Genomic DNA, 72089 nt, shown 5'->3' on the forward strand with positions numbered 1-72089 from the left:
TAGCAGTAGTCTTTGGCCCTAGTTCAGACATGATAGATGAGATAGTACTTCCTTTCTATGTAACTCTTAAAACAAATGATTCCTTGTTGTATAATTGTATGCTTTATTCAGGAGCATCACACAACCTTATGCCAAAATCTATCATGGACCATTTGAAACTTGACATAACTAAATCCTACCATGACCTCTACAGCTTTGATTCTAAAAGAGTGCCCTGTTTAGGATTGATCAAGGATCTAGTGGTTACCCTTGCGCAAATTCCAGTGAAAAGTGTAGTACTTGACATTGTTGTCACATATATTCCTCCCAAGTTTGGAATGCTCCTTTATAGGTCTTGCTGTGCCAAATTAGGGGGAACTCTACAGATGGATATGTCATATGCTACTATTCTTGTTTATGGAGGAGAGAAATTAAGATTATATAGAGAGGTAATATTTGTACATACTATTTGTAAGACTGACCAGCCAAGAAACCATCCAATTTATCCAATAGATCAAGACTTTGGTCGTTTTCAACTCACTTCAAACCAACATAAAACTAAAGCCAAAATTGAAGAGGTAGTTGAAAGTCCTGAACCAAACCAAACTAATATTTGGAAATTGTTCTTTGATGGCTCTTGCACAAAAGATGGGGCAGGAGCTGGAGTAGTTTTAATTTCACCTGAAAAAGAAAATATAACACAATCATGTAAATTAGACTTAAAAGTTATAAATAATGTGGCTGAATATGAAGCTTTCCTTTTAGGATTGGACTTAGCCAAAAGCTTAAAAGTTCAAAACTTAAGTGTTTTTGCTGATTCAGAACTTATTGTTAAGCAAGTAAGGAATGCTTACCAGACCAAGAACCCTAGACTTAGGTCCTACTGAAATGAAGTATGGGATTCAGTTGAAAACTTCTTTGATGCTTTTAATTTGACTCATATTCCCAGAGATCAGAATATTCATGCAGATGCCTTAGCTATTTCTGGTATCTCTTTTAAAATCCTTGATCATAATGATGTACTCTATCAAATACAATTCAAATATAGGCCATCTATCCCAGATAATCTGAAACATTGGCAAATATTCGAAGATGATGAACAATTGAAATCATTTCTGTAGGTAATAGATGATTTTTCATTTCTAAAAATTGATGAAGATAGAACTGAAATAAATGAAAATGCAGATGGAAATGATACTTTAGATTTTAAAACCGAAATTGCAAATCATCTCATTATTCAATTATCTAATAATTTTATTCCAAAAGGACTCATTCCTTTAGAAAAATTGTTTGATCAAAATGATGTCCTTCGAAACCCACAATCCATTTCTTTAGAAGATGACATAGAAGATATTAACATTGGAACTAATGAAGATACAAAAAAAAATCAAAATATGTGCATCTCTAGATCCTCAGATCAAAGCTCAATATCTTAAGTTTCTGCAAAATTACCAGGATGTTTTTTCTTGGACTTATGCTGATCTAAAGACCTATGATACTTCATTAATACAACATAAGATTCCTCTGAAGCTAGAAGCAAAACCCTATCAACAAAAACTTAGAAGGATAAATCTATCCCTTCTACCAACTGTAGAAAGGGATATTAAGAAAATGCTAGATGCTTAGATCATCCTCCCTCTTAGATATTCTAATTGGGTTGCAAATCTAGTTCCTATTAGAAAGAAAAATGGAGAAATAAGACTCTGTGTGGATTTTATAAATCTGAACAAGGCATCATTAAAAGATAATTATCCTTTCCCCAAAATGGATCAGTTACTTCAAATGGTTTTAGGAGCACAAAGACTTTCTATTCTTGATGGTTTTTCAGGTTAAAATCAAGTGAATGTTGATACAACAGACAGAGAAAAGACAACCTTTACTACACCCTGGGGTACAACCATGTACGCTAGGATGCCATTTGGCTTAACCAAAGCTGGAGCAACATTTCAGAGAGCTATGGACATAGATTTTGTGGGTCAGGTAAATAAATTTGTGGTTATTTATCTCGATGACATAACTGTTTTTTCTAAATCTGATCAGAAACATCTAAAGCACTTGATGAAGGTTTTTGACAGGTGTAGAAAATTTGGAATATCATTGAACGCTAAGAAGTCCTTGTTTGCTATCAAAGAAGGAAAATTGTTGGGCCATATAATTTCAAAGGAAGGAGTAGTAATTGACCCCAAATGAGTATCTTCCATTGAAACATTGACCTTACCTAGAAACAAGAAAGAGATTCAAGATTCTCTAAGCAAGATTAATTTTCTAAGGAGGTTTATTCCAAATTATGCAGAGAATGTAAAGGATATAACTGACATGCTTCGAAAAGAGAATGAAGTCAAATGGACTCCCACTTCTAAGCATGCATTTGAATAAATAAAAAGGGCTATATCTAAATCTCCCACCTTAGCTAGCCTTGATTAAACTAAGACATTTAGTATTTTCTCTTTTGCCTCTAAAACAACCCTTGTTGTTGTTCTATTACAGAAAAATGAAGATTCCCATGACCAACCCATAGCCTTTTTCAGCAAGGTTATGAGATGTTGAGTTTAAGTATGACATCATTGAGAAGCAAGCCTATGCCCTCATTCAAGCCCTGGAATCATTCAGGATGTATGTCTTACATTCACCTATTACTGCTTATGTGCCTAATAGTTCTGTGAAAAATGTTCTAAACCAACCAGATAGTGATGGGAAAAGAGGTAGATGGATCACTCAAATTCTAGAGTTTGATCTGACTATCAAGACTACCAAGCTAGTAAAGGGTCAAGGATTAGCCAAGCTTCTAGCTGAATCCAACTGCAAAGTACTTGGAATCAATTTTGTTTTAGAAATACAAGGGAAGAATACACAATAATTTTCTATCCTTACAGAAGCGGAGAATCCACAAGAACCTTCCCTTCATCCTAAAGGAAAGAATCCACAAGAACCTTCCTTTCATCCAGAAGGGGAGAATCCAAAAGAATCTCTACCTTCTAAGTAGATCAATCCTATACACCTTGATGAAAAATTCTTGTTGTCAAACTGGTATCAAGATATTGTAAATTTCTTGATTCATTTTGAGTGTCCAGCATCATTCTCCAAAACCCAGTGTAAAACTCTTAAGTTAAAATCAGTCAAGTACTACATTATAAATGCAAATTATACTGGAAAGATCCACTGCATATTTTGTTATTATGTTTAACAGAATCAAAAACTGAAGGAATCATTGATTAGTTTCATATAAGATTTTGTGGGGGACATTATGCTTGGAGAGAAACAACATACAAGATTCTGAAGGGAGGATTTTATTGGCCCACATTATTCTTACAAGTGTAGGCAAAGGACAGAGGTTGTGTTCCTTGTCAAATGTTTGCTGGTAAACAAAAATTAACGGCTCTTCCACTTGTTCCATCAATAGTTTCAACACCTTTTTCTCAATGGGGATTAGATTTTGTTGGAGAGATTCACCACACTTCAAGTAATCAGCATAGATGGATCCTCAATGCAACATACTACTTTACTAAATGGGTGGAAGCAATTCCAATCATAAATTCTACTGATTTAGTGGTAATTAAGTTTATTAAGGAGAATATCTTATCTAGATTTGGTTGCCCAACTCAAATTTTCATTGATAATGCAGTAGCTTTTGCTAGTGTTAAAAAGATTGGATTTTTCCAGAAATATCAAATTTTGTTACATCATTGAACTCCATATTACCCTGAAGGTAATGGCCTTGCAGAGTCATCAAACAAAAGTTTGGTAAAGGTAATAAAAAAGAATCTAGCTGATCATAAGAAGAGCTGGGATTCACATTTGATTTATGCAGTATGGGCAAACAGAATTACTCCAAAGAGATCAACTAGGAAATATCCATTTCATTTAGTCTATGGGAAAGATGCAATTTTCCCTACCAATTTGGCCTTCCCAATTTTAAAATTCCTACAGGATTCAACATATGAACCTGATGATTTTTCAAGAAGAATAAATCAGATCAATGAACTTAATGAAAGAAGAGATTAAGTTTAATACAAATTGAATCAATATCAGAATAAGATGAAGACCATGTTTGACAGAAGAGCTAGGGAAAGGGTCTTTAAGGAAGGTGATCTAGTTCTAATATGGGATGCTGTTACAGACATATTTGGGCACTACAACCCCAATCTTATATGTCGATAAACTAGGGCTCTTTGACCCCTAAAAGTGTTGTTTCATACGCTAAAGGATCATGGTCAACTGATTACATCCTTCCCCAAAAGTTGCACCTAAAAAACCATTCAGAACTGGCCAAAACAGGACCATACTGACTGCTCCACTGTTAGGGTGTGATGCATATTGACTGCTACACTAGCCAGGTGCGATGCATACTAATGAGGCCTTCTGTAGGGTGCAATGAGCGAGGATGGACAAATGTCCAAGGTAGTTTGCTAAGTGGATGCTCATGGAATCTTCTAGAAACTTCTCTTATGACACTTGCCTCTCTGAGTTCGCCCAGGGATGAGTACGATATCCAAGAAATCTCCAAGTGGAACCAAGAAGAACAAGTGGAATGACACTAATAAAAAACCTAGAGATGACTCACACCCTTGCACACATCTATAAACGGATCCCTCATCTGAGAGATCTAGAGGTCGAAATTTTGTAATTTGCAAGGAAGTGCTGATAGTTTATGGTTGAGAAAGAGCATTGTGTTGTTGGTGTGATCTTTCTTTTCATGAGGCGAAGAGGGCTTTGATTCTGGGAGGATGATGCCGGACAGATAGTTGGGTTGTAATTCTCCCTTCATATTTAATAAAGTTCTTTGATTTTTCCTTCATACAATTGTGTATTTGTGAATATTTTTATTTGTGAATGCTATTGTATGTTCATTGTATTTCTAACTCTGCAATGCTTATGATATAATAAATCAAGATGCTTTGATGGTGTTTTGTTACTTTGTCTCTATAGGTATTCTCTAAAATGGGATAAGTAGGAGAGGAGTTGCAAGCTCTGTCAAGGGGGAGAGAGATCAAGCAAGGAGTCAAGTGGAAGATCCAAGTTGGTTCCTTTGCCTCTCTCTTATCTATCATACATAGAGGGAATCCCAAATTTCTTTGATTGTTTGTTTCTAGGATAGCTGCCAATCATAGAGGGCTAGCAGATCGAAAAGACACTAGTTTTCCCTATAACAAAATGGTGACTACACTTGGGATCGAATAGATGATTGTTTGTTATTGTTGTTTGCTTTATAAACTATAGACAAAGCCTAAAGTTAGCCAGATAGCCTTCAAACTGCTCTTTCTTTGCAAGTGCATAGTAGATGAATTCTACTTCAGTCAATCTCCGGTTTAGTTAATGAACTGAAAATCTAACTTACAAGCATTCTAGATGCCCTTGTGGTAGCTCAGTAACCTCCCAAGATCATTCCTCTATACTTTTCTCTTTACTATCCATCATAGCTTAGCTTAAATCACTGAAATTAGCTGCAAATTTGAGCCAAAACCCACCTCAATTGTGCTCCCTGGCCCATCGCACTGTCTGTCACTGTCAACCAGTATGCATCGCACCTCCTGAGCCTAAAAAGTGTGATTCATCCCTGTTTCTGTGAAGCCCAGGTGCGATGACTAACTGAGCCAATTTCTCTCCTTGAAATTTGGGTTTTTGTCCTTGTTTTCAGCTTTGTTTAGTTGATTTGCTGCTTATGAACAATACCTCCTTACTGAAGCCTGCTTACATTACATAGATCAGCCTCCATCATTTACAATCCTTTGTCGAAAATTTGCTTAAATCAATCTGTTGTTTTGGTACAAAAGTGTTGTAACTGTCATTTTGTGTCAAAAATACAAGTGTCGTTGAGTCTCCCTTCTCTGAATAGTCGATTGAACTTTTTGTCATGTATTTGATTTGATTTTTTGTTATTCGAAGTGTCGAAAGTGTTTTCTATTCAAAATTGAAAAGTGTCGTTCAGTCTTCCTTTCTATTTTGAAAAAGAAATTGTTGAAATGTCGCTTTGAGTGAAATATTTCAGATCTATACTTTGTTTTCCTTTTTGGCATTTCTCACATTAAGGGAACGAAAAACAAATGCATGCATTTTGCATTTGCATTTAGCTTGTGTGTGTAAAATGATCTAGGAAAGTGCATTTAGAGTATGCTCTTTACTCTTTGTTTGAAAGAATCATAATTTTCTTTCCCTCGTAGCTAGGATTTTCATTGATCAAAATAAACAATGATTGCTTATCATTGTAGATTTCATTTTTAGGAATTTCAAATCAACATCACACGGTGAACCTTTGAAAGACAAACTTTTAAACAAGATCAACTCTAAAATAAATCTCAATGAACTTAATAATGCTTTGGAACCTAACGTAACACATCTAGAGGTCTAGGTTAGAGACGTTTTTCAGTGTCGTAAAATCTAGTACCTATCATTTTCATCGAAGGTTGGGTGATTCCTCCTCTATGATACAACAAGTGCTAGCATGGACTTGTGCTCCCTGTACCATTGAGTATATATTGGGAGACCACAATAGACTTACATCCTTTATCCATAGGAAGCCGTTCTACTGCCCTATCGATCGCAATGCACTGAACATAGCATTCAGGAAGATTGACTGCCATACATAAGTCCTTGGTAATTTCTCTTTAATTTATCACCAAGGTGTATATTGTATTTTTGCGATTGGTTTGGTAATTGCTCTGTCTAGATTTCTAGAGTAGTCACTTTCATTCCTTTTCGGCTCCCTAAAAGAAAAGGTCCATCTGAGCACTTGTCACTTCAGGCACATTAAAAATCAAAGGGGACTAGAGTCATCTTTAACTTTTTCTTGACTCTTAAAAATTAAAAAAGAAAAGTTGTGTCAAAGCGTCGTTAAAATTTATTAAATTCAGAATAACATCATTTTCTCCTTAATTTTGAGTTGATCAAGTAATTCGCAATCATGGAAGAAAGTCAATCAAAACCCCATCGTTCACGGAAACTAGCGAGTCAACCATCTTTGACTCTGGAAATGAAAACATTCTGGGCAAAATGGTCTCATTTAACTAAGTCCAATTCATCTAGTTTATTTGAAACTTTGGTTTCAACATCATCAGAGACCACAGTTACTCCGATCATTTTTGGTACATTTGCCTTTAGAGGAGAAGTTCCGCAGTTGCAAGAGGACATTAGAACTGATCCTAGTGTAATGGTAGACACTGCTATACCTAAAACAAATCCGTTTAGAGTTGATCCAGAGACTAAAGTTCAGTTACCTGAACATTTGGAAGTTGAGTTCCAGAATTCAGAAGGTGTCACCCCTCCGGCATCTGTCACTGCAGAAGCTATACCTTCTTCAGCTCCAGAAATATTTTATGGACTTGACGGTCTACCTCTTCCATCTGGACTAATTGTTATAGAAGAGATAGTATAGGATCCTCCATCCAGTGCCTTGTTACATTTTGGCGTTGGGATTCATCTATATCTTTCTACTCCTGAAGTTTATTCTTTTAATCATCCTTCATCACAAGTTCTTGTTGAATTGATAGGAAATATTTTGGATAGAATAAACATGTCTGAGCAACCATCAACATCTAGGACTGTGTCGTCAGATACAGCCACAATCGAACTTCTTGCTACCACTCCTATAATGTTTACTGCTATACCATTTGTCCCAACTAGTTATCAGTCACTGGCTGGGGTCCACTCAGGGGTTGTTTCGATGACATGGTCTGTTCCTATTTATTCACCCAGAATCCCATATAGTATTTCTTATGTTGAAACTCAACAAGTTGATCCTGCATGCCAATATCAATTTGGGAAAACTAGTCATCAAAGACCAATATATCCTTTGAACACTGGACTGTCACCATATGGGGGGCAGTATGCTTTTTCATTGTCCCCTCTTGGAGAACAACCATATGAGAGTTTACAACAAAATTCAGGTCAAACTGGAATTACATCAAGCGGTTGGGTAGCAATACTGCCTCAACAACCAAGGGTTGCATATTCAATGCAATCAACCCAACCTGTGTCGAATATCCCCACTACAACTGCTATTGTGACTGTGTCGCAAGTACAAGCAATGCCTATTGTGTGTCAACCTCAAGTCTCTTAGGTTGCAATACAACAACCTCTTGTCTCTACATCTCAATCACAACCTCATGTTAGCACTTCCCTACCTGGAACGACTTAGGCTCAAATGGGTGTTATCACTCCACATCTTGGTCAATATTCTAGTATTGGACAATAGAAAAATGGTCCAACAACCATGGTTGGTACAATACCAACAATCGCAATTCCAGCAAACCTACCAAGGACCTGAGCAACAAGGCTTTGTGGGTAATGAACAACCGCATTTTCAAAACGATTATCAACAACCACACTATACTAGTTATGTCCAACAACCTTATCAAAGTTACCAACATCAGATACATTATGCTGGTATGCAAATACTTACTGCTTAGGTGATTCCATCTTATCCTAGGTATGCTTCACCTAACTTGAATCAACAGTTGCCTTTTGTAGCAACTCTAGAATTACCAGATTTGAACCGGCTGATGAATGATCCAATTGCGTACGCCCCTTGGTGGCAAACAATTCCTCATAAACTTTCATATGATATTCCTAAATTCAATGGAAATCCAGGTGAAGATCCATCGAATCACATAATGACTTTTCATTTGTGGTGCTCATATAACACCCTAAACGATGATTCAATTAGACTTCACCTTTTTCAAGGAATGCTCACTGGTCCAACAGTGAAATGGTATATTGAATTTCCTAGAGCTTCGTTCGATAACATCAGTTCCCTTGTCACTACTTTTCTAACCCACTTTTAGTTACCCATAAGGTCCGAAATAGGAACATAACTCCTTGCCAACTTTAAACATGTTGTGTGTGGAGCATGATTGTTCAGAGGTCTTTGTTTCAGCCGGATGTATACCCTAGGAAGTTTGTACACCCCTCCACGCGAGGCGGACTTGTCCCCCCCGCGGGGGTCTAGGGGTGCCGATCCCCCTTGGCTGGGGGGTTTGGGGGCCAGCGGTCCCCCGGCGGGGGCTTGGGGGCAGTGCCCCCGAAGCTAAAAACAAATGTAAAATTGCCTTGTAAAAGTATAGTAATTTCTAGTCAATCTGGGCCGTTCATTAGGCAGATGATCTGACGGTAGAACTTATGTTTAGTTTAGGGTTTTCTTCCCTAGAAGGCAACCCGTCTCTTTGTATGAGGGCATTGTATTGGAGGCTGAGATATAGATGTGTATTCTGTGAGCGAGAAACTGAGAGGTGAGACTGTGAGAGAAAACAGAGGATATTATAGCGGATTTGCTGTAGGTTGTGTCTCTTCATTTTGCTGGATAATAGAAAGGAAGGACTGGCTGTTCGGGGTGGACGTAGCCCAAACTGGGTGAACCACGTATATATGTGTCTCTCTTGTTGTATGCGTTCTCTGTGTTTATATTTCTGCAATATTTTATGTGTTCCATTGCTTCGTAATATATAATTTTCTAACAACTGGTATCAGAGCCGAACGTCTATTTGGCTAATAAACTCGCAGGAAAGAAGGGTTCCTGGTTCGAGTGGGAGCAATGGCGGAAGATGGTAAGTTTAGGGTCGAGAAATTTAACGGCTAAAACTTCTCGCTGTGGAAGATGCAGATGGAAGATTATCTGTATCAGAAAGATCTGTACCTACCATTGGGCAAAAAAACAAAGATGCCGACGGGTATGACAGATGAAGAATGGAACCTTCTCGATAGAAAGGCACTCAGAACAATATGGTTGTGCCTCGCTGCATCAGTCGCCTTCAACATTTCGAAGGAAACAATGACAGAGGGTTTTATTGAGGCATTGTCGAAACTATATGAAAAACCCTCGGCCTCAAACAAGGTATTTCTCATGAAACGATTATTTAATATGAAGATGTCGGAAGGTGGATCTGTTGCAGACCATTTAAATGATTTTAATACTGTTACAAGTCAGTTATGTTCTGTAGGGGTAAACTTTGATGATGAAGTTAGAGCTTTGTTATTCTTGTGCTCATTACCAGAAAGTTGGAATGGTTTAGTAATGGCCATTAGTAACTCTGTGTCTGGATCTAGTACTTTAAAGTTTGATGATGTTGTCGGTGCTATCCTTAGTGAGGAAATGCGACGGAAAAGCTCTGGTGAGACATTGGGTAATGCTTTGAGTGCAGAGTCTAGGGCAAGAAAAATGGAAAGAGGAAAGAGCTCATGATATCGTAGTAAATCAAGGAAAGGCAGATCCAAGTCCAAATCGGGGATAGTGTGCTGGAAATATGGAAAGAAAGGACACCTAAAGAAAGAATGTAGATCTCGGAAGGGAAAAGAAGGAGATGCACAGCAAGAAAACAATCACGAAGCAAATGTGATAGGTGAGGTGTTACAATATGCTTTGATTCTTTCTTTCAAAAATATTACTGATTCCTAGGTGGTAGATTCAGGGGCCTCATTCCATGCCACACCTAATAAGAAATACTTTCATGACTATGTTCAAGGAGATTTTGGACAAGTTCGTTTGGGTGATAATAAACCTTGTAAAATTATTGGAATGGGTAAGGTTCTTGTAAAAAAACAGAATGGAAACCAATGGAAACTAAAGGAGGTAAGGCATGTTCCAGATCTAAAGAAAAATCTGATTTCAACAGGGCAGCTAGGCGGTGAAGGTTGTGTGACAACTTTCACAGATAAAGCTTGGAAGGTCACCAAAGGAGCCCTGGTAATATCAAAAGGTGAAAAGGTTGGTACATTGTATTTATGCAATGGTATTTCTAACTCTGTTAATGCTTTAACTTCCAAAGGAGCAGATGTAGCATTATGGCATCATAGGTTCGGACACATGAGTGAAAAGGGGATGAAGATTCTTCACTCAAGGAATTTGTTGCCGGGTTTGAAGAATGTTGATTTGGATTTCTGTGAGAATTGCATTTATGGAAAACAGAAGAGAGTCAGATTTCTCAAAGTTGGGAAAGAAAAGAAGAGCAAAAAATTAGAGCTTGTGCATACAGATGTATGGGGACCTGCTCAGGTATCATCTTTTGGTGGCTCTCGTTATTATGTTACTTTTATTGATGATGCAACTAGAAAAACTTGGATTTATTGTATTAAGAATAAATCTGATGTATTTGATACTTTCAAGAAATGGAAAGCTTTGGTTGAGATTGAGACAGGAAAGAAATTGAAGTGTCTTAGATCAGACAATGGAGGTGAATATTGCAGCAAAGAGTTTGATAGGTACTATTCAGAACATGGAATTCGCAGAGAGAAGACAGTTCCAAGAACACCAAAAGAAAATGGTGTATCAGAAAGGATGAACAGAACAATCATGGAGCGTGCAAGGTGCATGAGATTGCATGTAGGATTGCCTTTACAGTTTTGGGCAGATGCTGTAGATACTGCTATTTATCTAATAAACAGAGGGCCTTCAAGTTCCTTGGATGGTGGTGTTCCGGAGGAAGAATGGATAGGTAAAAAGGTAAACTACTCCTTTTTAAATCCTTTTCGTTGTGAGGCCTTTGTCCATATTGATAAAGAAAATAGAACAAAGCTTGAGGCAAAGTCAAAGAAATGTACCTTTATTGGATATGGTGTTAATGATTTTGGTTATCGCTTATATGATTACGAAAATCACAAAATCATTAGGAGCAAAGATGTAATATTCAATGAAAAAGTTTTGTATAAGAATCAGTTGCAGGAAAAGAAAAGGAAAAAGAAAACAAGGAATACGCAGTTCTTGATGAAATCACTGAAAAGGTAAAGGTGCCTGAAAATAATAATAATCAACAACAACAACCACCACAATAGCAACATGCACCCCAAACACCTGAAAGTGGTGTTAGAAGATCTACCAGGATAAGTAGACCCCCTGAACGATACTCTCCTTCATTATATTATTTATTGTTAACTGATTCTGGTGAACCCGAATGTTATGAAGAAGCAATGCAGGTTGAAAGTACGAAGAAGTGGGAGGTAGCCATGGAAGAAGAGATGGACTCCTTAATGCATAACCAGACTTGGGATTTAGTCAGGTTGCCTGCAGGAAAAACTACATTGAAGAATAAATGGGTTTACAGGCTGAAGGAAGAAGATGGAGGAAAACAGAGGTACAAAGCTAGACTTGTGGTGAAGGGGTTTGCACAGAAGAAAGGTATTGATTTTGATGAAATATTTTCTCCTGTTGTTAAAATGACTTCAATCAGAACTATTTTAAGTCTTGTAGCAGCTGAAGATTTGCATCTTGAGTAGTTAGATGTAAAGACAACCTTTCTCCATGGGGATTTGGAGGAAGAGATATATATGTAGCAGCCACAAGGATATGAGGTGAAAGGGAAGGAGAAACTAGTGTGCAGGTTGAAGAAGAGCTTGTATGGCTTAAAACAGGCTCCAAGGCAGTGGTATCTAAAATTTGACAAGTTTATGTCTGAACAAGGTTATACTAGATGTCACTGTGATCATTGTGTTTATCTGAAAAAGAAAAATGATGGTAGCTATATTATATTGTTATTGTATGTGGATGACATGCTTGTTGCAGGATCTAACATGCAGGAAATAAATGTACTCAAAAGAAAATTGGCAAATTCATTTGCAATGAAGGATTTGGGAGCTGCAAAACAAATCCTTGGTATGAGAATCACTAGAGACAGGAAAAATCGCAAATTAACATTGTCTCAGAATGAGTACATACAAAAGGTGTTGAAAAGATTTAATATGCACAATGCAAAACCAGTTAGTACACCTTTTGCTAGCCATTTCAAACTTAGTAAGGAAATGTGCCCAAAGACCCAAGAAGACATGGATTATATGTCTAAAGTTACATATGCATCAGCAGTTGGAAGCTTAATGTATGCAATGGTCTGCACAAGGCTTGATATTGCACATGTAGTGGGAGTTGTAAGTAGGTACATGAAAAATCCAGGAAATGAACATTGGATGGCAGTGAAATGGATTCTCAGATATTTAAAAGGTACCACAAATCAAGCATTATGCTTTGGTGGTGCAAACATTTCTCTACAGGGATATGTTGATGCAGATATGGCAGGTGACAGGGATAACAGGAGGAGCACTACAGGATATGTATTTACTGTTGGTGGAACAACTGCCAGTTGGATTTCAAAAATCCAAAGTGTTGTTGCACTTTCAACAACAGAAGCAGAGTATGTTGCTGCTACAAAGGCTAGTAAAGAAATGATTTGGTTACAAAGGTTTATGGGTGAATTTGGTAAGGAGCATGATATGGGCACATTATACAGTGATAGCCAAAGTGCCATTCATCTTGCAAAGAACTCAGCATTTCATTCTAGGACTAAACACATACAGCTCAAGTACCATTTCATACGATCAGTGTTGAAAGATGGAGAGATGAAGGTGGAAAAGATACACACTAGCCAGAATCCTGCAGATATGGTAACAAAAGTTGTAACTAGGGAGAAACTGGGAATATGCTCAGTTTCAATTCGTATTCAAGGATGACTATGAAGATGAGAAATAGCCAGGTCCAAAGAGGAGTCATTGTCCAACAAATGAAGCAGCGGTGGAGTTTCTACAATCATTCTCCAAGTGGGAGATTGTTGTGTGTGGAGCATGATTGTTCAGAGGTCTTTGTTTCAGCCGGATGTATACCCCAGGAAGTTTGTACACCCCTCCATGCGGGGGGGACTTGTCCCCCCCGCGGGGGTCCGGGGGCCAGCGGTCCCCCGGCGGGGGCTCGGGGGTAGCACCCCCGAAGCTAAAAACAAATGTAAAATTGCCTTGTAAAAGTATAGTAATTTCTAGTCAATCTGGGCTGTTCATTAGGCAGATGATCTGACGGTAGAACTTATGTTTAGTTTAGGGTTTTTTGCACTAGAAAGAAACCCCTCCCTTTGTATGAGGGCATTGTATTGGAGGCTGAGATATAGATGTGTATTTTGTGAGAGAGAAACTGAGAGGTGAGACTGTGAGAGAAAACAAAGGATATTACAGCGGATTTGCTGTAGGTTGCGTCTCTTCATTTTGCTGGATAATAGAAAGGAAGGACTAGCTGTTCGGGGTGGACGTAGCCCAAACTGGGTGAACCACGTATATCTATGTCTCTCTTGTTTTATGCGTTCTTTGTGTTTATATTTCTGTAATATTTTATGTGTTCCATTGCTCCGTAATATATAATTTTCTAACAAAACAAACCACGGCTACTCACATATTTGATCATATTCATGAGTGGCGACACCGTCATTCAATGGTAAAGAAGTATGTTCCTGATCAGCTTTTGGCTGAGTGGTTTATTAAGTCCTTATTGCCTTCAATTGCTGAAGATGTGGTGAAAGGAGGAGTTGTCACTGAAGAGCATGTCATTGTTTGTGCCCAATATCTAGACTTGATCTATACTTAGTCTAGCATACTCTATGACAAAATTCTTGACGCTCCCAGACCAGAATTTTCCATTCCTCCCCCTCCTAAATCAAATAAGGACTCTCATGCTGATGATGGCATTATCGGTACCTCAATCACAAAAACTACAAAGGCTCCATCTGGTAAAGCTCTTGTAGTTTCTAGTAAAAAAGCAAATGAAAAACCTCTTGCCTTAGAGATTAATGTCGTGTCATCTGACAAAGGCAAGAATCCTAAACAACCAGGGGGCAGAAGAAAGGGAAAGATAAAAAGAAGAAACAGTAGAATTCAACTCCTGAAAAATCTTCTGAGAACCCTACTGCACTAAAGAAACCTCATGATCCATGTTACATATGTAACGAGGACCATTGGACGAGAGATTGTCCACATCGAGCTAAGGTTACAAAATTGTTAAAGACTTCAAATACCTCAGCGGTGTTGATTGATCGGTTTCCAAACCCAAAAACTAATCTGGTTGCTATTGATCATGCTTCCACATCCCAAGTGCTTATGCCATCTTGTTCAAAATAGCAAATTGATTCTTTGATATCGACAAGGAACAAAGATTATGGCAATCCACCATTGTCAAACAACAAAGCTACAAATCAACCTAGTAGTTCGATGACGACTTCGTGAGAAGTTGTTACACCTGTTATTCATGAATTAACTATAAAGCTGCCAAAGGGAGTCATACATAAGTTGACATTTAATCCTCGTGCTCGAGTTGCACAGAATTATAACATAGTGGAGGATCTGGCACAATCGCCATCCGCTATGTCGACACTAGAAGTACTATAGAATTGCCCCTCCCAAAAGCAGGCTATGTTATCAGCAATAGGTGGGATTGATCCATCAGATTCCAATCTTGTGGCCTTTGACCATAAAGGATATGCACCTCAGTTACCGGCTCAACTTGCTTTCCTTATACAAGTAAAAGCCCTCAAAAAAACTATTCATCAAACGATCATTGATGAGGGGTCATCCACCTGTATTATGTCAATGAGTTGCTAGAAAACTCTAGGTTCACCACCCTTGTCTCAACCATCAACAACATTAAAGGCATTTGATGGAAGAACATACACACCGTATGGGATTTTAAGTAACTTGCAAGTCGAATTGGGGGGCAAGGCAATAGAGATTGAAGTCGAGGTCATTGATAGAAACCTTGACTACAATATCTTATTGGGAAGGTCCTGGATTTATGCGATGGTTACCATTGTGTCTACATATTTTAGAAAGATTGCATTTCGTTTCCAAGGTGGAATTACAATCGTTGGAAAATTAGCCTTCTTTCCTAACAATTCACAAGCTGTTGGAAGCATTCCATTGATCCATGGAAGTTCTCAGTCGATTCAAAATTTCGGAGTAGGTCTCCTGAAAGATCCATCCTTAATGGGTACTTTTTCCCTCCCACCTCCAACCGACCTTGCAGAAGTGGACATGGTGGAAACCTGTCATATGATCTCTTCTACATCATCTAAGATTAAGAAGAACTCTGACAATTTTGATATTATGGGTCATTGCGAGATGTTACCCCCAAGCCCCATAGAATCTTTGTAGCAGTCAATTTTCTGGGCCTGGGTGGCAAACCCAAATCAGCACTCAACAAGTGTTTGGATAGATAGGTCTCTAGAGTATGGTACCTCTTCCGATCCTTGGTCTCGCATACATGCTACAGACGAAGGAATCATTCAGTCGATGATGATAGGAGACACGCCGTGGGAATATTACCACCATCGTTCCCACCTTCAATAAACAATGAAGATTATTCAAACGACCTTAATCATCCTTCAGTTTTTGATTTTCTATCAAATACTATAAATACAGTGGATTCTGAGTGAAATTTGTCCAATATTAAAGAAACTATCTCCATTAATATCTCGACCAAACCTAATGTCGTAGATAATATTCATGTTGGCAAATCTTGTTCTCTATCAGAACGAGAAATCTACTGCACTCTCTTTCGCGAAATTTAGAGATGTATTTGCATGGTCATATGAAGAAATACCAGGCATCGACTCGAGAATCGTTGAACATGAAATCAAGATGTATCCAGATGTCAAACTATTATGACAATGGCTTCGACCTATTCACCTGAAGAAAGTCGTTGCCATTAAGGTAGAAGTTGAAAAACTTTTGCATGTTGGTTTCATTTACCCTGTTCCTCTAACTGATTGGGTATCGAATATTGTTCTTGTGATGAAAAAGCAAGGAACAATTAGAGTGTGCATCGATTATAGGGATGTAAATCAAGCATGTCCAAAGGACAACTACACTACACCCTTCATTGACCAGATAATTGATGAATGTGCTGGATGCGAAATCTTTTCATTTATGGATGGATTTTCCGGATACAATCAAATCAATATTTTCCCACAGGACCAGTCGAAGACTGCATTTATATTTCTGTGGGGCACATTCACATATCATAAATTACCTTTCGGTTTAAAGAATGCAGGAGCAACTTTTCAGAGGGCAATGAACTACGCCTTCCATGACATCAAACACATCATTCAACCGTATCTCAATGATCTACTGGCTCATTCGCGAAAGCGGACTGATCATCCGCAACATTTTAGAGCCATATTTCTACGTTGCTGACACTATAAGATACGACTCAATCTACACAAGTATGTATTTTGTGTTGGTTCTAGTTGATTACTTGGCTTCGTAGTTTCTAAGGATGGAATTTGACTCAACCCATTTAAGGTTCAGTCAATCCTTGACATGCCTCCACCTTCAAATTTGCTTCAGATTCAGAAACTCCAAGGGAAAGCTAACTTTCTAAGGAGGTTCATTCCACATTATGCCGAACTCACTAAAGGTTATATGCGTCTTTTGAAAAAATAAGTACCCTTCAACTGGGATTAGGTTGCGCAAGCTTCCTTTGTTATTTTAAAGGTTCCCTGATAAAAGCATCATTAATGTATGCTCCTGACTATCAAAAAGACTTTAACCTGTATCTCACCACTTCAGATACAACCATCGCCATGGTTTTAATGCAAGAAGATAATGGAATAGAACATCTTATATATTATTTAAGTCAAATCATTAATGATACAGAAAGCAAGTACTCTTACGTTGAAAAGATGGCTTTAGCAGCTGTTCAAGTAGTACAGAGATTTCGACACTATATTCTTTTTCACAAAACTACCATTGTGTCAGATTGCAACCCTATGACCTACATTCTGTCGCGTCAATTACTTGGGGGAAAGTAATCCAAATTGATAACCATTTTGCAAGAGTTTGATATGGAATTCACCAAATCCAAATCAAAGAAATCTCTCGTATTCACAGAGTTAATTGTGACCTCCCATCGTCGTCCAACGATTTAACATCTAAAGCGTCAATCATGGATGAGACTCTATTTCTGATATCGTCAAGTGATCCATGGTATGGAGATATACTGATCTATCTCAAAACCTAAAATTTTAGGCCAAACACCTCTTGCTCTAAATAGTAGCGTATTCGATACCAAGCCAAAGATTACCTGATCATTAGTGATACACTTTACCGTCGTGGTGTCGATACAATTCTACGAAAGTGCCTCATGCATGAGGAGGCGGAAAAATCCTGAATGACTGTCATTTAGGTGTGTGTGGGGGGCATCTATCTGGTTACGCTACTGCGTAAAAGATCTTATGATCTGGTTACTTCTGGACCACTATATTCAAAGATTGCATAAATGCAGTCAGAAGTTGCCATTCTTGTCAGATTTTTTATCGCAAAAAGAGATTACCACCTGCACCTCTGCATCCAGTAGTTTCCGTTGGGCCATTCACTAAATGGGGCATAGATTTCATGACATGTAGCCCCACCTCGGCCGGGGGGCATGGGTATATTGTAGTCGCTGTCGACTATTTTACAAAATGGGTTGAGGCGATGCCTACATTAAACAACAACGGTGAAACGGCTTCTCTTTACTTTTTGAATCATGTAGTCTCTAGATTTGGTGTTCCACAAGCTATCACAGATCATGGATCACATTTTCGCAATCACATGATGGTTGAATTGATTGCCAAATTAGGATTATCCCATGATAGTTCTACTCCATATTATCTGTAGGCTAATGGACAAGTTGAGGCAATCAACAAAGTCCTTAAGCGCATGCTGCAGAGAATGATTAGAGTCCACAAACGGAATTGGAATTTAATCATGTACTCAGCTATATTAGCATATAGGACTTCAGTAAGAAATGTGACCGGATTTATGCCCTTTCAGTTAGTGTATGGTCTGGAAGTTGTCTTACGAATTCAGTGAGAAATTTTGTCCCTTAAGATCGCAATTGATCTGCTTCCTAAAAATTTGGAAGAAAAGGCTCGTTTCTTGGAACTAATCCACCTAGATGAAACCCATCATGATGCCACGCTGGCTAACGAAGCACATAAGAAATGTGTCAAGGTGCAATTTGACAGAAATGTCAAGCCTCGTGTCTTCTCGAAAGGTGACCTGGTGTTACTCTATGATTAGGACTCTCACAAATTGGGAGCAGGTAAGTTCAAACCATTATGGAAGGGCCCCTAAATTTTTAAGTGGGTATTGACAAAAGGAGCCTACGAGCTGGTCGATTATGATGGGATTCCACTATCATAGCCCCGAAATAGGTTGTACGTCAAATGTTACGATGCTTGATTAAGTGTAGTACGATCTTTGTATATATGCTTTTGTTACATTTTTGTTTTCTTTTAGAGTTGTCATTTTGGTTAGGTAATCCATTTTGCATTTGTTGCAGATGTCAGAAGTTTTGGAACCATTTGTTGGGTATGCCGACGGAGCTAGTCGTAGTACACGAAAACTGTCTTCTGTATGTTGGGCCATTTTCGCTCCAAGTGGCGAGTTAGTAAGTTTCATGGGAATATGTATTAGCCGATCAACGAACAACATCGCTGAGTATAGTGAGTTGATTGAGTTTCTCTCTGATGCCGTTTTTCATGGCATACACCGACTTGTTGTCAGGCTAGATTCGCAACTCGTCATCCTACAACCTATTGGTGTTTATTCCATTTAGAACCCAACTATTTATTGTATGTTCCTAAGAGTCAATATTTTGGAAAGACAGTTCGATTCCGTTCAATATCAACACAATTCCAGAAACTTAAACACATTAACTGATTCATTAGTAAATTATGTGTTAGATAGACATTTGCAACATTTGTAAAGAAATCATTTTACATTAAAATTTGCATTAGGATTGCATAACTTAACCAAAATAAAACTCCGAAAAATAAAAAATATATAACTGTTTATAGTTTTTACAAAAATTTTTGTGTCCAAGACAAAATCTGTCGTATGACCAAGAAACTCAAGAAATGAATACAGGGAAACATCCTAGACTAATGATGCTAGTGATAACATGTCACCTCCTATGTGATCATGTGCAGGAGACTAGTCCATCGACTTGGCACGCCAGTAGTGTGGCGTTGTAACCTCAAATGTAGCTCATTGGTCCTAACATCCTGAATACTGAGAGTCAGGCCCTCGAACTGATCCTGCAGCACTGCCAGGGTCTCCGATATGTCGAGATCTCAAAGGACAGCCCTCCCTACAACCTCTCTTGTTGGAGCGTCAGCTGCCATCCGCGGGGCGCCACTGGTCGCACTAGTCCAATGTCTGCACACACATACAAGTTTGATTAGTCTTGGTGACATTTTAAAACACAAAAACATTATAAAACTAATAAACAAAGATGTGGTCGAGTCATTTTACCTATAGCACTCCACTGCTCGCCAGCTGGTAGCACCAAATCTGGGTCGCCTCAGAAATCGTATGGATACTCCGCAAAGACCATCTCCTAATGGTCGAACCACTTCAAAAAGGCATCAGAGAAGGAAATCTGTGATTGATTAGCATGTCTGGCCATAAGATCGACCCATCTCTGCATCTGTGGTTTCCTCGGTGCTGGAAATCCTAGTGAAATATACTGAGGCTGCATCAGTGGAATCCTCTCCAAAGCAAAAGCAATCAATATGGAACCATAACCAAAATTATGGTTCTTCCATTCTTTACTTTCGAGAGTTGTTCTTTTATGACATGAATTACCACCTCGCACCAGTTGAACACCTTCGGTTCCAGGCATTCCAGGGTGTATTGCATGTAAGATCTGTTTGCCAAATGCAAAGCCACGCTACCAGCCAGTCTAACAAAGGTAAATAAAATGGTGCTCAAGGGCTGATCAATGACATCCAGAATATTGATCTTTCCATCTCTGCTGGGCTGAGATCCATCTCTGTGGAACTGACAAATATAATCTTTCACAGATTCACCCCCATGAGCGAATCCTGAAAGTGAAAGAGGGGCACCACGCCTCGACAACCTCGTCAAAAAGTAAATGTCCTCGACTGTCAATGGAATGGATTTACCTTTAATCTGGAATACCTGGTCAATTGGATCCCAAGAATCGAGAAAGTACTGCAACAAACTGATTTGTTGCCTCATGTTAGATATGCGGAAGAAGTTCAGCAAGCCACAGTTTCTTAATGCAGCAACCGTGCCCGGGTCATGTAAAGCAATCATGTCCTCTTCTTCATGTTTGCGTTCACACCATCTAACAACCATCTTGATCTAAAAAAATCTGAAATGTAAACAAAAGATAAGTTAGGATCCCATTTTGAGTAAAAACAAGCAAAAATTTGATGAAAAATCACTAATAAAGATGCCCTTCTGTGCCCATCGCACCCTACCTTTGAGCAAGGTGGGATGCATACTGACTGGCAAGTTGGTAGCTCAGTATGAATCGTACCTTTTGATATTGGAAAGGTGCGATGATAAGGAACGATATGTTTAAACCCCAAGGGCCCAGAAATGTGTAAAAACATGCTTAGAATCAAAGAAGGATGGAATGAAATTGAAGAGCTTAGGGTTAAATCCCACCTAGTCCTGACGGCGCAGAGAATAGTCCACCGGATCTCCCAAAATCAACTGATGTAATTTGAGGGGGAAAACCACTCTAGAGCTCCAAAAATCCCAAATTTGAAATAGGGTGATGAAAATGAAAGGTAAAACTACTTTTATGTTTACTATTCATGTATTTCAAGTAAAATGTTAGTTTTAATTCACTTTTCATACGTATATATGTATTTCTAATCAGTTTGATGGAGTGGTTGAGTAGGTTGAACGACCAACGAAAGAGTATGATTTGCTAAACAGTGAATTAAGCATTTTTTACCACATCTAAGCATAGTTATCACATGGTTCAATCTTGTTAAAAAATAAACCTACCACTGAGCATAATTCCCCATGATTCAAGCTCGTTAAAAAATGAACCCACTTTTGGTAAATAGCCTTTGTGATTGCCATGCTATTAGCTTTTTGAGCCTTGGTTGTGTTCCTGCCATAACCTCCATCCTTTTGGCTGATCATACGCTTCCGCATGATTGTTTATCCTTTCGAGGAACAGCTGTGACGAGTGGTCCTGATAGCCAATCTCTTCACATCACCATGTTTTGAGAAGTTCCAATCTTACCCAGAACCAGTTGCTACCCTAAACGCCACTCGTTCCTCAAAGACAAGTCTCCTTTAAACTCTTTTTTGACTTGTTAAATATGAAAATATTGTCGAGCTATTGGCTTTTCCAGCTTGTTAAAGTAATCGAAATGCCATCCCTCCTGTATATTTTAATCTTTTTTGGACTTGAGGGATTATCTCATGAAAATGTTTGAGCGCTTACCTTTTCGGCTCACTAAAGTGATCGCAAAGTCATCCCTTTTATATTATTTTATCATTTTTCAGACTCAAGGGATCATGCTATGAAAAAGAACTGCTGGAGTTTCCTTTTCATCCCTTTTCAAACTCTCTAAACATGAAAAGGACCGAGTTGTCTTTTTTGTTAAACTCGTTAAAACAATAGCGACGAAATTCTCCACCTAGGCAAGAACGAGTTTCACTGTCACTAGACTCGCTAAAATGTAGCGACAAGTTTGGCCGAAAGGCAAATTATAGAACAAGCATATGTTATCCTCGTCAAACTTGACAAAAATAAAGAGGTACTGGTCAGCAATGACTGGGGAAAAGGGAAGAAAACTTGAAGAATTTTATGGTAGTAGGTTGCTCTTTAACATGACACTTTCACTCTGTCACCTTGATTAAGTCGGGTTGGGTTATTCCGTTCACTAGTCATTTCACCATTGGTATTCCGCACCATCCATCTATTGGGGATAACGCTACCTATCCATGTCAGTGTTGCTGATATGTTCAAGAGAAGTCATTCAGTTGAGAAACCACCACCCAGTTAATGCCTCATCCACTACAATACCTTCACCCTCCATTTTTCCATGACCTCCATTCCTGAACCTTGTGTCACCATATCATTTTCACCTCCAGAAAATCATTTGCTTTGTTTCGTGTCATAGATGTGGGATACATTAAGGTCCTCCTATGACAGGTCACTTCTTGTCGACATGCGCTCATTATCCAAGAAGTTGACCTAGAAACAATCCTTTCAGTACTTTGAAGCTTGCATGCCTTAGTGGCAAGTTTCTCACTTCCGACAACAGTTTGACATCATTGGCCTCCGACCGAAAGATTTTGCGTGGTGTTCAACATCGGATCATATATTCACACCACATGACTTGTACGATAGTACCTTGAGGGTCATTAGCATTATCGGTGATTCCTCTCACATCTGTCAATAGCTCACATTATTGGCTGGTAATCAGGCGATGTCTTTCCATGTTCAATTTTAGAACATCCCTTCACATGGATCGACTTGTACTTCGAGCAAAGATCGAACGAGATTAAAGACCCTGGATCTTGTTTCATCCATCCGGGTTGTGATATATTCAGGGATATAAAGACATCAAATGTACATAGAAGCTGCACAAATGGTCATCCGAACCGAGGATGATGACGCTACATTTGAAAAAATAATCAGTCTGCATATGCAGACGACTATCTTTTCTATGTACATGAAATGAATTTATAAATTTGAGCATGGGAATGCCTGCCTCAACTAGGTAATAAAAATTATGTTGTGATGATGTATTGTATTGTATCTTATACAGGTCACCTTCCAGTTTCGAAAACCTCGAATCCTCATGATAAAGCATTTCACCCGACATCAAAGATTTACGACTTCATGCTTTAGGGGGAAACTGTTATAGACATATTTGGGCACCGCAACCCCAATATTATATGTCGATAAACTAGGGCTCTTTAACCCCTAAAAGTGTTGTTTCATACCCTAAAGGATCATGGTCAACTGATTACATCATTCCCCAAAATTTCCACTTGAAAAACGATTTAGAACTGGCCAAAACAGGACCATACTGACTGCTCCACTGTTAGGGTGCAATGGATACTGATTGCTACACTAGCCAAGTGCGATGCATACTGATGAGGCCTTTTGTAGGGTGTGATGAGCGAGGATGGACAAATGTCCAAGGCAGTTTGCTAAGTGGATGCTCATGGAATCTTCTAGAAACTTCTCTTATGACACTTGCCTCTCTGAATTCACCCAGGGATGAGTAAGAGATCCAAGAAATCTCCAAGTGGAACCAAGAACAACAAGTGGAATGACATTAATAAAAAACGCAGAGATGATCACACCCTTGCACACATCTATAAATGGATCCCTCATCTGAGAGATCTAGAGGTTAGAATTTTGTAATTTGCAAGGAAGTGCTGATAGTTTTCGGTTGAGAAAGAGCAATGTATTGTTGGTGTGATCTTGCTTTTCATGAGGCAAAGAGGGCTTTGATGCTGGGAGGATGATGCTGGATCAGACAACTGGGTTGTAATTCTCCCTTCATATTTAATAAAGTTCTTTGAGTTTTCCTCCATACAATCTTGTATTTGTGAATATTGTTATTTGTGAATGCTATTGTATGTTCATTGTATTTCTAATTCTACAATGCTTATGATATAATAGATCAAGATGTTTTGATGGTGTTTTGTTACTTTGTCTCTACCGGTATTCTCTAAAGCGGGATAAGTAGGAGAGGAGTTGCAAGCTCTGTCAAGGGGGAGAGAGATAAAGCAAGGAGTCAAGCAGAAGATCTAGGTTGGTTCCTTTGCCTCTCTCTTATCTATCATACATAGAGGAAATCCAAAATTGCTTTGATTGTTTGTTTTTGGGATAGCTGCCAATCCCAGAGGGCTAGCAGATTGAAAAGACATTACTTTTCCTGGAAATAGATGCTAGGAGAGAAGAGAACGGAAAGCATGGCAAATTTGACAATCTATGGTTTGGACCTTTAGAAATTACTGAAGTCAAGGGTAACAACAATTTTGTGCTGCAGAATCTTGAGGGGCTATATTCCACTTATCTTGTAAATGGAAGGTTTCTCAAACATTACATGTAGTACTAAGAAGTTGAAATAATTTTCATTGTAAATACGCTAGTTTTCTTTTACCTTTCAAGATGTTAGTGTGATTTTATTACAGCAAGGACTCCATAGCCCGAGGAGAAGGCACATGGATTTTCAGGTTCTCTGCATTCTACAGGAGAAAGTAGTCCCTAGTTGGAAACAATGCTGTAGCATTTTTTGGTTTTGATAAGGTAGAATAAAATAGTCAAAAAATAAAAAAACATTTATAAAAAATGCTAAGTTAGGATATGGACATAACAATATTGAATAAAATTTTAGTGAAAAAAATCTTGATGATGATGTCCATATAAAAGAAAATGTTGGGTTAGATGTCCTAAAAAATAAAGACAAAAAGAAAATGTTAGGTTAGAAATAAAATAAAACAAATAAACTCTGAAAGTGAGCAAGTCTAAATGTCACTACTATTGTTTTTGTAATATTATGGTTGTGTGCAACTTGTTTTAAATGCCACAACCCATGATAGTCAAATAGTTTAATATTAACTGTTTCATGCTTTAAATTTGATGTTATAGTTAGAGAATAAAGATCTAGCCAAACTGTTTAATCTTTGCAAATCAGTAGTTAGGTAGAGAATAATAAGGTGCTCATTAGTTTATTCTGAGCCCTTGGATGTTATAAGGTTAGAATTATATAGTTTTCTTTTGTAAAATAAAAAGAAAGGAAAAGGGTTTGCTAGCTTAAATGCACCCATTAAGTGAAGAAAAAAATGATAGGATAAGCAAAGGGTAAGTAGAGAAAGGTTGCAAAAGTTTGATTATTCATTGGAAAAAATGTACATTTATCATGTTTCACCATATGTTTCTGTGCCCATGATGCAATTACATAAAGCAAATGAAGGTCTACTAGATCAATTAATTAACTTCACATTCATCCCCATTCATCCCTATATTCACTAATTTCCCCTTCCCACCTTCATACATTTATATTCATTCATTTTCCATAAAAACCCCTTTTCCTAAGGTCAAAACCCTTTTTGCCTAGGAAAAGTAAAAAACCCATGTTAAATCCCCTTTTACCTGAAAAACCCACAAAAGGATGTTTACCCTAAGTATTAATGCATATATGAAAAACAAATAACTCATAAAAGCATTATACTTAGTGTAATTCCCCTTTTCGCATATATTTTCCCTTTCTGCTCATATTTTCATATTAACGCTAACGTAATGTATTAAACCCCTAAATTCGCTTTTCCCGTATATATTAACTCCCTTAATTTAAATATCCTGAAACCCTTAGTTTTATTATAAAAACAATATATTTAATAAAACATCGCATCGGCGGATCTCAAGCTCTTTAATGTGCATACACTCGCCCCGCACTACGATATGTAATTGTGATGGGCCCGGACTCGACCCAAATATATATATTATATTTCATACTAATATCGCATCTGCCCCCCATTGCAAGTCCCGCTAAAGCAATAAACCTCCGTCATTGCAATCTCTGATTGTGACGGACCCGACGCAATATATATTATAATTCATACCTATATTGCATCTGCCCCTCATCACAAGTCCCGCTAAAGCAATAACTCTCTGCCATTTGCAATCTTCGATATGCGACGGGAACCCAGACTCGATGCAGTATTAACCATGATATATTTCTGCGTCACATTTGGCCCCTATTGCATTCCCTTTGTGATGGGCCTTTCCCCACTAAACTGCGATTGTGATATACGATATGAAACTGGACCCAATATCATTTATGTGCCTGCATTCATAATATTTCAAGTCTACCATATCGTATTTTGCAAATATTTTCTTTGTTAAATTGTTTTTATGATTCAAACGAAGAAATAACTAAACCTCCATTTTAACCACTAAATCTCAGTCTAACCTATAAATAAAGCCCATTGCTGCCATGATTAACCATTGGGACCCTCCGCGCTGCTCTTTCGCTCCACCGCTGTCTGATCTAAGGAATTCAAATCCAACGGCTCTCAATGATTTCGGGTTGACTCTCTGTACGGGCATTACCCACCCGAAAAGCGGTATTCCACCATTCTCCCTTGCTATGTGTTAGGCTCATATTATTTTAGGCGACCCCTCCCAAAACTTCCCCTGCTCCATAAAGCGGTGCGATGAAAACCAAAACTTCCTCCCGCATAACGAAAAAATAGCCGCTGTTCATTTTGCCCAATGTTTCAAAAAGAAAGTTGTTTCTCCATTTAAACACGAAAATCACTATTTTGCCTTTGTTTCGCCTGTTTTCACAATAAACCCTTCATAAGCCTCTGTGACTAATTAAGCCATTGTTTTACCTTCTGAATTTCTCTGGACTTCTTCCAATATCCTCCTCAGCTCAATAAAGCCATCGATGTCCTCCTTTGTCGCCAGTTTTCTTAAACAATTTCTGTGTTTTGTAGGTAAAAACCCTTGTTCCAGGTTTAAAAAGAAAAAGCCTGCATACATTTTGAAGACAAATCTAAAGGGATTTACTGTTGAAAAACACAGTAAAAGCCTGAAATGCATAGTAAAGGTAAAGAGGAACACAATAAAGGTTAATTAGTAGGGTCAAATGATTTTCACCGAGTTTAAAGAGTATCAAATGAAAGATTGAATGAAGAAATCAACCAAGCGTAAAGGATTCAAACAATTTAGCAACTTAAAGGGCAAAATGTCAGACAAACAAAGCCAGCACAAACTGAATAAAAGGGACAGCAAGAAGTAGTTCAATAGTTGCCCCTATCCTCTTGTATGAAGATCTTTCCTTTCCTAGAATAAATCTTAATCAGTTTTAGGATATTTTCTTAGTTTCATTGTTGTAAATAACTCTCTTCTTGAGCTGTTATAGGTTTGAAGTTCAATATTCATTGTTCATTGCTTGTTAAGTCTTGACTGTTAATTCTACTTTGAACTTGGAAGTCACCTTTGAAGGAAACTTTTGTAGACACTTGATGTACTCAGTCTTTCTGGAACCTTAATACAAAGCAGAGGATTCTGAATTTGGTTTTACACAGTTTGTGCTATCCTGTAAGCTTTTCTAGTTATCAATCATTATGTTTTTCTTCATATGCTTATGACTTATAGAGATATCTAGGTAGGAATAATTGTGTCTCAATTTACTCCTATAAGCTTTTGAAGAGATCATCTATTAAGAGAATGGATTAATTAATTGTCTGTTTAGCTAATCCCCTATAATCAATAAATCATCAGCATCTTATGTAAGCTTAAGTATACTACCTTTAACCTTTGGAACGTAGTTTAGAAGGTTTTCCTACTTATGATTGTTCTATTTTACAGTCTGGAAACTATGATAATCATATTATTTTCTGTTTTCTTCTCACCACTATTTTTGATCTATATCACTGTGTAAAGCTTTATAGCAGCCCTTTGCTGAGATATTAATATAACCCAAAGGATTAAGTATTTCAATTCTATATTTGTCTTCATTTATTGGTCTTCCAAAACTAAAACCAAAAACCCCAAAACAATTATTTTAGATGCTCTGGCATTGGTAGCTGAAATACTACTATCTCAGAGGTACAACACATCACACCTTTATAGGTTTTCCTAGAGATTTAGATCTCCCACTCGATGAATTATTTTTGTTTATGTTTTGGGACCTTCCTCCTACAGACAAGGCATCACCATTCTAGATCTCCATATTTTTTTGTCTCATCTCCTCTGTCAGTAAGGATGAGACTATTTCATCAAATTGCAAGGAAGTTGCATTGCTACCTATTGCAATAACTAGACTATCCCACGAATCGTGTAGAGAACACAACAAACTGAACCACTTATGTTTATTTGAAATTTTAATATCAACAAATAATAACTAACTTACCACAATATTAAATGCGTTTAGATGCTCTATCATCGAGTCGCCATCTTTCATCCTCAGGTTATACAGTTTTTTCAATAGGAACAATTTATTTTACCAGAGACTTAGATTGGTACAAAGTCCCTAACTTGTCCCACAAATCCTTCTCCATAGCTTCCCCTGATACATTCAACAATACTAAATATTAGACACACAATCATATGGTTCTCTTTGCCTTCTGATCCAACTTCTTCCATTCTTCATCGGACACTCCCGGTTGTTTAGTACTCGGATCTACCGTGATCTATTGATCTTTATCTACCAACAGATCCTCCTTCTTGAGTTTCCACAACTCATAACTATGATCACTAAATTTCTCAATCTCTATCTTTCCACTGCTCGCCATCTTCTTTCACCACCAGAATCGATCCCGCAGATCTCCCACTGAACAGGGTCTACCATAGGCTCGAGCGAAACCCCTCAGCAACAAAGGCATCCCCTTGAATCCAAAAAAGCTCTGATACCAAATGTAGGTTTTAACCCTGTATAGAAATTACCCGCATACAAATTCTAAAACACAAAAAATAAACAATAGCGATATCATAACACATAAAACAAATATACACAAAGATTTTCCCCTGGATCCCAAAACCGAGACTATAATATTGATTTTTCATTATATTCCATTCAATGTTACAATACATACATACATATATATCTATATATCTATATATATATATATATATATATATATATATATATATATATATATATATATATATATATATATATATATATATACATGTTGAAGCATCCAATAACATGGATTGAAAACCATCGCACCCAAAACCATGTGTGAAAACCATGCACAAAACCATAGGTAGGTTCGGCCCACCTAATATAAGGTCCAAAAAAAAAAATCCCTGGGGCACTGCCTTAGACCTCATAGAGGGGGGCTAACCGCCCCCCTCAAACCCTCCTATTGCGTAGTCGACACAACGAAATGGGGGGCTCTGCCCTGCCTCTAACCCACCGGTAAACTAGGGAAGCTAGTCGTGGAAAGAATATAATGAAAAATCAATCTGGTAGTCTCAGTTTTTGGATCCAAGGGAAAATCTTTATGTATGTTTATTTAATGTGTTATGCTCTCGCTATTGTTTATTCTCTGTGTTTTAGAATTCGTATGCAGGTAATTTCTGTATGGGGTTAAAACCTACAAATAGGAAGTTGATTCTCTAAGAAGTGGTCAATAAGGTCATCTTCATCTAACTACCTACTTCCCACAGTAGTGTCTAGTGTAAAAATTGGGTAGAAAGATGACTGATAAAGGTCTTCTTCTTCCTCATCCTCTATCCACAAGGATAATTCATGCTCAATAGATGATTAAGTAGGGGGATATAATAAATGTTTCTTTGAGAGATGCATATTCTTCATGGTCATGTTCCTAGCTTTACAACTATTGTAAGCATCAACAATGGCCAACCAAGGTCTCTTTGGTAGTGTTGTTGTGGCAATGGTGTACCAAAATACACCTCCTTAACAATTGATTGTTCCCTATAAAGGATCATAGTCATAATTAGTTTTGTTAGTGGATAGACTTAAATAAATGCAACATTATAAATATTGGAAACAATGCATACATAATCATAAAATAAACAAAGAGTTGAATACACAAACAATTCTCAATGGAGCAAACAAGTCAACAAAATAATGGAAAATTCTCCCTTTATTGACTATTGGTAGTAGAATTTGAATACAATAGATGAATCTTAGACAATTGAAGAGAATTCTTTGAGCTATGGTGCTCAAAAATCCTCAACAACGGGGTTTCATTTTTGCAATCTCTTTGCAAGTTTATCCTCTCTCTCAAAGAAGTATGAAGACTCTCCAATGGTGGATTCCTCTTTTCTTACTAGGATGATGGATTGCTTAGAAGCAATATGGCCAACATGATAGTGCTCTTCCCTTCTTTGGCTCCAACAATGGAATGATGGTTTTCTCTGATAGGAATTTGGCCAGCATAACAATGACTCATATTTTGGTTCTCCCATGGCTTGTTTATATATAATTTTTGAATCCATCTTCCCTCTCTTCGTTCATGAAATACAATGACTCATAAGTAGGACAAAATGATTCCATTAAGGGTTGCGTTTCTTTTGGGTGGCTTGAATTCGATTTTCCTTGACTGAAACATTTCAGAGAATAATCTTCCAAATGTGGGAAGTGGTCCTGACTTTGCTGAGTCAACCTTTCCTTCGACTGCACAACTTTTGAAGGAAAAGTCGCATGGTCGCATGACTATCGAAGAAAAATTTGCACGGTCATCAATTTTCAATTCAATATACAATGGACCTTAGGAGAAATTAAATTTTTTGAACTTCATAATGTCTTGAGTTAGAAAATATTCACTTTTAGATTCTGCTAGATGAATTTAGCATCTTCTGGATTGTGTAAACATGTGTATGCTTCTCTAGTGTTCACAATCTCCCTTGCATGAGAGGATAAACATCAAACTTAATCTTTGGCTAGAGGACAACGAAATCTATGGGATACTCAAGGCTCCTTACAAGTTGAGATTTAGCATGGTTTCCTTAGACAACATTGATTACAGCCACAAGGTAAGTAAAGGTATTAATGACCATAATGTCATTAATGTGCACATCCACTACTAGGCTACTAGGATCGAAGTACTTTAGGGAGATTACTCTTCCTAGCATTAGATCAGATAGTTGCCCAACAACATTGATAGTGGTGGCATCTCTTATTCTTATCCTAATCCTACTAAAACATTCTTCCCTGATAAGCTTATTCTAAATGGGGACATCTTTGATGGCCTAGACAAGAGGTATTTTAACACATTAAGTCTTCAATTCTGTCATAAGTTTAGCCTCTTATGGGGTGTGATATTTAGGTTAGACAAACCTTTTAGGATAGGGAGGTGCATTAGCTTGTGGGTTACTATCCCCATCCTCTTCTTCAAGATATTTAGGTGGAGAAGGTAGGTGAGCATATGGAAGTACCTTCCTAGACTGAAGGTTCATCTCCTAGATTTCCACAGCATACGCAAAATAGGATATTTCCCTACTATAGACTTGTTGTGTCTGCTTATTGTTCACGTTTGAATTGGGATGGGAACGAATTTGAGGTTGCTTAGGTGGGCTCTTATGAGGTATTTGTCATTGATGTTGGGTGTGTCTCATATTCTTTCCATGACTAGTACCACGCCACAAGTGTAGTAAGAGGTCACACGAGGAGAAAAAACCCCCCTCAACCCCCTACACGGGGTCCGAGGCAGTGTGATGGGAATTTTTTTTTATGCAGACCAAATAACAGTTGTGTGGACCTAAGGATGGGGGTAGACCCAAAGACGGTGGGAGGACCTATGCATGGTTTTGAGCATGATGGTTTTCTTCTCATGGTATTTTGTAGATCCAGTCGAGGGAACTACGACTATGTTCTAATCTAGGGTTAGTGGATTGGGGTTTATGAATGATTTTTCATGTATATATATATATATATATATATATATATATATATTGAAGTTAATATAATGACAAATCAATCTAGTAGTCCCATTTTTGGGATCCAAGGGAAAATATCAGTGTATATTTGTTTTATGTTCTCGCAATTGTATATTTTTTTGTTTTAAGAAATTGTTTGTAGGTAATTTATGTAAATGGTTAAAGCCTACAATTGAGGTTGACGAGGAGGAATTAAGGCAAGAGTTTGGGTTGCTTTAGGACTCCATCCTTTTGAAGGGTTTCCCCATTCAAGAGGCTAAGGTTGATAGGGGTGGAAAGGTGGGTTAAAAAGCTGAAGATGATATTAAGGGGTATAGGATTAAGGAAAGGGAATGCACCATGATGGATGAGTTGGAGGGCACCAATTTTGGAAATGTGCATTTTGATTTGGATTGTGAGGAGGATATTATGCACCCTCCATGCCATGTTGATATGGATGAGGGTCTTGGGGCCTCCTCTGGTTAATGAAGCAAATCTTCTCGAAGCCATTATCTACCCCTTGGAATACATCCTTTAGGATTGGAAGAGAGGAACATTTATATGTTTCATGGTTCTCCTTGTAGATAGAGTAGACCTCTATGGTTTTCAGCGGGAACTCATTTATAGGATGCCTCTTAGTGCATCTAGGGAAAAATATTGCTAGTGCCCTTTCTGCTTCTTATTGATTCATTTTAATATGCATTGTGTCCATTAATAAGGAAAAATTATGGAAAATATCACTCTTGAATTGTTCCAACATATTCCCTATCTCATTATTGATGGTTGAGGTGGAGGGAAAAGAGTTATTGAGGCCTTGACTTGACCTTCCTCTTTTCCTAGCAGCCCTAAAATGGTTTTTGAATACCGTCTTCATGTCATCATAGGTTAGCTAGTAAATATTTCCTCTAGAAAGAATATTGAGGGTATCCATTATAATGTATCTAATCCCTCAAGAAGTACAATATTGAGTGATCCAGGGTGAAGAGTATAGTTAGCCTTCTTATAGTTGAGTTGGAACCTTCCCTCATAGTCTTCTAACGACTCATTTGGCCCTAGGGTCATCATAAATATTCCTTCTTTCATTTCATTGGACCTTAAATAATCGATATAATTTTCATTAAAGGCTTACTATATTTATGCCCATGTAGTGGTGCTACCTCCAGGTAGGCTCATAAACTAGTACAAGGTTGTTGTAACAGACCTGGTGAAAAATTTCATTTAATAAAAGTTAATAAAGGAAAAATAAGACCACAGTTAAGGGACACTTATTACAAGCTAAATGTTGGGAAAATATATACTAGTGGGCATCACTGGATGTGTGTTTTCGCTAAGGAAAATTGGCAAAGGCTAAGGCTAAGGCATTAAAAAGAAAAAAGGAATTTTGGCATATTTATTTATGAAAATAAAGGAAATTGGGAGAAAAGGAAGGTAAAAGGTCATAGGTTGCATGTGCAGAGGAAAATGAAGGAAAATAATGGAAAATGAAGAAATTAGAGGCCACATGCATAAAAAGGCTTCAAAGGATCACTTCATGGCTTTTTTGAAGTTCAGGTTTGGAGATCTCTCATTATTATTCTCTCTCTCTCTCTCACTCTCTTGGTCACTTAGAGTTTTCTTGGAGAAAAGGAAAGGGAAGGAGAGGAAAGGAAAGGAAAGGAAAAGCAAGAAATGAACAAGCAAAGGAAATAAGGATCAAGAAAATTCAATAGGAATACTTGTAGGTAACCTTTTTCATGTGCGATTTCCTAGCTGGTTTGGAAATGCATGGCTTCACATGTTGGTGTATGGTTCTCTTGTTGTCGGTGGCATGTTTTTGTCAGGTTATGACATTGGTTGTCATCCTAGCCTAGCCTTTTTCTAGATGCCATCGTATGTTTGGATGTTTATTTCAGTTTCGGAACTTTGGAATTGCCAGATGGATTTCAGAATCTAGGGTGGAGGTTGTCTCAAGGTTCATTCCCAAAGGCCTAGGAATCCCTTGATCGGTTTTAGTGGGATACACGGTAAAGCTTGAGGGAGTGGTCTTGGTTTAGGGCCTAGTGATCTGGGTTTGGATTGAGGTAAAGCCTGAGAGATAAGGAGACACAAAATTTCTCAACGATAGTGATGGATTCTAGATGGCATTCCACGTTTTGCTAAGTTGTGATCGAAGCACCAGTTTTGGTGTGATCGCGGTTTGGTTAGGGTGGAGGTGGTTTAACCTCTAGATTCACTTCGTTGTTCTTGGATTGGTTGTTCTATGAGATCCCACATTCATGCTTGGAATATGGCATGGGGGTGACTAGTTGAAAGAGAAATTTGGTTCAACCATGTCTATGGTCGAGTGGTACATGGAAGTCCCAAACCTAGTTGGATTTTCCTATGATTAATAAAAGCTAAGTTTTCTTACTTTTTCACTGATTTATATATTGATTTAATGGCTTTCATATATTTGATATTTATATTGTTTTATGGTGGTTATAATCATGGTTATATGATTGGTTTATGACATGGTTATTTCATGTATTTACTAGCAACTATTAAATGGATGTATGCAAGACCTAATTGATGATTTAGTAGCTCAATGGAGAAGGAGGTGATCCTTTTTATGGTGTCTCATAACTTGCTTTAGTCATTTATTATATGTCTTGTATCCTAGACCTGTAAGTTGCATTAATCCCAAGTGTTTGAAAGAATGTTAGTCCCAATTATGGATGCTTAGGCCTACTCCTGAGGGTGATTTTGATTGATCAGCGTGGTTATCATTTTTTTAACGATTTCTAAAAGTTACAACAAGTTCTGGGTAAAGGCTAGGATTCTGGGCTAGAAAAGTGGCTCAAATCCTAGGATTATTGGTGCAAAACCGAAAATTATTGACCACAGTCACTGGTAGGTAGGCCTGTGAGAGAAACTTAAAGATGTTGGTTCCCATAGCATGAGAGTGACTACGGCATAAAAGATTCAAAATAGTAGTGAGACCGAGGGACATGTTGTCTGATTGGTTGACTTGTCCCTTGAGGGGTTTGTTGATGATGTTGGATGACTATATGTGATGTTCTGTCGATTCCACTTCCTTAAGGTGACATAGGAGGTCAAATCTGATTGTAGTAGCATCTCTCCTCATGTTTACCCCGGTTGGCATGGTTACTTTGGATATACTTGGTAGGGGGTGTTAAATATTGGTATCGGATCATGGCTACACTCTCTTTGGGTCATATTGGGTGCTACAGATATGGGTGGATGTGTTGGTCATGCATGCATGTCATTTGTGTGTGTGGCTCTTAAACTGATGTTCCATGTGCTTATTTCACTGCATCATATTGATCATGGTAGAAGTAAGGTTATCATGAGTAACTTGATGTCGATTTTATGGAATGCATTGTCATGAGTATATGATTTGTTATACAATTATATGTAGCTTCATCACATCCTTTTATGTTGGGTTGGATTCTTGGTTATTTGATTACGTGCATCAGTCTTGTAGGTTGATCACAATAATTGATCACTTATGCTTGACTACATGCGGTTATGTGTATGTGTAGTTGATTAGGCATTGCTTATGCATCTGGATAGTAGCATGAGGAAATGTGTATACTGGAGTAATGGTTGTTGTCATGCATGAGGCCATAGCATGCATTGTTGATATGGCCTTGCATTTATGGATAGAACCTAGCTAGTATGATGATTATGCACTGATGCACTTATTGATATATGTCTACGTGTTATTATGGTTATGTTGTACATGAATCATGTTGATTTTATCATCTTACAGATAAGGTATCCTCCATGAGTATGCTAAGGTACGTTCATTTATGGTGATTTGGTTTAGCTAACACAGTATGCCTTAGAGGAAAGAGATCATATGGCTAGTAAGGTGGTAGACTACATAGAATCTCCCTAGTATCAAATGGGAAGCGTGGTGTGGGGCACTCTTTTGACTTGGAAAACACCTTGAGAAGCCTAAAGAAATAAATAAGGATTTACATAGTAGACAATGACAAAATCATGCAGGCACAAGAGAAACAGGCAGAGGTGAATGTGATATTACTTCAGAGTTTGTCATATTTGCAGTGACAGGGACCTCTTTCGATCAGCAATGGACATGAGGACAGAAATAATGGTGCATATGTCAGTAAGTCTCATAGTAGACACATGTCAGATAGATACAACACTATCAGATATGGTAGGTTGTTGGACACTCCGGAGAGGAGAGGTACTGGACACAAGTATTACTCTAGTTCTGGTTCTTATAGACATCATGATCATCATCATTATCATTCATTTAGGAGGAATGATAGGGGATATTTTGTGAATGAGTTCAAGAAGGAAAAACCTTTGATGGATAGATTAAGAAATCATAGGATGTAGAGGCTTGGTTGCTTCACATGTGGAAATTATTTAGATTGCACAATTACTCAAAAAACATAAAAGAAAGGATATCCCTTTTCAATCTCAAAGGTAAAGTGGATATTTGGTGGGGATATGTGAAGAATTTCAAGGACATACATGAGGATTAGTTGAATTGGAATGCATTTGAAAGGCTATTCAAGAAGAAGTACTTGTCTCAGAGGTATTATGATGATAGAGCTAAGGAGTTTTATGAGTTGCAAATGGGCTCTATGATAGATGAGGAGTATACTAGAAAATTTTTGGAGATGTTAAGATATGTACCTTACCTCAGAGAGGAGAAGGCCAAGGTTTATAGATTCATCAGTGGATTTCTAGTTGCATACAAAGACCGGATTGAGTTCGAAGAGCTTATATTTTTGGAGAAGGTCATTCGGAAGTTGAAGCATTTTTATGAGTAGTTGAAGTGAAAAGTTGAGTTGAAGCATGACTTGAAAAGAAATGAGAAAGCTAAAGGAAAATGGCTACCAAAGTGAGGAAGACCTCAAGATGCAAGTGAGAAAGATAATGCATTTCCTTACAAGAAATTCAATACAACTGAGAAGGGACATGGAAAGCAACAGACTAGAGGCAATGGTAGGAAAGCATTGTAGTGTTGGATATGTGGTAAGGATCATCGTAAGAGGGATTGTTTGCAGTACCAGAGTGGTGGTAGACCGCAGATCTACAATGCTCATGGGGAACATACAATTGATGATGTTGGCGATAACATTCCTTGAATTTATGCAGTTGTGGACAATAGGGAAGCATATCACGAAACGTTGATCATTGAGATGGATGGTAAGATTTGCAATCAAGTTGTTTATATTTTGATTGATCCTAGATCTAACTATAGCTATATTAAGCCTAAACTAGTTGTTAAGTGTGGTTTGAGAAAAGATGTGCATGCAGAACCTTGGTCGGTATAGTTGGCTACAGGTACAAAGAAGCGAATTCACAATTGGGTAAGAGCTTGTGTATTTGAGTTAAATGGTATGCCTACAACAACACATTTGAATTTATTGTCATTGTGATTGTATAGTATGCTCTTAGGTATGGATTGGATATACCTTCATAAAATCAAAGTGGATTGCTTTGACATGGCCATTGAGTGTGTGGATGATAGTGGGGAAAAGAGGACCTTGCAGGGAAAGAAGAAGCCTACATCAGTGAGGATGGTTACCTCTATGCAGGCCAAGCGTAGTTGTAGAAAAGGTTGTGTGACATTTGTAGTACACATTTCCAATGACAAGGGTAAGGAGGTTGAAGATGCTAATGTGTTCAATAGGTACCCTATATTACAGTAGTTTCAAGATGTATTTCTTGAGGATATTTCACAATTTCCATCCCATAGGTAGGTAGACTTTTCTATTGATGTAGTGCCAAAGGAAGCTCCAACATCAAAAGCACCTTACAGGATGAACACATCTGAGTTGGTAGAGTTGAAGTTGTAGCTAAAGGAAATGTTGGGCAAAGGATACATTAGACCCAATGCATCACCTTGTGGCACACCAATGTAAAGAAGAAATATGGTAGTCTTAGATTGTGCATTGATTACAGGCAGTTGAAAAAAGTAACGATCAAGAAGATATACCCTTTTCTAAGGATTGATGGTTTGTTTGATCAACTAAATGGAGCAGCAATGTTCTCTAAGATTGACTTGAGATCAGGATATGATCAGGTATGCATCAAGAAAGAGGATATGTTCAAGACTACGTGTAGGACCAGGTATGGGCATTATGACTTTGTTGTTGTTCCTTTCGGTCTGACTAATGCTCTAGCTACATTCATGTGTTTGATGAATAGTGTGTTGCATACTTATCTATATAAGTTTATTATTGTATTCATTGATGATATACTGGCATATTATAAGAATGAGGAAGAACACGCCGAACATTTAGAAGCAGTGTTGAGATTTCTAAGAGAGCATCAGTTGTATGCTAAACTTAGCAAGTGAAACTTCTTTCAGACTAAGGTACATTACTTGGTACATGTTGTCTCCAAGGAAGGCATAATAGTAGATCCAGAAAAAATAAGGGCCATCATGAAATGGGAAATTCCTAACAATGTAGATAAGGTGAGATCCTTTATGGGATTGGTAGGTTACTACATGAGGTTCATCAGGAAATTCTCAAGCATTTCATATCCTATCACATCATTTCAGCAGAAAGTTTAGAAGTTTAAAGGGATAGTTGAATGTGAAGATAGTTTTGAGAAAATTAAGCAGTTGTTGACACATGCACCAATGCTAAAGATTGCGGATCTAGACTAGGAGTTTGTTGTGTGTATAGAAGCTTACAAAAAGGGACTTGGTGGAGTTCTCATGCAAGAAGGACAAGTAGTGTGCTATGAGTCACAGAAACTGAATGAGCATTTGATACATGATCTTGAGCTAGCAGTGATTATACATGCAGTGAAGATGTGGAGACATAATCTTCTAGGCAGGAGGCTCACATTGATGAGTGATCACAATGAGCTGAGGTATTTGTTTGACCAGACGAATCTAAATGCTAGGCCAGCTAGATGGTTGTCCACCCCTAGTGAGTTTGACTTCGAGATTAGATACATGAAAGGGAACGAGAATTGGGTTGCATATGCTCTTAGCAGGAAGGTACATGTAAATCATATAGAAGTTATAATCTCTTATGGGAAAGATTTACAATATAGGATCTTGTAGGTACGTTAGTGGGATGAGAAATGCATGGAGATCATGCATAGGTTACAATAGAGTACAGGTGGAGGTACATGTATAGGTACAAGTGAAAATACAGGTACAGGTGCATGTGTAGGTATAGGTACAAATATAGGGGATTAGGATGTAGATTATCATCTAAGGGAAGATGGCTTGGTGAGGTTTTGAGACATGATTTATTTGTTGAATTGTAGTGAGCTCAAGAAGCTTATCTTGAGGGAGTTTCATGTGAGACCATATTTGGGTCATCGAGGATATCAGAAGATGTTGATAGTGGTAAAGAAGTACTATTATTGGTCGATTCTCAAGAAATAAGTGGCTGAGTTTGTGGCTAGATGCCTAGATTGTCAGCAGGTAAAGGCAGAGTGAAAGCATCCAAGTGGTTTACTACAACCTAGAGCAATTCTAGAATGGAAATGGGAGGTAATTTCCACAGATTTCATCACAGGTCTTCAAAGGACAATGAAGCATCATGATTCTATTATGGTCATGGTCGAGAGGCTAAGAAAGGTAGCTCACTTCATTTCGATAAATACTACATGTTTAGCTAGTGAGGTAGCACATGTGTTCATCAGAGAAATAGTGGGACTACATGGTGTTCCAAACAAAATTGTGTTGGACAGGGATGAAAATTTCACTTCCAAGTTTTGGAAGGAGCTATTTGGAGGCTTGGGTACAGACTTGTCCTTTAGTACAACTTATCATCTGCAGACAGATGGTGAGATAAATAGGGTCAACAAGATCATATAGGATATGTTGAGGATGTATGTGATGCACCAGCAGAGGAAATGGGAGTTTGTGTACAAGAATGGTTATCAGGAGCCATTTAGGATGAGTCCTTTCGAGGCATTATATGAACAGAGTTGTAACACTCCCATCATCTAGGGTGATCCACTGAATAAGGTACTTATTCGACCAGACATGTTGATGGACATGGAGCAGGAAATGTACGTTATAAAGAAGAATATAAAGGTAGCATAGGATATACAAAAGAGTTATTGAGAACAACACGGGGTGTTCAAAGAGTTTTAGGTTGGGGACCATATGTATTTTCACATCAAGCCCAAGAAAAATTTCTTTGAGGAATGGTTCATGTGCCAAGTTGGCACCAAGGTATTGTGGGCCTTTTAAGGTCCTTAAGAGGATTCGACCAATGGCATATCAACTTTCACTACCTCCAATAGTTAAAGTCCATGATGTTTTCCATATTTCATTGCTTAATAAGTATATAAAGGATGTTGATCATGTTATGGATTGATTTGTATTGTAGGTGGAGCAAGAAGGAAAGTTCCAGCCAGAAAAAAACCATATAGTAGGTTAAAGTGTAGTGGAAGCACTTTAGGCTTGAAGAAGCTACATGTGAGATGGAAGATCAGATGCAGGCCCTATATCCTTCATTGTTTTCCAGTTGAGGCAAAAGAGTTTTTCTTTGATGTTGGTTTATGTTTGGCATATGTTTTGCTCATGTTTTTATATTTCTATATGTATATGTATATGGATGTAAATACTATCATGACCTAAGTTATAAATTTCCAATAAGCGGTATGGTTATTATCTTGTCATGTTGTCATGATGTTTTTCTTTTGAGCAGGTTCTTCAATGTAAATATTGCAACAAGCTAAGTTATAAAGATCCATAGGTAGTATGTTTTCTTTTCAATGATTTTGTTGAGGTCGTGTGGTTTAACACTGAGGATAGTGTTTGGGAGGGTTCTGTACCATCCCTGGTGATTTTGTTTTTGTAATAAAAGTTAATAAAGGCCAAATAAGACCACGATTAAGGGACACTTATTGAAAAATGAATTTCGGGAAAATATATCCTAGTGGGAATCATTGGATGTGTGTTTTGGCTAAGGAAAATTGGCAAAGACTAACAAAAAGGCATTAAAAGGAAAAAAAAGGAATTTTGGCACATTTATTTATGAAAATAAAGAAAATTAAGAAAAAAAGAAGGGAAAATGTCACAGGTTGCATGTGAGGAGGAAAATGAAGGAAAATAATGGAAAATGAAGAAATTAGAGGCCTCATGCATAAAAAGGCATATGAGGATTAGTTCATGGCTTTTGTCAAGTTCAATTTTAGATCTCTCTCATTATTATTCTCTCTCTCTCTCTCTCTCACTCTCTTGGTCACTTAGAGTATTCTTGGAGCACTCTAGTTTGAAGGAAAGGAAAGGGAAGGCAAGGAAAGGAAAGGGAAAACAAGAAAGGAACAAGGAAAGGAAAGCATGATCAAGCAGCTTCAGTAGAAATACTTGTAGGTAACCTTTTTCATGTGGAATTTACTAGCTAGTTTGGAAATGCATGGCTTCGCATGTTGGTGTATGGTTCTATTGTTTTTGGTGGCATGGTTTTTCTAGGTTATGATAGTGGTTTTTTAGTCTAGTCTAACATTTTTCCGGATTCAATGGTATGTTGGGATGTTTACTTAATTTTGGAACTTTGGAATTGTCGAGTGGATTTTGGAATTAGGGGCAGAGGTGGTCTCAAGGTTCTTTCCCAAAGGCCTAGGAATCCCTTGAATGATTTTGGCGGGATACATAGTAAAGCCTGAGGGAGCGGTCTCAATTTAGGGCCTAGTGATCCATGTTTAGATTGCGGTAAAGCATGTGACAAGGATATGGAAAATTCCTCAAGGATAGTGATAGATTCCGGATGGAATTTGAATTTTTATTTGGTTATGATCGAAGCACCGATTTTTTTGCGATCACAGTTTGGTGGGGGTGGAGGTGGTTTAACCTTTGGATTCCCTTGTTTTTTCTTGGATTAGTTTTTCAATGAGATCCCACGTTCATGCTTAAAATATGGCACGGGGGTGACTGGCTAAAAGAGAGATTTGGTTCAACCATGTCTATGGTCGGGTGGTACGTGGAAGTCCTGAACCTGGTCAAATTTGCCTATGATTAATAAAAGTTAAGTTCTCTTACTTTTGCATTGATTTATATGTGGATTTAATGGTTGTCATATCTATGATATTTATATGGTTTTATGTTGGTTATAAGAATGGTTATGTGACTGGTTTATGTCATAGTTATTTCATGTATTTACTAGTAACTGTTAAATGGATGGATGCAAGACATAATTGATGATTTAGTAGCCCAATGGAGAAGGAGGTGATCCTTCTTTCTTAATTTTTTTTATTGATTTATGCGATGTCGTGTATCCTAGACCTGTTAGGTTGCTTTGATGCCAAGTGTTTGACAGAATGTCATTCCTGGTTAGGGATGCTCAGGCCTATTCCTGAGGGTTATTTTGATTGATCAGCATGGTTATCATGTTTTTAATGATTTCTAAAAGTGGTAACAAGTTCTGGGTAGAGGATATGATTTTGAGCTAAAAAAGTGGCTCACATCTTAGGATCGCTAGCATAGAAGTTGCAATTCTGGACCATAGTTGCTGTCAAGTAGTCCTGTGATAATGAATTTAGGTTGTTGGTCACTCCCTTTCCCATAGCATGAGAGTGACTATGACCTAAAATCTACAGAATAGCAGTGGGACCTAGGGACAGGCTATTTGAGTGGCTGACTTGTCTCTTGAGGGGTTTGTTGATGATGTTCGATGACTCTATGTGATGATCCATCATTTCCACTTCCTTAGGGTGACATAAAAGGTTGAATCTGATTGTAGTAACATCTCTCCTCATGTTTACCCTCGTTGGCATGGTTACTTTGGGTAGACCTAGGAGAGGGTGTTACAGATGCATCCTTGAGGGTGGAAGGAAACAACTTCAACTTTTGGTTATCAAAGGTATAGTCATTGTTCCTACGAAGTACAACAAACTCAAGCATGAATGTGATAGGGTTCTCAGAGGTTAGGCCATGGAAATTTGGAATGGAAGTGGGGTTAGTATTCTTCATTCTAGCCTCCACATTGGTCTCTCAGAAAGGAAATAACTCATTCTTCCTGTTTCCAGCCATGTTTTGGATAAGTGATATGGGCTCTTCCTCCCCTCTAGGTTCTTCAAAAATTTTAGGTTGCTCACCTAGAGGATTTTCTAACTCCCCTGTGGTCAAAGAGGGAAGTTCATAGTCACCAAATAAGAGAGATGATTGTTTTATTGAAGGGGTGGAGGTTTCTAGTAGAAATTTCCCTTGATTATCCCTACTCCTACAAGGCATTAAAGAAGTAGTTTCTTTTTCATTTCATTTTCGTCTGTCTTTTTGTAATTTTTTTCAAGTTAAGCATTGTTGGTGCAACAAAAAAGATGTAAAATAAAAAAAACTTGTAAGCATAAATGACGCCTACTTGGATACCTCCCTAACACTAGCACAAAAAAGTGATGAGCCTCAGTATCACAACACTAATGTTGAGACTTTGAAGTCTACCAAATTTAATCAAGGAAAATTTTAGGGGCTAATATTCACAAGCGGGCTAATATTCCATGCTTTTTCCAAAAAAAATTGCTAATTTCCATTTTTCTAAAAGTGAATTCTCCCAAATTTTATAGTATAAAGTTATTTAAACTTAAAAATCACTAATATTATATATTTTCTAACATAAAATAATTATAAATATAAACTTTTTTACAAAATTATCATCAAACATTTTGAAATTTAGATATTAGGGACTATTAATATTTTCCAAGGTTGCTAAAATTTAAGATACACATCCATCCTTAAAATTTTCCCTGACTTTAATTATCAACATGGGGTTCATACAAAGTTATGATGTAACAATGTTATATGCAAAGTAGGTCAAGTTTTACTCATGCCACCTTCAAGCAATGGACCATGTTAAGGCATACAAAGACCACTCTTTTGACTAGCTCAAGGAAGGAAATTACATGAAAAAAAGAGAGATTTATACCCTAACTATAGGAATGGAAATATTATTTTACTTGCAGAAATGAAAATTATACTCATTCAAATGTAAAGATTCACTCTAATTGCAGGAATGTGAATACTATTGTAATTACATAAATGAAGAATAATATTCTACTTGTAGAATGTAAAACTTACGTTAATTGCAAAAATATAAATCAATACTCTAATTACAGAATGTGGAAAGTTGATTTGAGAAGGAAATTAATCTATTCAATGCGCACACTTTTAACTAAAACATTAAGAAAGCATGAATTCACAAATAATTTCTGAGCTAATTTCCATTGATGAATCACCCTTTTTATCACTGGTGAGAGATTCCATGTCAATTTCATAATAAATCCATCATTACTATTCAATTTTAGAAATTTGTCCTCTAACACTAATTGTAGAAAAGTACTTGCAGTGAAGAAAAGGTAGGTCTAATGTGGCATTTTGTCCTCCTCAATCATGGATTCAAAGCCTAGGGGTCATTATTCAAGCCCAAGAGACAAAAATAAATATTATAGAGCCAATCTAGTCAAATTTGGATAGTAGTATAGGATGCTACAAGACTGCTACATGATTGCTACAACATGCTACAAGATTGCCTTGTTTTGCTACAAGTTGAATATGTGACCATCATAAGGGTGGAAAAAGTGTTATGAAAGTGGAAAAGGGTACATTAGGCTTTACGAAGGTTGTATGAGGAATTTTATGAGCTTAGAACCTCTCAGAGTCTCATATTGAACAAAATAAAATGATTATGGTGTCCTTCAGTGACCCAGAAATGTGGTTTCATTGGAAAAGTTTTGACAATAATGTGAGATGAGAAGGAAGAGGATGATGAAGAGAATAGAGTTTTAGGATGGATTTTCCAACCCTACAACCCAATGGTATCACTTTCAGGCCAAAAATCAGTCCCTTTTGTACTAAAAAATAATTCCAAACTAATCATCAGATTGCAACAAAATAAACTAGAGAAGAAAAGATGAGTTGAATTTTATGAAACCAAACAAGAAAGGATGAGTTGAATTTTATTTCATTAATATTCAATATATCTTGCAATATGAATATGACCTAAATACATCAACACATGAAGAAGAATATGATTTTAACTCCTTGATCTAGGTTTGGGTGTGACAAAGGACCCTTCCAAGACCTTTTACTTTAGTGATGTGTTAAATTGCATTTTTTAAATAAAAATAAATGAATACATGTGCATGCTGTAAAGAAGAGGAACATGTCAATCATCAACACATGAAAACATAATCTGTTGATAACGAAGTTCGTCCAGGAGAGACTACGTCTCCAAGCCCCGGTGTTAAGATGGTGTAGGCCGATGCATTAAGTGCTATCAATAGTGATGATCTACACAAGAGATGATGTCGCTATCATACAAGGAAAATTCCCTCATGCAGGAGTGGCTCCAAGAGATGTTCCACTACAAGAAATTTTAGTCAAAAGACTCCTATTAGTATGACACAACTCATGCATGATGAGCATCCTGCCAACATGGCATAAAAGGGACCTCGATGAGAACATAGATGATGACAACATGAGTATCCCATCAACATACAACAAAGGGATATCAAAACATAACATGATGAATCATGACAACACGTACATCAAATAGACGGTTCCACGTCACATTAAGCAGGAATCATGAAAACAAGTAATAAACAAGATCCCTCATCAACATCAAACAGGGATCTGGGTAGCACAATGTATAGCAAAAGAAGTACATGGACACACTGCATATACCTCACAACCAAGGGCCATTTAAAGAAGCAGATGTCAAACTGCTGAAGCTGTTCATGCCATTGATCTCACGGCATCAATCACATGGGAATGGCTACTCGCACATAAATGTTGACAACTACATTTGTTGAGGCAAATTAATTACCTATCATTTAATTGTCAACCAGGGGGTTTCGTAAAACTTGCGAAGCATGCGTGCACTATATATGCTAGAAATTAACTTTCAATTTAGATCAACCTAACTATGAAACCAAATAATGACAAACCAAGTTCACTTATTCTAATTCAACAATCAACTCCAAATAAATTATAGTACAATTATAGTACAACGTGTGGAATTGAAATATTAATCTTTAAATCTTGTAGGAATTCGAAAGCACACCTCTTTCAAAAATGAAAGAAAAAACAATCATTCTTAACCTCTCACACAGGAAAAGATACGAAAGCAAAAAAAAACAAATGCTCTTAACTTCTAAGTAGAAAGAAAATAAAAACAATCACTCTTAACCTCTCACACAGGAAAAGATACGAAAGAAAATAAAAACAAATGCTCTTAAATTCTAGGTAGAAAGAAAATAAAGACAACCACTCTTAACCTCTCACACAGGAGAAGATATGAAAGAAATAAATCTTAATCTATGAAAGAAATAAATCTTAATCTATTAAAAACAATAAATCTCACACATTATAGGTGGCCAATCCAAAAGTATGAGAGATGGAAAGTTGAGAGGTTCCAAATGCAAGCATAACCAAATCAAGGTGAACATCACTCATGAGGATGGTGCCAAATCCAAATTCTATATTCAAAAGATGAGAATTTCCCCAACTTAAGAAGCTACCTCATTAATGGAGGTCCATTATTCTCTCCCTAGATCCCTAGAAAATCTCATAGAGTTACAACTCAAATAGGTAATGATGATACACATATCCTCTTTGAATTTTATCCAAATCTTCTTCCATATCTTGAAGATAATTCGAATTTGAGCATTGGAGGCCACATGTGGGTGCCTTGGAAGCTTCCAAATGACCTACACATGTCATGAAACTCAAACCACTTTTAGGTATTAGCAAGTATATGCCATTTTTCTAAGTTTTAACCATTTAATTCACTTATAATACTAGAAATCATTAGCTTTTGGAAAACACAAATGGAACCCATATAATTATGAAAATGGAAGCTAATGAAAGGTTATATGGTCATGGAGTTGCGACATGCGAGTGAAATGGTGGTGATAAAGGTGAAAGTGGATGATATTTTTAATACATTTTGGAGGCTATACATACCCCCAACTAACGTTATTGCATGTCCTCATGCAAACTACTCCATTACTTAATCATGATTTGCTTTTAAATGAGCTTGGCTTATATAAATTGTCCTTAAACTTTGCATTTGACAATTTCATTTCTTTTCACAAGTATTCCTTGTCATACATTGAATTGCAACATGTTTGATTGGTTCTTGTGTGACAACAAAATCTTAATTGGTACTGGTTCTTGTGTATCAGTACCTTGTTTCTTTTTGTTGTAGTGAGATTCATTGAACATATTTAAGAATGCATCTTTAAATCAACCATATAATATGCTCATCATTTAGGCATTTATTTGCAAATAACATAACTTTTGAACCATAATGCAATCATAAATGATTAGGACAAGTATGTTAGGATGAAATGAAGTGAAATGGAATGAAGTGATACGGATGTGATAATAAATGGATGTCCATTCCCCCCAACTAAAGGTGTTTATGGTTTTTTTTCAAGTGAGAAAGGAAATATGGTGAAGTATTTTCCAAAAATTATAATTTTATTATTCAAGGAATTCTATGATTAAAAGCTAGAAAATAACATACCTTTACTTACCTATGAAGTGGGCAAACTATGCCTATGTAGAGAAGTTGTAGCTGTTGCTGGATCATGGAATAGAATGTAGAATTTCATCTACTTCTTGGTTGCATAAATAGTGAATGAGGTGGTGAAAGTGGATTCTTTATTATTGTTGCTAAATCTGTTGTATCTGCTGCAAAATGCTGAATAATATAGTCTTCACTTGATAAAAAACTTGATGGTACAATTCTAGTCATGCGAATGAATGTGTTACTGTCGAGCATGAAGAGAAGTCACTGGATTACTAGCCATTGATGAATGTCGTTAACCAATGTGAGGAAAAATCGTCATTAATGTCAACAAGTGCCAAGGTACCTAAGTACATCTTGCAAAGTGTGAATAGATGAGCTAATGTCGAGTCACTTTCAATATCTAACGACCAAGGGACATTGATGTATTCCCATTATTGTCAATGAAAGAACTTGTCATTGATGCATACAAGCCTCAAGGTACTAATAAGGACTCTAGCCCCAAACCTAGATAATGTGCTGATGTCGATATGCCAAGACTTGTTAGAAGGGAGGCCTTAATGAATCCTCCATCATCTAATGAGAGTATGAAATGATGATTTTGGAAGGAATATGAATGAAAATTTTTGCAGTGGATCAAGGTTTATTTAATGGAAAGGAAAATGACAAGAGGGTAAACAAGTGAAAGAAAAGAAAAAGGACAAATCAGCATGTAAGTGAGATGAATCTATCTATCAATGGGTTAATGAATGGAAATTATGGAAAATGTAAAGGAAACATGCGACTCTTTGCAAGGAAAATGGTGATGGCGATGCTTAGCGAAAATGCTTGGATATCTTGTGAGTTTGGAGAGGAAAAATGATGGCATTTATGGATGATAGAAATGGATTCAATTGGTTTATGTCTCTTGAAATTGGTTGTAGAAAACCAATCATGCATAATTGGCTTCCTCCAACTCTCCAGTTGCCCTGGAACCTGAAAATAAACATGGCACTAACATTGCAACAAACATAAGTGTGTTCAAAGAGAATTGATCAATTTCTTTTTGATACATACGCTAGTAAAACAGGTTCATCACATGTTTTTGCTTCAAATTATGATGGTTACTCCAATTTCATGATTGCGATAATAAATCCAATTTCTAAAAGGATGATATGCACAATTTCCTCAGTCATAGCATTTCATAAAGATAAAGAAATATTATTTGCAAATGCTTAATGATTCCTGCAAAACAATCTTCGATCAGAAATTCATCAATTGATCTTGTAGATAAAGCGCCTCCATAGTTCTTCTTCTTTCCCGCATCATGCTTGAAAACATAATCATTAAACAAACCCATTAAATTTGATCATGATTTTCTGATTAGAATTCATTGTTGACAAGTAGATCATTGAGTTAAATACATAGCTACAAAATTGTGGTTCAACTGTAGAATTGTTGTTCAACTGCAGAATTGCGCAGTTTTTGTAGCTAAAATCATGAACAGACAGTTAAGTAGACACAACTATTCATTTTTGTTATGAACAAATATCCAATCCAATCTACAAATTGATCAATGCCTCTTCCATAAAAAATAGCAAATAGAACAATTTTATTTATTTATTTATTTTATTTCTTGCTTCGATAGGTGTGTTTGACTGGATCATCAAAACAATCTTTTTCTCAATTTGCTCCATATTTCGCATCAAAATTTTTCGACAATTTTTCTCATGGCAATTTTCTTGAAAAACAATAAAATATACAATCTAAAAAAAGAAGGAAATATTTACAAAATTTAAAAGGTAAAATATGTATATAAAGGAAGAAAGAAAAGCACATGTACAAACTAAAAAAAAAAAATTAAAAAAAGAAAATCATAACAAATCCTATAATACAAATATTATAAAAAAACACTTCATTAAACAAATTAAAAAAATGAAAAAAAAATATTATATGAAACATATACATGCATTTTAAATATTATACATAACATATAACATTTAAAAAAAAACACAGCGTAACAAAAAAAAACAAAACATAACAAACATTCTACATAAAAAAAAACATTATATACAATATGACATATGAAATTTGCCATCATCTAAAAAACGTTCGACAAGGTTCCGGTCAACAAATCACAGATAGAATGATTTGTAGCAGTTGGGCATGATGAAATCGTGTCGTTCAAAGAAAAATGAATTTCAGTAGATTAAAATTTGTTCATAAGTCAAGATCTACTTTAAGCAATCAAACAATATGAGAAAATGGAGAGCAATGTGAGAAAACCGTGATCTAGCGATGGAAATAAAAACTTGACAACCTTGCAATTGAAAAACCAATCTCTAATTGCCTTTGCAATTTTCCGGAAATGCAATTCTGGAGAAGTGTTTGGTGAGTGCCACAAAACTTGCAAAGTGGTTTGGTAATGTGCAAAGCATGAATTGATAAACATCCCTCCCGTCTGTTCACTATTCACCGTTGTTAAGGCATTGATCATATTATCCCTTAATTCTTGCATTATATTCAATTGCCATGGAGCACAACGCGTGATATTCATCCTACAATTTTGCCAATTATTACTAGGATTTGCCCCAATAGGTGCCAATATGCTTCTCATCTGACATGAATCATATGTTGTGTTTAGAACAAAAATGGGGGTTTTGATCGACTGTAAGAGGTATTGTGGGAATAAACACAAACTTGCAGGATTTATTGTCAATGTGCAAGCAGTTGGCAGATGTTTTAAAGATCCAAGAAGTGTGACTATATCATTGAAGTAAGATCTGAATGAACGTCCTCCTGAAAAATGCCCATCAATGAAGCCGATCTACCTCTTTTAGATCAGGGAGATTAGATCACGATAGCAACTGCCTCTGTGCACTAATCAAATACCGTTTTTTCTCACGTAATTTGCCAAATAAGGCTCTAAAGAACCCTAAATATCTCCTAATTGGTTATGAATTTGCTAAAATCGTTCTTGTGTTTTATAATTGACCTTGTTATAAGAAAAACACATGCTTTATTTTTTGGAAATTCGTTTTCATTTGATCAGAAATCATGTTTTAAAACTGGAATTTTTAAGCTGCTACGCATTTTTGGCAAATGCTCCGGTAACTGTTTCTAATGCTAGTGGAAATTGAAAGTTAGCGGGTAGGATTCTCATCGAAATTTCCTCTCTGGACTCATTGGGGGCACTTGGTGAAGGAGATTCAACATTACACTCTTCAATGTTTACTTCATTTGGGGTTTCAAGATACAGTCTATACCCTTCATGCCTGTTGGGCTGCTCGATTTTTCCATGGGTTTTTGATGAGAAAACAGTTGGATTTTATACTAGATCACCCATATGCACAGTGGGATATATATATGGATACACTTGGGTTATACTGTTCAGGGAGTTTTTCTTATGGGCTCTAGGAAAACATAGTCACGGTCCGGATTGGTATCAATCACTGTATGATACAAGCTCTCTTTAGTTTTTGATTTAGTATATTGTTTGTCATGGAATTCAAAACCAGTTTATAAGCTGGAATAGTTACATATAGATTCTCCCCCTGATTGAGTGGAGCTATGAGATCCTGAGCCTCTATTGGATCTGAGAATAAACATCGACTTTCCATTGTCTACATCATTATTAACTCAAGATGGATTGCTTGTGATATGAATCAAATCAGGCTCGGCTGCAGAAACAAGCCTTTTTTGTAACTTTGCAAGAATGAATTAGAATGAGAATCATTTGAATCGTTGATATGTTGAATCGTTGATATGCCAGATATGCAGCAAATTAGATCAGATTCAAAGAAAGATTTTATTTTTATTTTTTATTTTTTATTTTTTTATTTTTTATATTCTTATATTATGATGGATTTTTGGATTTGGATTCCAAGTTAACGATATATATATATATATATATATATATATATATATATATATATATATATATATATATATATATATATATATATATATATATATATATATATATATATATATATATATATATATATATATATATATATATATATATATATATATATATATATATATAGGTCACATGAGAACCTAAATTGTCAATTTCTTTTGGAAAAAAAGAAATGATATTTTTTTTTAAATCAAAACATGATTTTTTTTATTGAAAATATTTTTGTGAGGTTAGTGAAAATGTAAGAAAATAAATAAAAATCTATAGATTTTAAAGTCTAAAAACTTAAACAAACACAATCAAGAATTTAAAAGAAAAATGTAATCAAGAATTAAAAAAAATGCAATCAAGCTTGATTTTATTTCCCTATTTTATCTTACTTGAACGGAATTCTTTTTTTTTTTTAATTTTTAAATATATGAATGTTTTCAATGGAGCCCGTTATGGATTAGAATCTCTGAAATGTTCATATCCAAATTTGAAAAATGTACCTAATTGTGCATGAGGACATGAAAAATCGTTTTAACCTTTAGATTTGTCACAAAGATCTCTTGAAGAAGGGATGAATTTCGTGGCATAATCGGCTTTCGATACCATTCCTCAATGTAGTCCTTGTGCTCCAAAATATGCATTCTAGATCCTTTGTCTATAAATGGTTAGTATCAATTATATATATATATATATATATATATATATATATATATATATATATATATATATATATATATATTGGTATGCAGCTAAATGATTTACGCATCTACATGCTTTAATCATGCATCTAGAAAAAAAAATTGAAAAGTGAACTCTAGACTAAAATCTTTTTCCATGCACACTTCCTTGACAACGACGCCAAAATGCCAAGGCAAAATAATTGCCTATCATTTAATTGTCAACCTGGGGGTTTCGTAAAAATTACGAAGCATGCATGCACTATATATACTAGAATTTAACTTTCAATTTAGATCAAGCTAACTATGAAACCAAATAATGACAAACCAAATTCACCTATTCTAATTCAACAATCAACTCCAAAGAAATTATAGTACAATTATAGTACAACGCGTGGAATTGAAATCTTAATCTTTAAATATTGCAGGAATTCAAAAGCACACCTCTTTCAGAAATGAAATAAAAAACAATCATTCTCAACCTCTCACACAGGAAAATATATGAAAGAAAATAAAAACAAATGCTCTTAACTTCTAGGTAGAAAGCAAATAAAAACAATCACTCTTAACCTCTCACACAGGAAAAGATATGAAAGAAGATAAAAACAAATGCTCTTAACTTCTAGGTAGAAAGAAAATAAAGGAAATCACTCTTAATCTCTCACGCAGGAAAAGACATGAAAGAAATAAATCTTAATCTACGAAAGAAATAAATATTAATCTATGAAAAGAAAAAAATCTCACACATTATAGGTGGCCAATCCAAAAGTATGAGAGATGGAAAGTTGAGAGGCTCCAAATGCAAGCACAACCAAATCAAGGTGAACATCACTCATGAGGATGGCGCCAAATCCAAATTCTATATTCAAAACATGAGCATTTCCCCAACTTTACACATGCCTTCCAAAGGAGAAGACTCTCCTATTTATACAAAAACACAAGAAGCTACCTCATTAATGGAGATCCATTATTCTCTCCCTAGATCCCTAGAAAATCTAATAGAGTTACAACTCAAATAGGTAATGATGAGACACATATCTTCTTTGAACTTTATCCAAATCTTCTTCCATATCTTGAAGATAATTCGAATTTGAGCATTGGAGGCACATAAGGGTGCCTTGGAAGCTTCTAAATGACCTACACATGTCATGAAACTCAAACCACTTTTAAGTATTAGCAAGTATATGTCATTTTTATAAGTTTTAACCATTTAATTCACTTATAATACTAGAAATCGTTAGCTTTTGGAAAACACAAATGGAACCCATATAATTATGAAAATGGAAGCTAATGAAAGGTTATGTAGTCATGGAGTTGCGAATGTGAATGAAATGGTAGCGATAAAGGTGAAAGTGGATGATATTCTGAATACGTTTTGGAGGCTCTACATCATTCCACTTAAAAAAGTGGCTGGAAAATAAAATGAACAGATGAAAAATCTGAATGTGCCATTAGATTTGTGGCGTCGACTAGTGCAAAATTGACTGTCAAATTTCTAAATTCTGAGAATTTGAGAATCTAGGGCTCAAGGAATCTTTGAGATTCCCCCTAAATTCCCCAAAGATTCTACTCCATGGGTGGATTGGAAATCTGCAACTCAAAAGGTGAATCTGCCCTTTCCATTACAATCCCTGTGGAAAACCATGAAAAACAACTATAAACTTGACTATATTTCGACATGGAGAAAAATTACCTCGGGAAAATTTCAAGGATCATGGTTTCGCTCCCTGTTTCTACAGCAGTCATGGTTCCACCTCCATACTAAAATGGCCAAAAAATGCAGAACTCTTATGTAGAAACAAACAATGCCATTGCGTTTGTGGCATCGAGAAGTGCTGAAACCATAAAAAATTGGTCAAAATCTGACAAAGTGATAATTTGGCCCTCCTGCAAAATTCTACCTCGAATTGCGTGCACTGCCTCCTCCCCTTGGGCGCACTAATAAAGTGAGTTTAAATAAAAAATTTCCGGTAGATTTTCCCAAGTGGATGTTTGTTGAGTTGGTTAAGGTTCCAGTTTATATGGAGGAGGCTGAGCAATCAAACCCCGCCTCCTCCTTTTTTTATACATTAAAAACCATTATTTTTAAATTAAAGTTTTAGTTGGGCCCAACCCACCTTGAGCGACCCTCCCACCATACCCACCTCCAACTAGTTCCATGAATTAGGTTCCATGTTGGGCATGGTTGGGTTCGTGCCCCAAGGGTTGGCCCACCACCCACTATATATATCAATGAATGGTGTTGGGTGTGAGTTGTGGGGTGGTGGGGTCATGGCCACCCACCCCTGTTTGGTTGCTTGTTCCATGGGAGGGGCCAAGGGTCATGGTACATCCCCGCACGATATATGTTATTTCCTTTTTTTTGTTATATGCAGATGAGGGTTGGGTGGTGGGGTTGGTGGCCCACCACCCCCTTGTTTTATATTTTTTGTTATATAAAAACAAATTGCAGATTTTGAAAATTTGGTTTTTGGACCGAAGGAGTCATTTTAACGAGGCAACAATTTTGTCCAGAATCTGGCCAGAGTTGGTCGGATTCGGTCTGCTAGAAAAGGCCAAATTGTGTCTTTGTTAAGCCCACCTAGTCATCTAAAAGTCAACCCAACTTTGATTTCCTCTATCTCCTTCATCTGGACTTAGATTGGAGTGTCGTTCACACTGTTGGAATCAGGGTGAAAAGCACTTCGATCTGATGTCAAGTTCATTGTCTTTCCTCCACTTTTAATTTTGAGCATTTTCCATGCCACTGTGTCTGGAGATCCACCTGGATCAATCCTCCCCATTGAGGAGCTTTTGGTCCTCTGAAAGCATGAAAAACAATCTGCAACTTTTTTTGTACCTTGTCTATATCATAAGCGTCCTGAAGTTCTGACTTCCATCTCCTTCACCTTTGTTCTTCAGAGCCTTAAGCGACGAGCCGACACTGGCCACTTCTGCAACCTGTAGTACATTGTTTCGCAAATAACATGCTTGACTTTCATGACCAACTAATGACCCAAGCATCCCACACTTGCCACGAGTTTATAACACATACTCGGTGGTCAAGTTTTGCAACAAGATGGATGCAATACTCCAACTACTAAAATAAGACCAACATATCATTGTTGCTTTGACAAGTGATGGAAAACTCATCATCATTGCAACACATGATTTACAATAATAAGGCCAAACACTATTTTTTTGACAAGTGATGGAAACATGACATCAATTTCACAGTTTATCATGCTACTTAAAATAAGACCAGAAATCATTGTTGCTGCAGAAGTGATGGAAAACACATCATCACTTTTACATTTTAAAATGCAACAAATAATTTACAAAAGTATGACCATGACGCTAACATATCTAGAAACCATTTTTCACTTATCAAGGTGAATGATTCATCACCCTGTGATGGTTTTTCTTGTCGAACAATCATTTCACCTAGTTCATTCATTGACACTTTGTCTTTAAGGCACTACTCTTGATGGAGCCTCCAACAAGTGGCTATTTGATGGCCACTTCTATCATAATGACTGTAATAGGTTTTCTTCCTCCAGATCTGCTTAACATGTTTCTTTACCTATTGGTCTTTCATGCCTCATCCTTTTGTGTGTTTCCATTCTTTTCCAACACTTAAAAATTTATGGTATTGTAATCCACAAAAGGTGCATGTTTTTGATGCCATGTTCTTCGTTCGTCATTAACAACATGATTATAATTGAAATGAACATTCGCATGTTGAAAGTGGTTATACCTTTCCTTTCTATCTCTGGTGTAAGTATGGTGATGAGAACTTGCCTCAGCTCTCTCCCTACAATAGGCACTACTATGGGATGATGGGGATGTGTTCCCATCATTCTCTTTCCTCAATGATTTCGACGATGTCTTGGAAGAATCTGACACCTTTGAGCATTCTCCCTCAGTGTATCTCAAGCCTGCAATTTGAGGTCTCTACATAACCTCCAATGGTTGACTTATGCCTTGGTTATTAACACCAAGTTCTTCTTCCTCCTCGTGCCTCACCCTTGTAAGGAGCCTCATGTTTGTCCCTGTAATTAGTATCTCCACATCTCCAACAAAAATCATACTATGTGAAGATGAAACCAAAAGGAAATCTACATCTTTTACCCCCTCTGTCAATTTGAAAAGAACTAATGAGGGCTTCTCATCCTCTATTGTTGGTTGTTCGCTAGCTGTCTTGGCACATTCCCCAACTTCCTTTCTGACATACCCAAGTCTTTCTTGACGGGGTAATTCTTCTACTTTGATGGGGTTGAAAATGTCTTGGCCATTAACGCCCAAGCGTTTTCCTTCATATCCCATTCTCTTCAACAGTTTGGAGCCAATTCTTGTGGTATGATTTTCAAAAACAACGAAATCATCATCAGGACACATACATGAATTCAGAGAATCACATTTTACCTCACATGGGTCACACTGCAACTTTTCCAAGGCCTTGTCCTTTGCTTGCAGCTGTCGTAGTAGAATTTTTTTCTCTTATTTCTGTTGATGTAGACACATCTTCAATTCAATGTCCTTTGTTTGAAGATTATGTTTTTTGTGCTTCAGTTCATCCAGGGCCTCTTCTGTGGCTTGCAACTTAAGCTACAATTGCTCCTTTTCCTCTTCCTCTTTCTGTAGAGTTTCATACATTTTTTCCACTGTTTTGATAATTTTGAGCATGGTCTCATACATCACCTTTTCATTCTCTATCACTGAACGTTCCATTGTTCACATTGCAATTCACATCAACACAAAGACTGCTCCAATACCACTTGATCTAGGTCCAGGTGTGACAAAGGACCCTTCCAAGACCTTTTACTTTTGTGATGTGTTAAATTTCATTTTTAAAAGTGAATACATGTGCATGTTGTAAAGAAGAGGAACATGTCAATCATCAACACATGAAAACATAAGCCCTTGATAATGGAGTTCATCCAAGAGGGACTGCAACTCCGGGCCTCGGTGTCAAGATGTTGTAGGCCGCTGCATTAAGTGTTATCAATAGTGATGATGTACAGATGATGTTGCTATCTTACAAGGAAAATTCCCTCACGCAGGAGTGGCTCCAAGAGATGTTCCACTACAGGAATTCTCAGTCAAAAGACTCCTATCAGTATGACACAACTCATGCATGATGAGCATCTCGCCAACATGGCATAAAAGGGACCTGAATGCAAACATACAAGATGACAACATGAGTATCCCATCAACATACAACAAAGGGATCTCAAAAAATAACATGATGAATCATGACAAAAAGTACATCACATAGACGATTGCGCATCACATCAAGTAGGAATCATGAAAGAAAGTAATAAACAAGATCCCTCATCAACATCAAATAGGGATCTGTGCAGCACAATGTATAGCAAAAGAAGTACATGAACACATGGCATATATCTCACAACCAAGGGCCATCTGAAGAAGCAGATGTCAAACTGCTAAAGTTTTTTGTGCCATCGATCTCACGACATCAATCACATCGGAATGTCTGCTCGCACATAAATGATGACACCTGCATTCCACTTAGAAAATTTGCTGGAAAATAAAATGAGAAAATGAAATATCTAAATGCACCATCAAATTTGTGGCATCAAATAGTGCAAAATCAATTGTCAAATTTCTGAATTATGAGAAATTGAGAATTTGGGGCTCAAGGAATCTTTTAGATTCCCCCTAGATTCCTCAAAGATTCTGCTCAATGGGTGGACTGGAAATATGAAACTCAAAAGGTGAGTCCACCCTCTCCATTGCGATCTCTGTGAAAAACCATGAAAAACAACTATAAACTCTAACTATATTCTATCATGGAGAAAAATTACCTCCACGGGAAAATTTCAAGGATCATGGTTCCACTCGCTATTTTTACAGCAGTGATGGTTCCACCTCCATACTAAAAAAGGGCCAAAAAATGTAGAACTCTGATGGAGAAACAAACAACGCCACTGTATTCTTGGCATCGAGAAGTGCTGAAACCATATACAATTTGTCAAAATCTGACAAATTGAAAATTCGGTCGTCTTACAAAACGCTGCCTCGAACTGCGTGCACTGCCTCCTCCCCCTGGGCGCACTAACAAAGTGAGGTTAAATAAAATTTCCCTGGAAAATTTTCCCAAGTGGACAGTTGGTTGAGTTGGTTAAGGTTTTGGTTCATATGGAGGAGGTCAGGCGGTCAAACCCTGCCCCCTCCTCTTTTTATACATTACAAACCAAAAAAAAATAAAAGTAAAGTTTCGGTTGGGTAGTCCCGCCCACCGTACCCACCTTCGGCTGGTTGCATGCATTAGGTTGCACGTTGGGCATGGTTGGCTCCGTGCCCCAAGTGCCGGCCCACCACCCACTATATATATCAATGAATGTTGTTAGGTGTGAGTTGTGGGGTGGTGGGGTCATGGCCGCCCACCCTTGTTTGGTTGCTAGTTCCGTGGGAGGGGCCCCTCCACCATATATGTTTTTTTTTGGTTATATGTAGATGAGTGTACCAACCCTGCCACCCCCTATATATATATATATATATATATATATATATATATATATATATATATATATATATATATAAACAAATTGCATATTTTGAAAATTCGGTTTTTGGACCAAAGGAGTCATTTTAACGAGGCAACAATTTTTCCTGGAATCTGGCTAGAGTTGGCCGGATTCCTTTCGACAAAAAAGGCCAAATTGTGTCTTCGTTAAGCCTGCCTAGTCATCAAAAACTCAATCCAACTTTGACTTCCTCTATCTCCTTCATCCAGATTTGGATTGGAGTGTCGTTCACACCGTTGGAATCAGGGTGACAAGAACTTTGATCTAATGTCAAGTTCATCATATTTCCACCGCTTTGAATTTTGAGCCTTTTCCATGCCAGTGTGTCTGGAGATCCACCTGGATCACTCTTAGATATGCAGCAATAGAGTTTGTAAGAGAGAAACAATCTAAAGCCTAGAAATCTACAAGGGAAAATAAGCACATATTTTGGCTTGCTGATATACACTCCTAAACCACACTTCCCACAAGAGAGGTACTAATCAGGCATGCAATAAAAATATTTTTTTACAGGTAAACTTCTACTTATAAAGAATAAAATTCCGCTACTAAAAATAATGCATAGATAAGATAAAGAAAGAGAGACTGGAGCCTCTGGGTTTGGCCCTTATCCAAGGGGACTTAGCCCTATGAGACAAACTTAGATGTGATACAACAATAAACTTTTCATTAACATAAAATGAATTCCAAATGCATCATGTAAAGGGAAAATGACAATCTCAAGCTCTTGGATCTTAGTACCTCTTCCTTCCTCCAAGAAATTGAATCCTAGTGAGCCCTTAGGCTTGTTTATTTATACAAAGATGATTGGGGGGCATTCTCCTTGGAAATGGGACTACTTCCCTCCAAAATATAAAAAACAATGGATCTAGCTCCCTTAGATCCTCACAATTACTTAATTTCATTGTCTTGTAGTAGACCTTGAGTTGTTTATGAGTGGTTTTAGGCATCAAGTCGAGTTGAAGGAGATTAAATGCAAGGGACAAGCCTCCTACATCTGCTCTAGATGCCTCCAATGTTCCTATGCATAGTAAATGTACTAAAAAATGTTTTTTTCTTGAAAATTAACCACATTAGGACATGAAGCATGACAACCATCATTTAGTCTTCTTACAAAGCATATTAATGCCAAAAATATGTTAGTTCATGTGAGAAATAGGAATTTATGGGCTAGAGGATAGTGAAATGGGCCTAATAAGCCCTTAAATTAGTTGTGACTCCATAGAGCTAATCCCTTGGAGAAAGCTTCTTCAATATCATTATTTGTAAAATGTAAACTTGAAGAAGTAACTACATATATGAGGGTATTATGTGGAATATGATTTGACAATGATATATGAGATGTATAAGGTAAAGTAGGCATATTTTAGGATCAAATGGAGAATGCAAAAATGGCAAGTACTTATAGATGAAGGAAGCATGGTCTTAGGGGGATATTTTGATATAAAATCATGAGCAACAGAAGACCTACATTAGTTTCATAGGAAAACACATGATCTCAAGTGGATATTTTTAGAGTGTAATTACGAGTAGTGGTGGAAGCATGGTATTAGCGAGAGACTCTATGTCAGCTTATTAGTAGGAAGGAAACCTATTTTAGTCAACTCCTCATGATAATATAGGAATAGGTCATGGGCAAATACTTATGTAATATCATCAACATGATAGTTTCAATAGATATTTGTAGTTACCCTCTTCCATTGATACCAAAGGGAGATAGGTTGCAAACATCGATGCAGATATTGACATTCATCAAGAGAGGCATTTATGGAGGTGAAGCTTTTGATTGGATGACATCAATAACCATCAATTCCTGATGGTGTTGCCACTAATATCAAATGAAGAGATTGTTGCAAATAGTGTTGTCATTGATGAAAAAAAGATGTCACTCATGTTAAAGGGGATGTATGAGAAAATTATAGTACCACCTATGATGACCAAAGAAGCAGCAACACTCTTTATGCAGCAATATGCTAGTTAGATCTCTCATAGGTCCTCATCAAGAGAAATTATAGTTGTTTGAATATATTTGAGATTTAGATGTAGTTATGATGTCATAAGGCTCCTACAAATAGCTTGGTTGTGTAGATCTCATCAATACCTTTCCAACAATACATTCTTCTCAAAAAAAGGCCTCCTAAATGAGAAGTTATAGGAAATTCAAGTTTTAATATCAATTGAAGGGAAAAAAATTTAGGGCAAAAAACCCAAATATTATATCTGTTAACTAGTACACATGTTCATGGTGGATGCACCATTGACAAAGCAATGAATGGCCTCAAGAATTTAAACCTACACACTATTTAATTCCATTAAAAGGAGTGCATATTTTAGGTCGATCAATGACACTCATAACATTTCAGTGCATGGATGATTGTAAATATTGAGGTTTAACCAAGCCAATTGGATGAGAACAAATGGTATCACCATGTTTGATGATAATGTGGGCTTATTGATGAATTCCATATGGACCTTTCTATATTCAGCATGACACATTAGCAAGATGATATCATCTCGATGATGTGGTTCTACCAAGGGATGCCTTGTGGCATGGTGATTTAGCATACTTTGATTGCCAGAATGTCTAAAAAGAGGCAACATGTAGCACAACTCACGGGCTACCATGTTGCATGATGAAATATTTCCAACATCATCAGTTGGAGGACGAGTGGCCCCTAGCTCACCTAGGGTGGTCACATGATCATATAGGGTCAAAATTAATTTTTTTAAAATGATGTGGCCTATGTTCAGCTTAACCAACTCTTGGGAAAAATCCCATATTGTATATTAGAGCCCAACCATCATTCAAAGATAACTCAATCACTTGAACTAGAATAAAGAGTATTATTTTTGTGCAAGAGTTCAAGAAAAATTTCATTGAAAAGATATTTGTTTTGATTTTTAGGAATGGTTATGGCTTTGCAAGGTTGAAAGCATGGATTTGGTGAACGTTGATTGGCCACAGGTGCATGGTCTCATTCACATTGATGTGTGTGTGTGTGTGTCTGTGATGAGTTATGAAGTTCTATTCATGTGATATAACTATATATATGAGTTCCATCAACCCTGTTGCATTGAGTTACCAAGGTTAGTCGGTGTAAGAATCAAGTAGCATAGCCACGAAGATATATACATGAGAAATGTCGGCCCCAGGGCATTGAGTTACAAAGGACTAGTTGTGTGAGAAAAGCCATGGTGGATCATCGTGGAACCCATGGACAAGGTTTGAGAAAGTAATGGTTTCAGCCATAGCACTTGTATAACAAAATGACTGGCACATGATGGAACGAGAACTAATACTGAGGTATATTAGTTGGTAAGGCTTCTTCCCTACATGCCTAAAGTCGCAAGCTCGACCCTTGAGAAGTGTAAAGTCAGTTTATATTTTAGTTTTAAAATATGGTTGCCATTTTTTCACATGATTAACACACTGATTTCATACAAATTGTAGCACTATTGTTATATTTTGGGATTATGTATAACATGCATGAAAAGGGGAAAACTATAGTACACTTAGATTATTATATAGTTTCGTGTGGTTATTTTGAGTTTGTCAGGGCATTATTTGTCCAAATTGAGTTTTGGAGGAAGGTGGATGATCATGGATTAGACATGAATGTAACCAAAGGTGTGTGATGTCCTTTTGACACTTATTTGATGACCATAATCCATTTTTTATGTTCTAAGGAACTTTGAGCAAGTTCTAGTGGTTTTTAAAAGCGTAGTGAAAATAGGTTCTGAGAAGGGGTTTGAGTGACCAAATTGTTGAATTGGTAGAATCAGAGTATGGTCAACAATATTAGAGTTTGTGGTAGTGTTTATGATAGTGGTTTTAGGTTATTGTAGTCATAGTGATTGTAGGTCATTATAGTGACAATGGTTGGAGTGATAACGTTTCCATGTTATTGTGGTGATAGTGATTGTAGGTTATTGCTATAACAATGGTTGCAGGTTATTATAGTGACAATGATTGTAGGTTGAGATAGTGGCTGTAAACTATGTAATTGTTGTGGGGAAAAGTATCCAACATGGAATGACCCTATCCCACTCTAAGGGTGATAGTTCCTTAGCAACAGCTGAAGCAAAGCTATCTAAAGTTACTTCTTTATGACATGCAAGAGATGAAAGGAAGAGACCCACTTACCGATGTCTTGCGCAAATGGTCGATCCAATCTCCTCTATTTGCCGCTTGCTCCCAGCTCCAAGTCTTCTCACGGGCCCAGCTACACGAGATCCTGCGAACAAGACAAGAAAGGGAAACTACAAGAAGCATGCATTCATAATTGATTCAAGGATTAGCATAAATCAAATACGCAAGTAAGACAATACACCATTGAAACACATGCGAATAGAAGAACCTCAAATGCTTTATTAATATAAGGAAGTAAGGTTCAGGCGGTGATACAACCGTGAGAGGTCCAATCCAGCATCACCTTCCCGACGGAAAGAAATCTCCTCTTCACCTCCCTCAAGCGATCACCCAATACTCACAACTGTAAACCAACAGCAATTCTTTGCACAAAATTCCGGCCTCCAGATCCCATGGATGAGATCCTTATATAGAGTTTTGGAGTGAAGATAAGTCAGCTTGATGTGTGACTTGTTGTCCTCTTCAACTCCAGTTGTTCTTCAGTCCTTGAGTCCACTCGGAGTTTCTACCTTCCACTTGGAGTTTTAGAACCTCTTTACTCATCATTAGGCGAATCTTCTGATCCAAGTGTCATTTTGGAAGCTTCCTGGGCACTGGCACATTGAGAAAAGATTCCTCCACATGTCAAAGTACGCCCAGTGCAGGTAGCCTTTGTTGCACTTGCTATGCAGCGCAGGTACACCATAGAGCTTTTGACATTCAGCGCAGATGCTTAGTGGAGCAGCTGCTTTGATCCAAAATTGACCTGTTTTTGAGTGTTTTTCAGTGGAGAACTGATCTGAAGTGCTGTGGTTTGCTGACCTTGTTCCTCTAGGGGTAGGAACAACATGTTTAGGGACTTTGGATCCCTCAGATTATTGACATTTCATGCTCCATGCTGTAAGGCACAAAAATGTCTATAACAGTTGCCCCCTAAAGTATGAGGTCGTTTATCGGGTGAAATGCTTTATTAGGAGGATCCGAAGTTCATTCAATCGTCGGGAGGTGACCTGTAACAAAATACAATACAATACATTATCTTTTCATACTTTCTTTTCATGATCTAGCTGATGCGGGCATTTCCCATGCTCAGCTTTATAAATACATTTGTTGTACATAAACAGACGATCGTCTGATAATAGACTGATAATTCTCTGCTTTTAATTATCATCCTTTTAGTAGGATGATCATCTGCTGCACATGTCTATGTTTTTATCTCCTGAATATATATCGCAGCCCGGATGGATGAAACTAGATCCGGGGTCTTCAAACTTGTCCGATCTTCACTCTAGTACAAGTCGATCCATGTGAGAATTTCTTGAAGTCGAACATGGAAAGACATCGCTTGATTACCAGTCAATAATGTAAACTGTTAACAAGCGCGAGAGGAATCACCGATAATGATGATGACCCTCAAGGTACTGCAGCACAATTCACGTGGCGTGAATATAGGATCTGACGTCGAACACCACGCAAAGTCTCCCGGTCGAAGGTCATTAATGTATACCTATCGCCGGAAGTGAGAAACTTGCCATTGAGGCATGCAAGCTTCAAAGTACTGAGGGGGTGTTCCTAGATCAACTTCTTGGATAGTGAGCCGATGTCGACAAGAAGTGATCCGTCAAAGGAGGGCCTTAATGAATCCCACATCAGTGACACGGAACGGAGCTAGTGATGATGGTGAAAACGATCTGTGAAATATGATTCAGGGTGGCGGTCATGGAAGGATGAAAGATGATGTATGGTAGTGGATGGGACCGGTTGACACTTTCTGAATGACATCTCTTGAACATATAACGACACTGATGTGATGGATCGGTAGCATTACCCCATGTATGGATGGTATGGCGAGACCATGGTGAAGGGACCGGTGAATGATAATAACCCAACCCGATATTTACGGAGGCAAAAGTGTCATGTTCAAGAGCGACTTGCTACCATTAAGCTTTGAGGTTCTTCCCAATTTTTCCCCAGTCATTTCTGACCAGTACCTCTTAATTTTTGTCAAGCTTGAGGAGGATAACATATGCTTGTTCTATAACCTGCCCTTCGGGCAAGCCCATCGCTATGTTTTAACGAGCTTAACGATAGGGAAACTCGTTCTCGTCTAAAGACAAGTTTGTCGCTATCTAATATTTTTAACGAGCCCAGCGACAAAGACAACTCGGTCCTTTTCATCTTTAGAGAGTCTGAAAAGGGTACATAAAGTGGACTCCAGGGGTCCTTTTTCGTCATCTAATCCCTTAAGCCCGAAAAAGTATAAAACAATACAGAAGGGATGAATGTTCGATATCTTTATCGAGCCGAACTAGACAAGCGCTCGATCTTTTTGCGCAATAATCCCTCAGGTCCAAAAAGATTAAAATCTAGAGGAGGGATAGCTCTTCCGGTCCTTTTAACGAGCTGGAAGGCCAAAACTCGGCAAACTTTTCATATTTTACGAGTCAGTGAAAAGAGCTCAAAGAAGACTCGTATTTTGAGGAACGAGTGATAAACAGGGATAGCAGCAGATTCCAGGTACAGGTTGGAATTTTCCAATCACGGCAGTGTCACAAGGATGGCTAGGTGAAATCACTCTTCGCAGCTGTTCCCCAAAATAGGTAAACAATCAAGTGGATGTGAATGATCGGCCAAGTGAAAAGTGGAGGTGACGGTGCACAAACACGACCAAGGCTTTTATGGCTGATGAATTTACGGTCTCAAATGGTTATTTACCGGTTCATTTTCCTTAATGAGCTTGAACTCTGGGGGAAGCTTGCTCACATGCTTATGTTTATTTTTTAACGAGCATGAAGTCCGCGTTAAAACTGCTCGGATCTTGCGTTTATTTTTTAACGAGCATGAACTTTGCCAAAACTGCTCGTTTGATAAGGTCAAATTCATATTTTACCATGACTAGTTTTTCTTTTCCAGAGATAGTACTGTTTCATCAATTGCTGCAACAAACTTGTTAGAAACGGATAACATGAAGTAAAAATACTAATATTTCACTTTGAACTACGTAAAAAGCAATTAAAAGATGTTTTTACCTCTCATTTTACCATTTCATGTGCATTTGGTTCGTTGGAGCTTTGGAGGTGCCTCTTCCTCTCGATTTTTCACCAGCTGATTTCGGGAGATTCTGTGGACGATTTTCAGTGCCGTTTCCACCAGGTAGGAGCTAAACCCTAGCTCTATCTTTTCATGGTCTTATTTCTCAGTTTTATGCTTGTTTTCCTGCCCCCATGAGCCCCTGGGGTTTCTCTAGGGCGCTCTGCCATCAGCGCAGGTGCCCCATATCGAAACCTGCGTTGGGGGTTCTCATTTTCAAAGGCAGTTTGTCTCCCAACGCAGGTGAGACCCTTCCCTACCTGCGTTGGGCGCAGAAAACATCTTGGTTGCACAATTTTTCATGAGATTTTTGCCATTTTCTTTACTCAGTCAGGGATCTTACTCCTCCTCTTGTTTGTCTTGCAGAGTTTATTGGAGCAGAATGACTCTTACGTGGCGAGAACGAGAGCATGAAGAGGAGGACATGATTGCCCTCCATGATCCTGTTACCGTGAGCGCGTTGCGGAACTGTGGCTTGCTAAAATTCTTCCGCATATCTAGCATGAGGGCACATATACGTTTACTGCAGTACTTGCTTGATGCTTGGGATCCTGTTAACCAAGTGTTCCAGATTAGGGGCAAGTCCATCCCTTTGACCATAGTGGACATTTACTTCTTGACTGGGTTGTCAAGGCGGGGTGCCCCCATTTCCTTGTCCGGTTCGGCCCGGGGGAGCGATTCCGTGAAAGATTATATCCGTCAGTATTGTAGGGAGGGATCCCAGCCGAGCAGAGACGGCAAGGTTTCTATCCGTGATATCACTGACAGGTCTCTCAGGTCCATTCTGTACACGATTTGTAGGATGGCCGGCAGCGCATCCCCTCATGTTGCCAACAGGTCTTATGTGCAGCACGCCCTGGAGTGTCTTCAGCCGAAAGTTTTTAACTGGTGTGATGCAGTACTGGTTCAGATGAAAAACCAGTTGACCAAAGTAAAGGACGGGAAACTGAAGAATTTTGGCTTCGGTTCAGTCTTGACTGCCTTCGCTTTGGAGAAGATACCCCTGATGCAACCTCAGTACATTGTTCTCGACTTGCCATCTCCTACTGAGCCACGCATGCAGAGGTGGGTCGACCACATGGCTAGACATGCAGGTCAATCTCAGATTACTTTTACTGATGCCTTCTTTAGGTGGTTCGAGCGGCAGGATATGGCTTTTTCCGAGTATCCATATATTGGCATGGATTTCCGAGGTGATCCGGATTTGGTGCTACCGGATGGCGAGCAGTGGGGTGATCTTGGTAAAATCTTGACCTTATCACTATTTACTGTTTTATAATGTCCTTGTGCTTTACTCTATCAAGACTCTAATCAAACTCATGTGTGCATGCAGATGTTGGTCCCGTCCGTCCAGCAGTTCGTCCGAGAGCTCCGGCCGCTGCCCCAGCAGGGGAGGCTCCAGGGAGAGCTATTCTCCGTGACCTTGACTTGGCCGAGACTCTTGCAGCTGTGCAGGAACAGGTCGAGGGTCTTACCCTTGGGATTCCGGATGTACGGATTGACGAGTTGCCTCTGCGATTGCAGCGACATACTGCTGGTGTTCCTAGACGATGGTCTCGTCTTCTGCGCATGATCGCACAGGCCGTGGCATGTTATCATGAGCATCACTAGGCTAGGGTGCCCCCCAGCCATTTTTGAGTTTTGGGGTCGTATGACCGATTTTGTCTTGGTTACAGAACATTATATGTAAACCGTAAACAGTTATATATATTTTTGATTTTCGGGGTTTATTCCAGTTTTTATGTGATCCATGTATGAAACATCGATGATGCTTCTCTTTTTATCAATTTTGCAAATGTCTATCTAACACATAGTTTGCTAATGAGTCGGTTAATGTGTTTAAGTTTCTGGAAATGTGTTGATATTGGATAAAATCAAACTGTCTTTCCAAGATTTTAACTCTTAGGAACTTGCGATAAATAGCTGGATTTCGGACAGAGTAGGTACCATTGAGCTGTAGTACCACGAGCTGTGAGTCTAGCCTGACGACTAGCCGGCGTATGCCATGGGTGATGGCATCAGAGAGGAGCTCTATCAACGCGCTATACTCAGCGATATTATTTGTTGATTGACCAATACATACCCCCCTGAAACTCACTAACTCGCCGCTTGGGTCAAAAATGGCCCATGCTGCAGAGGATAGGTTCCTCGAACTACGACTCGCTCCGTCAGCATATCCAACCCACGGTTCCAATGGATTTGACATCTGCAATAAGTGTAAAAAGCGGATTACTTAAACCGGAACAAACGCTTTAGCGAAAACAAAAATGTAACAAAAGCATACAGGTTACTATTAGGCATAGTAACGCTTAAGGTACAACCCGTTGCGGGGTTGCGCCAGTGGAATCCCGTCATAATCTACCAACTCGTAGGCTCCTTTTGCTAATACACTCTTAACAATATAAGGGCCCATCCATAAGGACTTAAATTTCCCAGCTCCCAATTTATCGGATTCTTGGTCATAAAGCAAGACCAAATCACCTTCCGAGAAGACACGGGGTTTGACATTTTTGTCGAACTGCGCTTTGACTCGTTTCTTATGGGCTTCGTTGGCCAAGGCGGCATCATGACGGGTTTCATCCAACTGGATTAACTCCAAGAAACGAGCTTCTTCTTCTGAGGTTCCGGGGAGGAGATCAATTGCGAGTTTAAGGGACGAAATTTCACACTGGATTGGTAGGATCGCCTCTAGGCCATACACCAGTTGAAACGGTGTGAACCCAGTGGCATTCCTTACCGATGTTCGGTAGGCCCACAAAGCCGAGTACAGGATCAAATGCCATCTTCTTTTGTGAACCCCCACCATCCTTTGCAGCATGCGCTTCAGGACTTTGTTGATTGCTTCAACCTGTCCGTTAGCTTGCGGATAGTACGGAGTAGAGCTGTCGTGAGACAATCCTAGTTTGGCAGTTAATTCAACCATCATGTGATTGCGAAAATGCGATCCATGATCTGTCACTATGGCCTGTGGTATGCCGAATCTAGCGACCACATGATTAAAAAAGAATAGGGCTGCTGTTTCACCAGTGTTATCCAATGTAGGCATCGCCTCGGCCCATTTGGTAAAATAGTCAACCGCGACTATAATATACCCATGCCCCCCGGTCGAGGTGGGGTTACATTGCATGAAATCGATGCCCCACTTGGCGAAAGGCCCCACAGCTATTATTGGCTGTAAAGGAGCGGGGGGTCTTCTGGTTTTGCTATCAAAAATCTGACATGCATGGCAACTTCTGACTGCGGTTATGCAATCTTTGAACATGGTTGGCCAGAAGTATCCTGCTCGTAAGATTCTTTGTGCTGTAGCATATCCAGATTGATGCCCCCCACAGGTGCCTGAATGACATTCATTCAGGGCTTATTCGGCCTCCTCATGGGTTAGACACCTTCTCAGGACCGTATCGACACCACGACGGTAAAGCGTATCACCGACGATCATGTAGTCTTTTGCTTGGTATCGAATGCGTTTTTGTTCTGAGTGAGAGGTATCTGGCCGAAACTTTTGGGTTTGGAGATAAACTATTATATCTCCATACCACTCATCACTTGCTGATATCAGAAACAAACTTTCGTCCACGATCGATTCTTTGGACGTTTCATCGTTGGACGATGATGGGAGATCGCATAATAATTCTGCGAAAACTAAAGCTTTCTTTGATTTGGATTTCACAAATTCCAGATCAAACTCTTGAAGGATAGCTATCCACTTTGAATATTTGCCCCCAAGCAACTGTCGCGACAGTATATAAGTCATGGGGTTGCAATCTGACAATACGGTGGTCTTCCTGAAGAGGACATAATGTCGAAATCTTTGTATCGCTTGAACAGCAGCCAATGCTAGCTTTTCAACATGAGAATATCTACTTTCTGTATCATTTAAGTTTTTACTTAAATAATATATAGGTTGTTCAATTCCATCGACTTCTTGAACTAAAACCATTGCTATGGTCGTATCTGCTGCAGCCAGATACAGGTTAAAGTCCCTTAGATAGTCTGGGGCGTACATTAATGATGCTTTGACTAGCGCTTCTTTCAAAGCATCAAAGGAAGCTTGTGCAACCTGGTCCCAGACGAAAGGTACATCCTTTTTCAGGAGACGGGTATAACCTTTAGCAAGTTCTGCGTAATTTGGAATGAACCTCCTCAGAAAGTTTGCTTTCCCTTGGAGTTTCTGAATCTGAAGCAAGTTCGAAGGTGGAGGCAAATTAATGATTGCCTGCACCTTGCAAGGGTCGAGACGAATCCCATCCTTGGAGACTATAAAGCCAAGTAAACGACCAGAACCGACGCAAAACACACATTTGTGCGGATTGAGTCTTATCTTGTAGTGTCGGCAACGTAGAAATATTGCTCTTAAATGCTGCGGATGATCAGTCCGCTTTTGCGAATGAGCCGGAAGATCGTCGAGATAAGGTTGAACGATGTTCTTGATGTCATGGAAAGCATAATTCATTGCTCTCTGAAACGTCGCTCCTGCGTTCTTTAAACCAAAGGGTAATTTTCGATAAGCGAATGTGCCCCACGGACAAATAAATGCAGTCTTTGACTGGTCCTGTGGGCGGATATTAATTTGATTATACCCGGAAAATCCGTCCATAAACGAAAAGATTTCACATCCGGCGCATTCATCAATTATCTGGTCGATGAAGGGTGTAGGGTAGTTGTCCTTTGGACAGGCTTGATTTACATCCCTATAATCGACGCACACTCGTATTGTTCCTTGTTTTTTCATAACAGGGACAATATTCGATACCCAATCGGTTAGAGGAACCGGGTAGATGAAACCAGCATGGAGAAGCTTCTCAACTTCTGCTTTAATGGCAGCGGCCTTCTTGGGGTGTACCTGCCGAAGCCGTTGTCTTACTGGTTTGACATCAGGATACATCTTAATTTCATGTTCAACGATACTCGAGTCAATGCCTGGCATTTCATCATATGACCAGGCAAAGACATCTCTAAATTCGCGGAAAAGAGCTTTATATATTTCTTGTTCTGAAGGGGAACAACCTTTGCCGACATAAATATTCTCTACAATGTCTGTTTTGGTCGAGATATTTATGGCTATAGTTTCTTCTATATTGGATAGGTTTCTCTCGGAGTCCACCGTATTTACAGTATTTGTTAGGAATTCAAATACTGAGGGGTGATACAGGTCGCCTTGAGTATCTTCCTTAGGAAGGGAATGATGGTGGTTATCATCCCATGGTGCCCCCTCAATCCACATTGATTGCAGGATTCCTTCGTCACTTGCATGCACTCGTGACCAAGGATCCAAAAGGGTACCACATTCTCCTGACCTATCTACCCAAACGCTTGACGAGCATTGATTTGGGCTCGCCTCCCATGCCTGAAACATTGATTGCTACAATATTTCGATTGGGCTCGGGTGCAAGACCATTGCCCGATCCATGATGACTTTGTCTTTTGCGACCTTCGTGGAAGATATCATGTTGCAGGTAGCCACCAATGGTACATTTCCTATGTACATATGATTTGGTAGCGAGAAAGTCCCCATCATCGTGGGGTCTTTCAACAGGCCTACTCCTATATCTTGAATTGAATGGTCGCTTTCATGGATCATGGGAATGCTTCCCGTAACTTGTGAACCATTAAGGAGGAAGTTCTGTTGGTCGACGACCGTAATCCCTCCTTCAAACGGGAATGCGATCTTCCTGAAATAAGTCGACACGACAGCTGCCATGGCATAAATCCATGGTCTTCCCAGTAGGATGTTGTAATCCAGATTTCCATCTATGACTTCAACATCAATCTCTACTGTTTTTCCACCTAGTTCAACCTTCAAGTTACTTAGAATACCGTAAGGGGTATATGTCCTACCGTCGAAAGCCTTTAGTGTTGTCGAAGATCTCGACAAGGTTGGCGACCCTAGCGTTTTCCAGCAGCTCATCGACATAATACATGTAGATGCCCCCTCGTCAATAATTGTTCTGTGAACAGTTTTGTTGAGGGTCTTCACTTGAATAAGGAAAGCTAGTTGAGCTGGTAACTGAGGGTCATACCCTTTGTGATCAAAGGACACAAGATTGGAATCCTTAGGATCAACCCCTCCTATTGCCGATAACAATGCCTGCCTTTGGGATGGACAATTTTGTAGTACTTCTAGAGTCGACATAGCGGATGGCGATTGAGCCAAATCTTCTACTATGTTATAATGCTGCGCCGCTCTGGCACGAGGATTAAAAGTCGACTTGTGTACTACACCCTTAGGTGGTTTTATCGTTAATTCTGGCATTATGGGTGGGACAACTTCTGTCGAAGTTGTTGTCGAACTACTAGGTTGATCTTTACCTTTTTCGTTTGACAGTTGCGGATTCCCGTAATCTTTGTTCCTTGTCGAAATCAAAGCATCGTTCTGCTGCTTGGAGATCGATAACATCAGCACTTGCGACGGGGAAGCA

Source organism: Pinus tabuliformis, chromosome 2_1, assembly GCF_031772625.1.
Source record: "Pinus tabuliformis cultivar Carrire ecotype Pingquan chromosome 2_1, CPIR1, whole genome shotgun sequence".
NCBI lineage: Eukaryota > Viridiplantae > Streptophyta > Pinopsida > Pinales > Pinaceae > Pinus > Pinus tabuliformis.